This window comes from Sinocyclocheilus grahami, unplaced genomic scaffold, assembly GCF_001515645.1.
Source record: "Sinocyclocheilus grahami isolate Dianchi unplaced genomic scaffold, SAMN03320097.WGS_v1.1 scaffold646.1, whole genome shotgun sequence".
NCBI classification, from domain to species: Eukaryota; Metazoa; Chordata; class Actinopteri; order Cypriniformes; family Cyprinidae; genus Sinocyclocheilus; species Sinocyclocheilus grahami.
Window position 1 is genome coordinate 1,416,067 of NW_015505825.1, and position 57,158 is coordinate 1,473,224.

The 57,158-nt window shown below is 38.2% G+C and overlaps 2 protein-coding genes and 1 long non-coding RNA gene across 3 annotated transcripts in view; all 3 read right to left on the reverse strand.

The window, feature by feature from the left end:
- Nucleotides 1-16,614: 16,614 nt before the first annotated feature.
- Nucleotides 16,615-27,182, reverse strand: LOC107558495 (uncharacterized). The gene is made up of 2 exons (XR_001605487.1): nt 27,069-27,182; nt 16,615-17,178 (listed from the first exon to the last, which is right to left on the reverse strand). It is a non-coding gene; the product is annotated as an uncharacterized lncRNA (long non-coding RNA).
- Nucleotides 27,183-28,618: 1,436 nt separating this feature from the next.
- Nucleotides 28,619-30,996, reverse strand: LOC107558496 (forkhead box protein A2-like). The gene is made up of 2 exons (XM_016242153.1): nt 30,630-30,996; nt 28,619-30,067 (listed from the first exon to the last, which is right to left on the reverse strand). The coding sequence occupies exons 1-2, from the start codon at nt 30,699-30,701 to the stop codon at nt 28,910-28,912; spliced, it is 1,230 nt and encodes a 409-aa protein (XP_016097639.1). The 5' UTR covers nt 30,702-30,996; the 3' UTR covers nt 28,619-28,909.
- Nucleotides 30,997-49,967: 18,971 nt separating this feature from the next.
- Nucleotides 49,968-57,158, reverse strand: part of LOC107558460 (serine/threonine-protein kinase D3-like) — a 96,078-nt gene continuing 88,887 nt past the window's right edge. Inside the window, exons 10-14 of the mRNA XM_016242124.1 lie at nt 55,448-55,554; nt 53,435-53,533; nt 52,971-53,238; nt 51,716-51,801; nt 49,968-51,629 (exon numbers count right to left, since the gene is read on the reverse strand). Of these exons, the coding sequence (XP_016097610.1) occupies nt 51,456-51,629; nt 51,716-51,801; nt 52,971-53,238; nt 53,435-53,533; nt 55,448-55,554 (734 nt within the window). The 3' untranslated portion in view covers nt 49,968-51,455. The remainder of the gene's footprint in view (nt 51,630-51,715; nt 51,802-52,970; nt 53,239-53,434; nt 53,534-55,447; nt 55,555-57,158) is intronic.

Genomic DNA, 57,158 nt, shown 5'->3' on the forward strand with positions numbered 1-57,158 from the left:
TTTGCTTCCCATGAAGCTGTCTAAATGTTCTCTGAACCTTTAACACGTTCCGTTTTTTTAAATGCTTTTGATATCTGTTTTATACGGCGCCCTGCACATGACATGCAAGAAAAAATAAATAAATTGTGCGCACGATTTACTCATTTGTTCCCTCGATGTACTAAAACGTGCACGATTACTATTTCGTTCCATCGAATTGGTAAATCGTGTGCACAATTTACTAATTCGTTCTCTCGATTTATAAATCGTGTGCACGATATAGCAAATCGATGGAACAAATGAGTAAATCGTGCGCACAATTTATTTATTTTTTCTTGCATGTCATGTCATGAAATACTATTTTTTTTCCTGCATGCCATGTAATTGCAATGTAAATGCATGTAAATGTAATGGCTCCGTAATTTTAGAATTATAGGAACTATATTTTGAATGGTCTCTGGAAGTTCTGAAACTAGAAGTAACGTTTAAAAAAACATCCAAATAAATATTGAGAACTTTATTAAATGGTTAGTTCACCCAAAAATTACTCACCGTGGTGTTGTTCGAAACCCGTAAGACCTTCGTTCATCTTCGGAACACAATTTAAGATATTTTTGATGAAATATGAGAGCTCGTTATTTTTGTTTTCTTTGCGCAAAAAAGTTTTCTCGTAGCTTCGTGACTTTACAGTTGAACTGATGTCACACGGACTACTTAGTTGATCATCTTGTTACTTTTCTGGACCTTGAACGTGGTAGTTACCTTGCTCTCTATGGGAGGGTCAGAGAGCCCACATATTTCATCAAAAATATCTTAATTTGTGTTCCGAAGATGAACGAAGGTCTTACAGGTTTAGAACGACATGAGGGCGAGTAATTAATGACAGAATTTTCATTTTTGGGTGAACTAACCCTTTAAAGACAAGATCATTTTGAACAAACATTCTATTAACTTTACTGGAAGAATGTTTGTTCGTAACTTTAAGATTATTAATCTGAAGTGAAAATTTCGGTAACACTTTACTTGAAGGGGTGTGCATAAGACTGACATGACACATGTCATGAATATGAAGGAGGTTTTATGCATGTTTATGACAACTGTCATTGTGTCATTCGCTCAGTTATGTCATTTGTAATGCAAATATGACATTATTTGACCTAACCCTAACCTAACCCTACCCTTACCCCTAATCATAGCCCATAACAAAGACATCTCAAACAATGTCATCTTTGCATTAAAAATTACATAACTGAGCGAATGACACAATGACAGTTGTCATAAACATGCATAAAACCTCCTTCATATTCATGACATGTGTCATGTCAGTCTTATGCACACCCCTTCAAGTAAAGTGTAACCAAAATTTCATGCATTTTACATAGATATGATTGTCTATAAATGTGTCTTCCAAATGATCACATTTTCCAATAAAGAATTATTGGGAATTGGGAATGATCTTATATTGTACAAACTCTCTGACCATTGAAAAAGACTTTGGCAAACTTCAACATTTCTTTCCGAATCTCTTCAGAGAACATGTGAGGCCGACGTTTCTCATGTCTACACCGCATGTGTGACTTTGTATAGGTGCATGTCACCACTCGAGCCTCTGCCAGAACATCTGCAGTTTGTTTAGGTAGTTCAGATGGATCTGCGCAGGCCTCAGTTGCATGGCTTGTTGGTTTTAGGCCTAGGTGGAGCAGCTCTCAGGAGTTTGGCACATGTCCTCCCATTGCTCAGAACATTCCATGTGTGACATCTCTCAGTCATTAGCAGGCACTGGTTCACATTGTCTCTGCGAGGGAGTCCATTTTGATAGGATTAGCCGTAGCTAGGAGCTGTGTTATTGCAGATTTAGGTTGCTAAACTTAGCTTGTATTGTACTCTAAAGGGAGAGCCACGGCCACCCAGGTTTTCAGAGCCACAAGCTCAGGGAAATAGTCACACCCTTTGGGAAATGGGAACCAGAACTACCAGAGAAATTGATGTATGAAAGTCATACAAAATCCCTTTTTGAATAATAATGGATGGCAAAAACACCAAGATATCCCACTTTAATTTTGTCAAATTTTTCAGTGTTTGTCCCAAGACTGGGTTGGTTTGTCCTAATATTAATTCAAACGGAATACAAAAGAAATATTCATTATCAAGTATACTTCCACTCTTTTTAGAAGTCGACACCCTCTACACTCTTAAAAATAAAGGTGCTTCAAAAGGTTCTTCAAGCGATGCCATAGAAGAACCATTTTTGGTTCCACAAATAACCATTCAGTCAAAGGTTCTTTAAAGAACCATCTCTTTCTTACCTTTTTATAATCTGAAGAACGTTATTTCGCCACAAAGAACCTTTTGTGAAACAGAAAGGTTCTTCAGATGTTAAAGGTTCTTTATGGAACCATTTAGACAAAAAGGTTCTTCTATGGCATCGTGAAGCACCTTTATTTTTAAGAGTGTAGAAGATAACTAATGGAATTCTGTCCTGGTCTCCAATGTCAATTAGCATTCAATACCTTCCAGTAATCAAGTGATTGTGTTGATTGTGTATGCTTTTTGTGTCTTCATGCTGTGAGGGACGGCTTGAGCAAGGTAGCCAGGGATTCTCCTTGTGGTTCTTTTGTTTGCAAGCCAGCTTTATCATGTTGGACTGGTGCAGTCAGCAGGAGGCCACATAAGATCATCTCAGAGAGAGGGAACCCTGCTGTGCGGGATGTCCCCTTCGGACCGGCACCCCTCTGTGTGGGCATTGTGACAAGTCCAAATCCCAGCATGTTTGCTCAGGTCACAATTGCTAATTTGGTTATAATAATGCCAAGTCTCTAACTGAAATGAAAGCAATGGCAATAACAATCAGTGGGCTTTACCATTTGGCAACCCATCAATAGAGTATTTTTCATTTTAGGCCTTCTTTTTCTCATTGTCACTGGTCTGGGGACATCTTGTAACCCCAGTGAGAATGCAGAAGACTCAATGGGGAATCTTCAACAATTTGAAAGCATTCTGATATAATACGGCCCCTTAGTTACCTTTGGTGTTGCTCAATGCTTTTTGGATCAAGGAATGTTGGATTGCTTTGCTACTTTTCACATGCATGCATTAAGCATTCGTACCCCCTGTGGTTGCTTTAATCTAATCTGCAGAGGACAAATCTGAAATTATTCATAACTGATGTGTGCACATGGATTTTGAAAGGTAGCATGAGGCTCAACATTGTGGCCAGCTTTGGAGTGCACAAACCAAACCCAAACAGTCAGGTCACACTCGCCTCTGTGGTATATCTGAACACAAATGACACTGGAATGTCAGATTTCATCCTTATTTCATTTCGTGGAGTTCCTTATTCAGTTATTTTTGTGTTGTTATGTGGCAGTAATTGTGCGAAAGCTTCTTTATTTGCACATGCGCTTTCTCAAAGAGCTCATTTTCATGACTAGACACAGAGTAATTGTAAATGAATGCATAGCTATGAAAATTAGCACATGAATTGCCAATGCAAATATGAATCTGTTTCTCTTTCTCCAACAAATGTCAATCCCTGTTCTCTGTGAAGGTGACTTGACTGGAAAAAAAACAAAATAGTAACTTAAAAATGGTAACATCTAAACTAACTGGTTTTGAATGAATGAATGAATGAATGAATGATGCATTTATATAGCGCTTTACTGTGTATTGTTGTACACCCAAAGCACTTTACAATCATGTGGGGGGTTCTCTCCTCAACCACCACCAGTGTGCCACATCCACTTGGATGATGCGACGGCAGCCACAGGACAACGGCGCCAGTGCGCTCACCACACACCAGCTACAGGTGGAGAGGAGAGAAAGTCATAGAGCCAATCAAGTGGATGGGGATTATTAGGAGGCCATGATTGACAAGGGCCATGGGGGCAATTTGGCCAGGACACCAGGGTTACACCCCTACTCTTTACGAGAAGTGCCATGGGATTTTTAATGACCACAGAGAGTCAGACTTGGTTTTATTCAAGTCAAAAATTATTTATCCCTCATGATGTTTCGATCTGAGAATCGGTCACATTTTATTTTAAGGTTCAATTCCCACCATTAACAAACCATTAGCTACTCCTAATTTACTGCTTATTAATAGTTAGTAAGGTAGTTGTTAAATTTAGGTATTGGGTAGGATTAGGGATGTAGAATATGGTCATGTAGAATATGTGCTTTATAAATACTAATAAACAGCCAATATGTCATTAATAGCCATGAGAATAAGCAACTAGTTAATAGTGAGAACTGGTCCCTATACTAAAGTGTTATCAAATTTTATTTTTTTTCTGAAAATGCTAATTAATTAATTGTATTGCATTGTAGGAAAAGATTTGTTCCTACCTTGGCATTTCCAGTCAAAAATTATCGGATAGATTTTGTATTTCTTTCGGAATGATTGATTGTAGGCCTCATTGGTCTGAGCTTATGCAACTCAGTTTTTGCAAGAACATTGCAAAAAAAAAATTTCTCAAAAACTGAAGTGCATCAGCTCAGATCAGTGAGGACTATGGTCAATCAGTTTCAAAAAGAAATACAAAACCTTTGCTAATTGAAAGAAAACAAGTTGACAAAAATATTGAATCCCGGGTTTGGTGATAATAAAGCAAACTGAGAGATTTACAGGCAATTTTTAAAAGGCCATGCATTTTTGACCAGAGTTAACATCACTAAACAAACCTACATAAATCTAACTATACAACTAACTATGTATGTATTCATTTATTTTTACAGTGTATCTCTGTTTTGATGATGTTGGGCATCTTTATGCAGAAGTCTTCTAATCAGTGCCTCAATGAGAGCTTGACATTGTGATTTGACAAGCTCTTTAATTAATCATTGAAACATCTGAAATATCTAATGCTGATAAAAATAAACATAAAACAAATAATAAACATAAAAGATAATTAGCATGCTGCATTTAACATGTGCTTTTAGAATTTTTTTGTCTAAAGTGCTTGATCTGAAAGGGTCTACTCTCAACACACACAATAACCCTAATCATAGAATTGATGCCCGTCTACAGATTTGTGTCAGATCAATATTTTGTTCGAGCCTCATTGCCGGTCTGTTTACCTTGGCTAGAGCTGCCTACATGCTCTTTGTTTGAACATGTGACTCTGTAATAATGGCAGGTAGAAGAACTAATAGGCACTGCAATATCTGCAGTTTGACCCCATGTGGCTTTTCCTAATTGATCCATAGATTAGCATCAGACTCATCAGTTAGAGGATGATCTGGCCTGCTCATTGCTCAGTCTTTCGTCTGTCTCACCAAGCAATTTGTGAAAGGATGGCTTGTTCACACTTCATAAAAATCAAACAAATGTTTAAAAATAAGGGTATAGAAAGACAAAAAGTGGCTCTCGTTAAAAATGGGTCTGAATGGAAGTGCAAATTGAACAAGGGTTGTATGATGTGTTTTTCTTTGTCTTTTGGTTATTCCATTCTGGTTTGCATGTGGACTTTTAAATCTGTGCTTTTTATTTTACGTACTTGTGTCCATGTAACCTTTACATCCAACCCTGTTGTCAATACCCACCATCCCAAAGTCTGACTCTGACCCCCCTCCACCCTTCAAAAATGGTCAACGCAGACCCCTCCACTCCATGCCCTATATGTACATTTGACCAAGCTATGTAAACTTCCACATGTGGGTGTCATTCTTGCCCATATTTGCCATGGGCTTTATTGGGACACGATTCGTTTCCAGAGCAAATTTGGAATGAAAGAAAACATCGCCTGCGGCATGCGAGCCAACAAACTGTGCCACTGCGTGTCGTTGTATATTTACATGGCTCCAGCTTTGTTTTGATAAACCTTTACCCGCAGGTAAAGCTATTAGAACTATTAGAGGTAAACCTAGCAGAAAATGACCAAGAGCAGGTGATGCCTCATTGGCAAGTTACAGCGTTTTTTTGCATGAACTGCAGCATGGAAATGAAGTTAAATTGTATATTCTAGTCATAGACTTTCTTTTGTAAACGACTGCTTCATGCTGTGAATATTTGTTTTCATGTTCAATGAATGCAAATTGTTTTCCCCCAAGTTACTGGTCAAAAGTTAATAATGTAATAGTTATGATATTTTTTTTTAAAAAGGTCTTTGAGGCTACATTTATTTGATCAAAGATACAGTAAAATCAGTAATATTGTGAAATATTATTACAATTTAAAAGAACTGTTTTCTATTTAAATATATTTTTAAAATGTAATTTATTTCTGTGATCAAAGCTGAATTTTCAGCATCATTACTCCAGTCTTCAGAAATCGTTCTAATATGCTCATTTGCTGCTCAAGAAACATTTCTATTAATCGGTTTTGAAAAGAGTTAGGCTGCTTCATATTTTTGTGGAAACAGCGGTTAAGTAAGATTTAAAAAAGGAAAGAAAGAAAAATAAATTGATGCTTTTATTCTGCAAGTGCACATTAAATTGATCAAAAGTGACAGTAAAGACATTTATGTTTCATAAAAGATTTCTATTTCAGACAAATACTGTTCATTTGAACTTTCTGTTAGTCAAATAATCATGAAAAAAATATCATGGTTTCCTCAGAAACCAGTCTTCATCATTGATACTAATGATAGCCATTATTAATAACTAAGGAGCAATAATAATTGATAATAATAACAGAGCAGCAAATCAGCATGTCAAAATGATTTCTGAAGTGCGACACTCTTGCAGATTAAATCTAGATTAAAGACCCATCTCTTTAACCTGGGTTACACATAACACACTAATACGCTTCTAATATTCAAATCCGTTAAAGGATTTTTAGGCTGCATTAATTAGGTCAACCGGAACCAGGAACACTTCCCATAACACCCGATGTAAATTCTGCATTATTGACACACTATTTTCCTAATTAATGCTGTTCAGTTGCTTTGACACAATCTGTATTGTTAAAAGCGCTATATAAATAAAGGTGACTTGACTTGACTTGACACTGGTAGTAGTCTGGCAGTATATATTGTTATTTTTTTCTTTGTATGAAAATATTACTCTGTTGTTTATTGTTATATAGAGTTTTTTATACAAATAATAATGCATAAGCTTAAAATAATTTTGGTTTTATTTCAGACAGGAATCTTGTTGGTCAAAATAGTTTAAATTTACAGCAATGAATTCTTCTTCTGTTGATAAATGGTGATGATGCAATCTTAATCTTCTGTAGCATCCAGATTGTCTTCTGTCCTCTTCACGTTCAGCTCTTTGGACCACTCCCATCTTTTACCGCTGGGTCGAAGCCATGGCAACAAAGGAAGCTCCCAGCCCCTGTGCAATAATGCTGGTCCGATCAACCCCACATGCCTGTATTGACCACCCTTTGTGAGATTAAACGCAGGTGACATTTCTGAGGTGAAATTTGCAATTTCCACAAATATGAGTTGGCTGAAACGCGGCATGACAGCACATAAAATCAATACAAATAACCTGAATCCCTAATACCTTGATCCCTGTTAGTAGAGGGATGCATTACAACTAAGTCACTGGAAGTGGGAGCAACAGCCCAGGAGCTGATCCCTGATTCCTATCGACTGGCTCCAGGCCAAACACTGCCGCAATAACAATTAGGTGTGCAAGTTTGTCGATTTTCTCCGGCTGCATGCTTCAGCACAGGCAAACTTCTGAGCTCCCTATACCGGACCTGGCAAATGAGGATCCTGATAAGGTCTATTTTGAATACTGTGCAACTGAGAAAATGTTTGCTGCTTATTAATAGTTAGTAAGGTAATTGTTAAGTTTTGGTATTGGGTAGGATCTAAAATATGTTCGTGCAGAACAAGGCATTAATATCTGCTTTATAAGTACTAAAAAACAGACAATGTGCTATTAAAATGCATGCTAATAAGCAGCTAGCTAACAGTGAGAATTGTTCCTTAAATTAAAGTGTTATGAAAAATCTAAATTTAGCATACACAGAAAGTCTAAACTGTCCTTTGTGTTTTCTAAAATTAGTGTCAATATTTTTATGCTTATTCTGACTGCACCAAGCTCAGAATTGTGAACTTCAGATATCAAATCTCGCTATTCTGTTGTTTTTTTCTTCAGAAAATAGTTATTGTGCACAGTTAGTAAGGTAATTGTTAAGTTTTGGTATTGGGTAGGATCTAAAATATGTTCGTGCAGAACAAGGCATTAATATCTGCTTTATAAGTACTAAAAAACAGACAATGTGCTATTAAAATGCATGCTAATAAGCAGCTAGCTAACAGTGAGAATTGTTCCTTAAATTAAAGTGTTATGAAAAATCTAAATTTAGCATACACAGAAAGTCTAAACTGTCCTTTGTGTTTTCTAAAATTAGTGTCAATATTTTTATGCTTATTCTGACTGCACCAAGCTCAGAATTGTGAACTTCAGATATCAAATCTCGCTATTCTGTTGTTGTTTTTTTCTTCAGAAAATTGTTATTGCACAAGAAAAAGCACAAGAATGTTGATTTAAATAATAGGGTTGATTATATTAGCTATTTAAGACTTTTAATAGCAATGTTTACACACCTTGAACTATGATTATTTATTTATTTATTTGTGTTTGTTTGTTTGCTTGTTTATTTATTTATTTATTTCAATGTGTGATTCATCACAAGGTTCCTATTAAATGGAAATCATATTAAATGAAAACTGTAAACTACATTTATTTGTTTGTTTGTTTATTTTTCTGATACAACTCAAAAGAAAACAACAACAACAAAAGTAGTCAGATAATATTCAGTGCACTGTCGGGAAACAAAAAAGCTCCCGTCAACACATCAAAATACACAAATGGTTTATTATAATACATTTATTAATTAATAAAATGTGTTAAAATAAAAAAAATTAAAACAAACCAAAATAAAGAAATGACTTACCTGTACGTAAAATTGAAATTTACTCTCAAATCAGACATTCATTTTGCATATCAAAACGAATGGTTTAAAAATACAAATCAGCATAAAAATTAAATCAGTTTTCAGCAACATACCATAAATAAAAAAACAAGATTTGGTTAAAGTTCAGCATTAATCCTATTTTTAGTGATGTACAAAATTTTTAAACGCTAAAAGCATAACTGGTGCAGTTTCCTGAGAATGTTACTGGTTTATTTTCATCTGACGCTTCGAGTGATGTGGTCTTGTAAACACTAACAGTGAGAAAATCAGAAAGAATGAATTTAAGGAATTGCATGTTTAAAGCAGATGCTCTTCAACTGTCTACGATCTGCTACTCATTCACAAATCAGCGGCGGCCGAGACGCCTCCAGCAGCTCAGAAACGCAGCGAGTGTGTTTGTGTATAGGCTCTGATATGTGATTGAAGGATGCAGCGGAATCATTGGCTGCTTAAGCTGCTCTGTCAGGAGGAATTAAAGCCTGATGTTCAGGAGCAGGACAGGTGGAATGCAAGAATGGAGATACCTTAATCTGGCTCTTTCAGAAAGCGGCACTCTGCTGAGCGGTCAGGAGTCGGCGGGTTACGCAGGTGACCCGTAACCTCGGCGTACGAGCGTGTGGACAGGTCCAGACTCCTCACCCTCCTTCTTTGCCGTGTTTTTAAAATCCGGCCCAGAGCCATCATCATTACGCTGAGAGCTTGAGATGGCCCAGCGTAATGTGTGTGCAGAGTTGCTCCATCTGTTTGTAAGGCCCTCAGCAGAAGTGTGGCGGCTGTTGACATTCTCCATATAATATTGTTTGAATTTTTCATCAAGATCCTGGTCTACATTACAAGAGCCCTTTTGTTTCCACGTTATTTGTATGTTCTTTGTACGTGTGTACCTAGCTCTTCTTTTGTTTGTTTGTCCATGTGTCTTATTTTAAACTCCCTGTCCATTTTTTATCGTCCCCTGCTCGGTCCGGGTGGCGTTTGTGGGGTCACGAGCAGCGGTCAGCCGTGCACCCCCACCCGTCCCGCGTCTCTTTTGGCCGGTACCTTTTGTGCAGGGGACCCTGACGTTGCAGTGAATGCAGGTCACCACAGGTTACTGACAAAGACCTGTGAAAGGGTGTTCTGTGCTGGGCTGAATGGGCCGATGTGCACCGTTAAATACGGCCTGCCTCCTGTCAGTGTTGCTGCCATTAAAAAGAGCTTGGCTTGATACCCTCTCCTTTTCATGCACGTGAAAGTTAGTTTTCTCTTTCTTTCTCCTGTTGTGTCGGGGCGTTCGGCGTCTTTGTCATACTGTCAATGTCGCAGCAGTAAAATGAGTTCATTTTAGATTCAGAGCCTGTTCTGTTGTGTGTTCGCATCCATAAATAAAGCAGTAATTCTTGTCCTCTCCGGTCACTTCTGCTCTTAAATCTGGACCTTAGTTTAAATCCCTCTTCACTGGTAAAGAAGGTAAATACTCATTAACAAAAGGACAATGGTAATATCGTGTAGTTATTATTATTATTATTATTATTATCACTATTATTATTATTATTGCAGACATGCATGTTGGAGTACCACACTGAAAAAAATGGTAACCTAAATTTGAAATAATTGGTTTTAGTAAATAAATATTTAACATCCATGACCGTGTTATTTTAGCATTGAGATACTATTATAGCTTTTATAATATTTTCCGTTTTTAATTTAACTTTAGTTCAAGTTGTAACTTTTTTTTTTTTTTTTGGTGTGTTTTTTTTCTTTTTCATTTTTAGTAGTATTAGTAGTATATTCAATACATTTTTATTTCAGTTGTACAGTAGTTATTTTGTTATTTTAGCACATTAAGTTAAACTACATTAAAATGAGAAATGCTGAAATATTTATTATTAATGATGCAGTAGTATTTATGTTATTATTTTAAGTTTTAGTTAACTACAATAATCCTGCACTGAGATTATAAATCGATTTATTCCAATCTATGAATCAGTTTATACCAACAAAATCATTTCTGAATGGGTTAAATCGACTAGAAAACGCTCTTTAAGGTAATAACTGCGGGTTACTACTTTTTACAGTGCATGTAAAAACAATACATTAATACTGTAATTTTTCAGCACCATGACATACTGTAATTTCTATCTATTTTTATTCTATAAGCACTGCTTAGCAAGCTATCAAGACAATGACAGATTCACTGCAAGCAACGGTATGTTGGCATTATCAGGCACAGCCGTCTCACTTTGTGTGTTAATGAATTTGTAGTGTGCGTGCACTCAATGAGGTTAATGGAAGGGATCTCGGAGGCTCATCTTGCCGGCCCAGCCCACTCTTTCAAGCCTGCTCTCCATGCATGTTTCCGGAAACGATTCTTTAGTCAGCTCGTTGCCTCTCCGCCTCTCCCTATTGTTCTCTGCCCTCTAGGGGCCCTTCTCGCTTTATCTGATGCCAATTCTGCATCGCACTCCTCCTGCCCCCTATCTGAATGTCTCCTATATGGCTGTTTTATCTTATCCGCAGTGTCATCTCTTTATCAGCCCTATCCCGACCCCAGCCGATCAGGCAGACTGCATCAGAACCGCACACATGGGCACAGCTCTGCTTACACATAATCCGCTCACAGTATTCTTCAATTTGCTCTGTCGAGACAGACAAATCCCTACTGAAGGGGAGAAATAAAAAGTGCTCGATTTTTTATTTTATTTTTTTGCTCTTTGTCATTGTTGCCTGAACTGAGCCTGTTCAAGTGTATAATATAATATAATATAATGTAGCATGACCCTATTGTCAACAAGTAGTTTGAATAGAATAGAATATGCAATAAGCTGTAAACAACCTTACAAAATATGTGATTTGATTAGAAAATTAAAATTGAGGTAAAAATCTACTTTAAAAAATTACTTACTCAGTGCCTATCTGTGTAATTACACTGAAAAATTCACCTTAAAATAAATAATATATTATATTAAATAATATAATATAATATAATACTACAGAGGACAAGTCATTTGGAAAATGAATAGAATAGAATAGAATAGAATAGAATAGAATAGAATAGAATAGAAGAAAGAAAGAAAGAAAGAAAGAAAGAAAGAAAGAGAAAGAACGAAAGAAAGAAGAAAATACTTATTTATATGTAATTACTGTGCAATAACAATTCACATAATATTATATTATATTAATCTGAACATTTCAAAAAACTGAAATAGAAAATTAAAAAGTGAGCAACATCCAGGTGCATATTAAATTAATAACATGTTAATAACAAATTAATAATAGTGTAATTACGGTTTTAAAAAAAAAGTTTTTAAGATAGAATCCTGGAATCCTTCAGTTTGTATTAAATGTTTTTATAGGACAGGATGAGAGGCGGTCAGTAACCTGGATAACAATCCACATGTTTTTCTTTACTTCCTCTTTCGTTCATGGAAACTACCTTCTACCTTTGTTTCTGTTTCTTTCTGCGATCCCTGCTGAATGAACACGCGGCTTTCCTCCTCGCCGGCGCTGACGGACGGGATTGGATCTGTGTGACAGGTGAGTCGGCCCAGCTGCTACCTGTGTCAGACAGCAGCTGTCCGTCTCTCGCTCACACACGCACACGCACTCACACTCACAAACAGTCAGTCAACGCATCCAGTCACACTCATTTAAACTCCCACACAGCCATTCACCCCAAACAATCAGCTCTGCTCAGATGCTCAGCTAAAGGAGCAACATGCTCTGACACAGTTTAAAAACTACTGAAACGGATGCTATAGTTTGTATTTATTTTTTTATTTTTTTTATTAGGATTCATCAGAATTTAATCGGTTTATCAGTATGTTTTCGCTGCTCTAGCTTAGTGAAGGAATAAAAACAAACCAGGCACAAAATAATTCATTAAATATGTACAGTATGTATCAAAAACTATACTATCAGTCCAAGATTTTTTCTGCAAAATTACAATGTAGCATATTAAGCATTTAAAGGGTTTTTGTTTGTGTTGTCCTTGTATAGTCCATCCAGTCTCTTCCTCCATGACAGCATCACACACTCTTTGTCTCAGTATTATGATGGCAGTGAATGTACTCTAATGGCCTCTGTCTGTTCCTCTTACACACCTCGCTCAGGAACACCTGTCACCGGTCGACCGCCTCTCCTCTTCGCTCCCATCCCCTCTTTCCTCTGCAGTTGAATAAAGGAGATCAAACGGTGGGTATGTTGTTAAAGCCCATGTCAGTGAGACACCTGTGCTCTGCATAGTACAGTTAATTCACCTGGACTCAAACGCTACATAATTACTTGTATTTCTGAGAGAGAAAAAAACAGTGTAAAAAAGTGAAAATGTGCTGTCACAATGTCACATATTCACTAAGTCACCAGGCTTATATATTATGATAAAGAATAATATGGAGCTCGTATTACAGGCCCAAACTGAGCCAAAAAATAAGATGAATTTCTGATCGCTTCTGATGTAAATCAATGAGATATATAGTATGACTGGCATTAAATAATTTAAATACCATTTGTGCCTCCAAATAATATGGCTTAGATTATATTTAAATGCTTGGTTTTATGAGCAAAGCTTTCAAGTTGCTTCAGTCCAGTAAGTGTTCAACTTAAAATATTACAAACAATATAAAAGTGATTCTTATGTTTAAAAATCAGTAAAGTTTTCACAGCAAAAAGACGCGTTAGCCACGACCTGAAGGTGGACGTTTTTACAATTATACTAAAAGTTAAGTTTTAGCCTTTCACTTGCTAAAAAATTCGAAACTATTAATCAGACAACAGAAGGCATGCAGTAAATTGTGTACAAAAGGTTTTTCCGCTCATCATGTTGATCATTTAGAGGCCTTGGGGAAAAAAATAAATTTGTGTATTAAATATTACACAGTAGATTTTATATGGTCAATGAGCTATTTCTATTTGTGCTGACCCTTAAAGTAAGCATGAAGGATTGTATTATATGCATCAAAAAAAGAAGAATGCATAAGGACATTGTTACAAAATAAAAGGGTTAGATGTCAGCCATAAAAAAAAGTAATTTCTTAGGTGGAGCGATTGAATGGCACATTACAAAGACAAACATTTTGTCATTTTTCTACCCCCTGGGATAATTCAAATTATTTCAACATTTTTGTTGTCCAATGCTGATATATTTTAATTCTGCACTCCTGACCAGTGAAGGCTGCATGGTAAGTGCACTGGTTCAACTCCTTAAGAGCTTCTCTGGATAGTGGGCTTGTGGTGACCCATGCAGCGAGCACCTGGCCTCTGCATTGCTACCTGAAGAGCAGTGCAATTGAGCTTTTACCACCTCTGATTAAAACACAAACACACTCACACACACACACACACACGTGCATGCGCTTGAACGTCCCTGAACTCTTGTTGCCTAAATCACGTCTGGTCCAAAAAGACCGTAGTGGAAAACAATCTTTCTGCTCTCTCTTTAGTTATGGGATTTAGCAGATCGCCAGTTTGACACCAGATACAATTCTTAAATTCCCTCTTTTTCTAAGATTGTGTATTAGTGGCATCTTTTAACGTGGGAATGAATACAGGGAATGAGTGACCTCATTATAGGTGTGGAGCCAGACAAAAAAAAAAAAAAAGCTTCTTAGGACACTTGCTCTTTTCACGTGTTGCATTGTGTCTGCAACATCAAAAGCTCAATTGAGCAAAGCACTGTTCATCTGCAGCTTATCGTTGCCAGCTCACTTTGATTAGCTCACTTTCAGCCCACAATGAACACATCTCTTGCTGGAGTGAGACAATGCCTACAAAGCTGATGCTTCAAATCCTTCAAAGCAGTGGTTTGATGTGTGCATCTATCTCAAAATACAGTACAGATTGATCCATAGTTGAATAATCGTACCTAACATTATTTTCCTCCTTAGATTCACTGACAGGTTGTTTGGGTTAACACACAATGGATCTTTTATGGCATCACTGCAAAAGTTCACTTAACTCGACAAATTACAAAACGTATGCAATATATGATCAATTTTAGTGATTAGAATCTGTCATATTTAAAAGCCCTACAGCCCTACAAGTTCTAAATATATTGTGAAGATTAACATGAAAATAGAGGTATTTTGCTTATATTATCGTCTTAATTGTAACCTTTAATAATTGTGGCTGACTAATTAAACTGAATAAAAATGCCTCCTTTTTCCTGCTTTTTTTATATTTAATTTGCAGTACTGCGGCAAGACAGGTGGGTTAATGTCCTATAGCGTTTACAGTACCCTTCAAACTTGATTTGTATGTTCCCTTCATCGTACCGAAGATAGCGGAATACTCTTTAGCGAAGTCTACTTTGCAGCAAACTTACGGTTGATAACAACGCTAGTCAAGTATCTTGTTGTTCATTAATATCCTGACGAAATTTTGTGCAATGTGATTATCAAAAAATACAATCATTGTGTTATGTACGTTTTGTCAATTTTCAAGTTTAAACGTGTTGTTCTTAGGCGGAGCGTGTGTCTTCCCATGAGCACAACAATGAATTCTGCTGGTCTTGGATCAGTGTTCAACACCTCAAGTTCAAAACTTAATTACTAGTAAGAAGGAAATGCTGAATCTAGATCAGCTGCTGCGTGCTCCTTCGACTTCATTTATATTGTTTACATCAAACATGCTATGTCGTTTCTAAAAACTTTTTTAGAAAAAATTTTACATTTTACAAAGATTTTACATAAGTTTTAAATAAACAAATAGAGTGTAATATGTGGATTAAAATATGTTTATTTAATTATGGTTGCATTAAAAATGAGTTCAGCCAAGTATGTGAAAATAAATTACATCCATATTCGCATTTAAATCTCAGTCAACTCGAAACTAGCTTACAATGAGTTGGCTTTTTAGATGAAGGAACCAGACAAGTCTCTTGCAAACAATATGATTTTTCACTGGATTTGAACTTGAAAACGTTGACACTATCAGTGGTGACCTCATGCGAGGTGCAATAATTTTACAACATTTTGCTACATAGAGGTATTTTGCTTATATTATCGTCTTAATTGTAACCTTTAATAATTGTGGCTGACTAATTAAACTGAATAAAAATGCCTCCTTTTTCCTGCTTTTTTTATATTTAATTTGCAGTACTGCAGGTGGGTTAATGTCCTCTAGCGTTTACAGTACCCTTCAAACTTGATTTGTATGTTCCCTTCATCGTACCGAAGATAGCGGAATACTCTTTAGCGAAGTCTACTTTGCAGCAAACTTACGGTTGATAACAACGTTAGTCAATACATTGATGTGTAAAGACACGAAATGATCGGTCTGTGCAAGAAACTGAACAGTGTCAATGGTCCATTTGAGAGATAGGTGGCGGTAATGCACTTATAAGTCTGCGATTCGCCGTAAAGCAAGAAGAAGAAGAAGACGGGTCACGTGTCGGCTGTTGAGAACGCGCTCAGGACAGTTCGGACATTGCGGTGAATCAGAGGTAAAAAAACGACATAAATACTGTTTAGTTTCTTGCACATACCGATCGTTTCGTGTCTTTACACATCGATGTATCGTCACGAGCCGCAGGGTTTAATTTGGTTTTGTTTGAGTATGTTTTTTGACTCTCAAAGCCGTGATTCCAATTCACTTCCATTATATAGCTGACAGACTGCAACAGTTTGAGTTAAAAATCTCCGTTTGTGTTCTACTGAAGAAACAAAGTCACCAACATCTCGGATGCCCTGGGGGTAAGCAGATAAACATCTAATTTTCATTTTTGGGTGAACTATCCCTTTAAGAAAGCGTTTTTTATGTTAGCTATTTATTTAAAAGCTTTGTTCATTTTTATTTATGGTTATGCCTATTTATGATGCTCAATAAAGAATCCATAGCTCCTCAGGTCAAACTGTACTAAAAAAGCAGACTTTAATAGGCCAATGAAGAGCCTTAATTTTTCAGAGAAAAGGCAGGCAGAGAGAGTCAGACTTGAGTCAGTGACTCCAGTTGGCTGTCCTGTTGGTGTGGGCGGGCATTCGCGTCTCCAGGCATGGCAGCCTGTGTTTGCAGTTGTCCCTAACAGCGCCGACCGACACCAGCCCAAACACCTGTGTTTGCTTTTGCGCTCACTCCCCCAATCTTCTCGGTGCAGGTCACATGATCGGCAGATAGCCCCGGCACCATGGGAATACAAAAGCAGGGGCTTTTAGCGCTGTTAATCATTAATGTCAGGCTTCCTTGTGCCCCTCTCTCTTGACGTTGCAGATGTGAATGTTATCTTGCTCATGCATCCAGGTCAGACGTGACTGTGGGTAGCTGCAGGTGAACGTGGCTGATGGAAAGGGTTGAACCAGCAGTTGCTAAATGAAGTGGCACGACGATGAAGATGACTGCTGATTGGTTCAGATCTAAAAAGAAAAGCATATTCAACATGATTAGAGTGTGAAATATTTGTAAAGTATATTTATATTTATATAAAGTAATGGGAGAATGCATAAATATATGACAAGAATACACATTTTAGATGTCTAAATATCTGTATTCCAGAAAATACATTCAAATATATAATAAAAAATATAGCAGCAACCATTGGAGAAGTTAAAGTAATTTGTGCTAACATGGAACACATCAATCTTTAAGGAATTAAAGTTGGCTAAACCACAATCCTGTACTGAAAAGTTACTGAGATTGTACTTCTGTCTGAACTTGTTATTGGTTGTTCCAAAGACCCCAACTACCCCCATGCAATTCCCTAATGCATATACACTCTTAAAATTAAAGGTTCCAAGAGGGGGTTTTAGCAGAAAAGCCACAGAAAACCATTCTGGTTTCCCCAAAGAACCTTTCAGTGAAGAGTTCTTAAAAGAACTATCATGTAGTGTAAAGAGCATTAAATAATCTAAAGAACCTTTTCCACTGTAAAAAAAATATTTTTTGGAATGGAAAGGTTCCGTGGATGTTAAAGATTAATTTTTTTTTAAAGTGTAGACATATAGTTTGGTTTAACACACTAAGTCCATGTTTCATAGGCAAGAGTTGCAGTGTGTTCATTCCTAACAAAGGAATATGCTGATCAAAAAATTTAGGTTGAAAATCTAAGTAGTCAGCACAGCTCTGAGGTTCAAATTTGTATGTGATCTACCTGTGCATTGCAATTGTGTATTCTTGCTCTAGTAGAATTATTTACTTTAAAACAAATATTCCTTATTCATTATTTTTTATTGAAACACGTGCGATTTAAGGAAATGGCAAACCTTAAACTAAAATTATGTCTGACCCCACAATGTTCAGACATCCCGCCAGATTTACACCACGCACTGTTTGTTTGTTCACCCTGGACGCGAATGATAAGAGCTTGGAACATGAGTTCACCGCAAAAATCACGAGTTAACCAGGCCATGTGCCCCCTCTCCTCTGAAGAAACTCCCACCCACACACAGACATGCATTACCACACTCCTGTCAGATAAATAAAAAGCGGATTATAAGAGGCATATTTCCTGAGTCCGGGCCAATGGGGAAATAAATAGTCCATTTGTTGAGTCAGAGCAGGCCCTAACCGTAGTGCGCTTTAAACAAAGGTGTCTGTTTACCAGCAGCAGGTAGAAGATGGATAGCTAGTTAAACATTTCTGGCATACCTGGCCGGTGCCATGGGCCGGTCAATGAGACCTACTGAAGGGACATTGTGTGGCTGAGTCTTATCTCTGGTGTACTCTTTGAGACCAGACCTGTGAGTGAGAGAAAAAGGAACGTTTGAAGAGATACAGATTATAACGTTTGGCCTTTTTTTTTTTTTTTTTAGATCATGTGTATAGCCAAGCTGTTATCATTTAGCAGTTTGGAAGGAAATTGTTGGAAATATATGGAATTAAGAAGTGTGTTTAGTTGAGAAAGATGCAAAACAGTTTAAATGTTCTTTAAGAGCATGACTAATGGTCATCTTTTACCTTTTAAATAATAATAATAATAAAACAATTCTTCAGAATTGGTCATTTCACTTTTGATGTGAACAGCAATTTAAGATGGCATTTATTTATAATGTATTCATAATATTGATTTACTTTAAATGTAAAAACTTAGGAAATGCAATTTTATACAGAAATCCATCATTGGGATCAAATAATTCAGTTCTGGAAAATTGACAGAATACGAGAATAACAGACACACCGCCTGGCCCTTGATTTTATTTCATAGTTTCCCGCATTTCTCACAGCCTAATAGCTAAATAAACGTATTACTCAAGCCTTTCACAGCTCCTGGTCTCTCATTTAATGCATGACCAAAATACTGATCACTTTTACAGTACGTTTATTTTAGCAAGACTCACTTGGGTATACGCAAAAGCCCTTCAGCAGGGTGTGTTTTTATTCGTGTGTGTTCCCATAGCCGTATCCTTGGCATGTTCCGGTACTTGCTAATCACCCGGATTTTGTGTGTTTCATCTTATATGAGTCAGTCGTTCTCAGCCGTTTCTGTGCAGTAGAGATCTGTGTCGTGTTTCAACACAGCGATTCTCAGCACCCATAAATTACACAGTAGTGGCAACTTAAAGAAGTGCTGAAAAGCCATGAACAGAGCTTTACTTTACTATCAGTGAAGCGTAAGGCTGCACCATCCCACACACGACCTGTTCACACACACTCACGCAAATGTGCATGCATACATACTTGCACTCACATGCTTACATATAAAAAACAAAACACAAATGAATCTTTTTACCTCGTTTTTTTAAAGCCATAGAGTTATTATTATTATTATTCATTTTGGGTTTCATTAAAATCCAACATCCTTGTGACCGAACTGTGAAATCTGTCATCTTTTTATGAGATCCTATTGCTTAAACCATATTAAGCACTAATGCATTAATATTAGTATATGAGTCATGACAGGAATGAAATGACTCTTCTCATCAACTTATTCAGTTATCTAGCTGCCTAATACATTTATAATTCCATATTATCTTTCTGATGTGTCCGCACTGCTAAAGTAGAGATTACAAAACACTGTGGTAAGAACACACACACACACAAACACACACAAATCAGAGGTCGACCTATTTTACTTTAAACTGACTAAAGGCTGTTGTGTTTGATGTACAGAGAAAAACTCAAACCCATACAGTCAAACAAAAGTGTACCATAAGAGTGAACACAAAAGAACAGAATAGATTCTGCAATATAAAACACATCACATTTAAAAATAGCGTCAAAAGTCAAAAATATTATTCATTATGACTAAAAAAAAAAAAGTTGCTTTTTAAGGGTTTGATTAAATGAAAATAGAGAATAAGGGTAACAGTTGCATTGATAACAATTTACAATGACATTAATTTAGTACAACGATCATGAATCTTTGTTCTGTTCTTGTTCATCTCAAAACAATTTTAAGAGTAAAAGTTGCATCTGCAAACATTAATGAAATCTGAGCTTTAGTGAACAAGCAAGGAAAAGTTGTATTTTAACATGAACAAAGGTTAATAAATGCTATAAACATTTACTGCTCATTGCTAGTTTATGTAAGTTAATGCATTAACAAATAAGACCTCATCATAACGTTTTTCCATTATGTGTTTACTACCTTTTACGGTGTGCAGTTACAACACAGAAGCACATGAGCTCTGGAACAGGCTTTCTCTTTTTGAGCAGCCATCGCATTGTCATCCCTCTTTCTTTTTTACTGATCAAAGGAGTCGTGTGAATTGTTTTCTTTTGCTACCACTCATTTGGGAAACACATCAGAGAGCTACTGTATCATTAGCACAAACCACATATCAGAACCCTTATACTTGACAAGATAAGGCATTGCCCTCGAAGCACCCCCTTTTTGCTCAGCTGTCCCCCTTAAATGAGAGCACATGCAGAGGTGAAGCCCGGCCACGGAGATACGCGCGCAATATGTGGCATGAGCGTGTTTGTTTGCGAAATTGTGAAAAGCCATGCAAAAGTATCTAAATGACCATACAGTACAACATACAATGAGAACTAAACACATGGGGCAGCTGGACTCTTATCTGAACGAAACCCAGCAACAAAGGAGCCCTAAGACTAAGAGGCTTGATGCATGGGAAAGCTATGGGCCAGCTATTGTGACTGCCCTTCTGCTGAGCAAATAGTCCAAACTGTTCATTCCCCGTCTTCCATTCTCTCGCCGGCACATTGTTTGTGTCCTTGCATTTCATTCGGCAAGGAAGATTGCTCTCAGGCCCAGTGAGCAAACAGTCCAGAAAAGAGCCGGCTATCTTCTGCTGTTCCCAGGAGAACTAGCATTTTGATTTGGGCTCCAAGCTGTCAGAGGATTGGAGAGTTGATGTCAGGGTGCCTGAATTAATTGCTTTAAGCCGAGGAGGGGGCTGACTGCGTTTATCGCCAACTGTTCAGTAAGATGTTTCCTAGCAATTATGCCCTCGACTTCGGCCGTGAGCTCCTCAATTGTCTGCGATTATATTTTAGAGGCACGCCGCAAGACACGATTAAGCATCCGGGCTAAATAAACTTAAAAGTATCTGTGTGGATGGTTAATGGTCTAGGCCTACGTGGGGAAAAGTCATTAAGACCGTATTGAAATTCGATCCTGTTGGATAGCCTGTTACACTGGGAGAAACATCACAGCTTGTTCAATTGGCATTTTCTTTTTCAGGTCAAACGCAATTCAAACGGTGCCTTTCCTTGTTGAAAGTGTCTATTATTCCAAGCCAAACAACAATTGCTAAATGTCACAAAGGACGTATAGCTGTTACTTCAAGTACCATTTAAAAGCTGAAATTAATAGTAAAGCCTATTGTGTTCTTGTCCGTTACCATCAAAGGGCACCTCGAATGCTAAATAATTCATCTTCCCTATTCCCCTCTTTCCTTTTTTCTGTAGCTTTCACGGAGACAGCATTTGCATCGTAAAGGCAATCTGAGTCTTAACCTGTCGCATAAAAGGAACATGGATTTGTTTAGATTATGAACCGCCTCTCATATATGTCTCACTGCTCATATCCATCACCTGATTTGCTTCAAAGGTGGCATCATGGCAAGGCATCCTCCAACAATGCTTTGTTTGCATGTAAAAATGGCTTTGTGGATGATTTGCATCAGTATAGGTTTGCATTGGTTGAAGAACGGTCTATGGGAAGAGCGACCTCAACGATGAGTTGAGCCTTTTAAACTTCCTAATACACAGTTATGGTAACGGTTGTTGCTAGTAATGTAGCCTATACCAAACATACATACCCTATAGCTCTTTTCTTTGTTTGTTTGTTTTTTCGCACTAACAGAGTGCAACAGCCAGATTCTGGAAGTAAAAAATCCACTTGTTTTTATTTTTTTCCATAGAGAAATTGATTTTTAGTGATAACTAAACCTTCAAAGACAAACCTGTTGTGAGCTCTGAGGTTGTTCATCAATTGGAAAAACTTGTGTTAAAGCCATTTTTCAACTTATTTCATACTTAGTGGAATTCGTGTTGAGAAACTTCATTACTTTGTATAGAATATTTCACAAATCGGAGAGCAGCAACGAGACAATCGTGCCGAAAGAGCTGCAAATGATGTAATCAGGTTGTTCTCCCTATGCTCTCCATATGTATGCATATTTAGCAATAATCTTAAAACATTCTGTTTCTCTAGATATAATCAACAACCTAAAACTAATATTTTTATATTTCTCCATTTTTAATTCAAGTAAGTCGCAGTGCTTCATGGGATTGTTTTTTAAGTACCTTGTACCTTTATCTTTTTGTCAGATTTGTAAATCCTTCTTTGCATTAAATCAATCTTTGCAATGTTGTGCTTCATCTAATAGCTGGTTGGTTTGGTGGCTTACAACATTTTAGCATAGACTTTTCCCTTTAGGAAAAACAAGTGGAAAAAAAATTATTCCGGGACCAACACATTTCATGTGTTTAAATACTTCTTTTCAAGGTTCTTTAATGAATTCTTCAGAACTATTGATATGCTATTCATGGGAATCAGCAATTCATAATTACTTTTGTATTACAGTTAAGCATACACTTCAGATTGTTATTATAGCTTTTAATGTGGCTAAGGGGCCTCGTTAACATTCTCACTAATTGATGCTATTGTCATCGCGTCTGTAAATTGGAAAAAACAAAGACATGCTTGCAGATAATAAATCAGCCACAACAATGAGGAAAGCTCTTGATCTGACAGGAAATTGAATTAAACTGCCTGCTATGCGGCTGTCAGCGTGAGGAGAGGGGTTAAACATTGTGTGTCAGGGGACCACTACTGTGTAGCATCTGAGAGTATAATCTGTTCTAAGGTTCCAGAGGCTCCTCCGGGCTTTTTAACAGGCAACACCCAGACATTAATCTCGTTGTGATAAATGCATTTATACTGGATTAAACTGAAGATTGCCTTTAGTTTGAGAAAGGGTTGGTGAATTATTTCTGTCTGAGTTGGGGGATTTACTTTAAGAGCTCTTGCTGTGGACTCTCTGGGGACAGTGTTGGTAGAGATCCTGGATATGTATTTACTCGTAGGTTAAATTTGCCCGTGGCAAGAGATCTGACTTGATCAAATGAAAGAACATCAACTGGTATTTGCTCTCACATCACGTTTGCTCATGTCTGCTTTTGTTAAGTTGTTTACCAAACAAATAATGTGGATGCAAAATGAATACGGTTCATATATAAAGGAGCTTCTTCATCAAGTTTCAAATTGCAACAGTTGTAATAAACATAAAGATGCATCAGTACAAAACACGTAAATCCTGCAGCCAGATTATTTGTATGTGTGTGTTTATTCTCCATGAATGCTTGAGGAAAAAGATTCTCATGAATGTTGCATGAGTATGCCCATCACCGTCTAAACTACAAGCTCCTCAATGTTGAAAAAAAAAATGCAGAAATCACCTTTGTGACATACTCCTCTCACGTACAATAAATTGGACAAGCTCTATCTTGGAATAACCTATCGCCTTTACCATTTCGGCACTGGGAACACATGCAGGACACAATCTGATTCGCTTTTGTTATGCAGGGAATCACGCTGGGGCATCTGGGCTTGTTTGCCTTTGGTGAGAAATGGAGATTGGTTTGGAGGTCTGAATGAATTGCTGGCGTCTGTGTTTATTGCTTTCATTAAGATTTAATGAGTCAAGTGTCCTTCCCAGTGACTTAGATTTTACCCACAGCATTTGACCACAGGAAATGTTGGGCAAGTCTGTGAACTATTGGTATCCGTACCATGTAGACATGTGTGTTAATGTAAGTGCACAGGAAAAGGCATAGCTGACATCAACATTGTCATTTCTTATTTAATACCCTACTTATTTCAGCCGTGAAATGGAATCTGGCATTTGCCCAAGCAATTTTATTCCTAAAAGATGCTGCAGTGAATCGGGCGAATGGGTTAGTTGAATGGACATGTGGTTTTCCTGTACGTCTCAGCAAGAATTTCACACCAAGCTGGTGGATGAGTGTGAACACAGGCCTGAACCATCACACTCTTGCACTATTTCCGCTGTATTCGCCATGATTCCCAGACCACAACACACTGACAGCATGTAGGCCATTTAACAACAGCTCCTAGACAATCATACAGCCTTTTTTAAAGCTAAAGAATAATAGATAATGCTCTTATTCAGAGTGTCTGAAAGGTTGGGCATTTGACATTTAAAAAAAGCAATGTGAGACCAAAAAAAATCTAGTGATGATTCATTTTAAAACAATGCCACCTACTCATCCTATTAAGTACTATAGTAAATTACTTAAGAAATGCTCATGAGTGTTTTATTTAGAAAACTAGTCAGCTCGTATGGCTCCAACAACGTATTTACTTCATATTAAGAGTTTGTATAGCATGCATTGTATCACATGAAACGCAAACATTTCTTTAGAGATCAGAAAACATGCATTTCTCCAGCCAAAGAAGTATAGAATTATATGGTGAATTACATTAGAGCTACATTCATTTGGTCTTTTGCAGTGTGGAATGTCTGTTAACAAAGGTACATTTGATCAGGTTATTGGCTCAAAGAAACATAAGTGTATCTGTTATCGTATTACTCAGATAATATTATTTAATATTTTACTTTACCAAGGTAAATAAGAAGTAGTGCAGTTTATTGTAAAGGTAAAATATGCATACGATCTGTTCTCGTATTACTCAGATATTTAATATTTTAATATATAATTGTATTTACCAAGGTAAATAAGAAGAAGTAGTGCAGCTTATTGTAAAGGTAAAATATGCATACTCCACATTTTTTGATATAAAGAAAAGAAAATATATATTTTTTAAAAGCAACAACAATTTTTTTTACGTGATTGTGTTTGGGGGGAAACTATCGTTTTTCCAAAGTGCACAACCTCTTCAAGGTCATCTTTTGGAAATAAAGCGTGTGCTCCAGTGTTATGGAATTACTAGGGAAAACATTTTAAAAGAATTAAGGTTTTATTGCAATTTAAATAGGAAAAAGCTTCAAAAATCATTTCACCGAGCATATAGGCTATTTGAAATATTCATGAAAATATGACATGGAACTATTATTATTACTAACGTTGTTGTCTTCGTAGTTGTTGATGTTGTTTAGATGTTTTTATTAATAGTTTATCATAATCGGTTTGGAGGGGGGGGGTGTGGGTTGCGCTAGTTTTGCATGTAATCGTATTGCGCAGCGTTTAAAAACTCTCAAAGACTATTACAAAGACTAACCTAATCCTATTCGGCATATTGCAGTGAAACTGCCTTTCTAACTTTAGGGCGTAGATTAGGCGTCTGTGCTGAGCATTAATATAGTGTGGGACAGCAGCAGGATTAAGAAGAGTATTTGGTGTTAAATCGGGGTAGTGCGAACGGTCCCTCCCCAGCAATGGGTTAAAGCGGCATTACAGCTTGTAAGATGGGTGTCCCGCAGATCTCCCTGGAGACCAGCTCCACTTGGGTGTTCCAGGACTGAGCAGAGAGCAAAATACGTGCTAAAGCCATTTAGCTGCATGTAGTTTAGATGCCACCATGCACAGTCCTGCAATTCGGATCAGACTGTGTTTCTGATTAGCTAATTTTGTGGTTTAGATAACCATATGAGTCGTTTATGTGCATTCAATTCGATCAAAATTAAATGAAATTAAATCAAAGTTTCATTCCCATTCATGTAAGTGTGTGCATTCACCAGTTTGGCCTGTGTTAAGTTTGTATGTGACGTAGCTACTTGTGAAAGTTTAGGCGGTGCCCGTAGCGCTCTCCTTGAGAAACTTGATGCTCCTAATGAGAATTTTGAGGATCGGTTGTTTACATTCCGGCTTTCATTTGCAGTATGATATGCAAATTAGGCTACTCTGACGAAAAGCAATTAAACAGGGTTACCTAAGTGAGAAGGGAAAACACGCCAGAGAAACGCTGATCTCGTTGCTATAACAACAATAATAGTTCGATTTTTAGGTTTTGTTTTAATTCGTTTACAGCCTTTTAAAAAAAACCGATATTAGAAATATCGCTTAGATCATACTTTTATATTGCATCCTTTAAAGTAGTCTAAAAGCATCTTGAATGTTCTCATTCCAGGCCTCCTGTCTTAGATACTCACATAGTCACAAGTAAATATGGGTAATATAGTAATAATAATAATTGTTGTTGTTGTTATTATTAGTATTATTATTATTATCGTGGTCGTCCTTGATATTGATTTTTTTTTTCATTGTAGCCTCAGAACAGAAACAATATGACTAGCTACCGCTCCTTTTATTCTTTACGTTGTGAGGGCAAACCTGATCTTTCTGTAAATGGTCATGGTAAGACTTATTTTGTCTGATGTAAAACATTAGGTCTACCTAGGGTGCTGATGGCTGTTGTTATCTGTGTCTCTGGAACGATGTTAACACACCAGACCTTTTTTGGGGGGTTGTCTAAAATAATTTAATTTGTAGAACGTTTCGCTTTCGTTAAATGAGAGACTTGTACGAGCGTAAAATCCTTTGTCTGCATTGATAATTTGGTTGCAAAGTCATTTAAATATCTCGATAACAAACAAACAAAAGACCACTACTATATAGGCTACCTGAGAAGAACTCCATTTGATGGGCTGCGGTTATTGGCGCGGCGAAAGCAGTGCACGTCTTCTCCAGTATCATTGGCATCAATCAGCTGGAATAGCCACCTGACAGTCGGCTGAAAGAGCCCCTTAACATCAGCACTTGAGTTGTGTCTGTTCATGCGGCGAGCCATATTGCCGTGAAATCGCATTGTTGCACGCAGAAACCTCCTATGTGAAATCCTTACTAAGCCAAACACACGCAGCATGCATCGAAAGCCTCAGCAGCGAGCTGGATTTAATGATGAAAATGTTCGTACCTGGAGCCTGCAGAACGGTACCGGAGCCTCTCCCGTTGCCTTCTGCACAGAGCTGGAAGCCTCGCGGCATTTATTTGAGCTCAAACTCTGTCACTGTTGACTCTAGCAACAAAGCAAAGATTTCACTGCCCCGGCTAGTTTAAAAAAATGATTATTTTACCAAGATATCGATCAGTGCGCAATAAAAATTCAGCCTAGCATTATGTCTAAAACGAGGGGCAGCGAAATTTAATTTCTGTGTAAATTTACCCTAGAAGTGACGTGCTCTTATTCAAAGTTTACACTCGTGTGATTTGATTGCTCAGGTACACATCCTATATGTATTAATACCGCCTTTTTCATTGTTTACCCGTTTTTGTTTATTCGCAGGTTCATGGGGGTTTGAAATACAATGGAATGGACTGAGAACTAAAAACACAGAGGTAACAAAACCAGGCCTTCTTTGCCATTATTCAAGTTGAAGGAGACTTCTCTTAGTGTACACATGCATGTGATACCCCAGGGGGAGGATTTGTTGGACTTCTTGATCTGCAAGTTTACTAGTAAAAGGTGAAAGCCTGTAACACAGTGTGTCGGAAAAGCAATGCGATGCCGTCAAATATGCCCCATAAACATTTCTATTTCTGCTTTTAGTTAGGACTTATTTTTCCTGTTGTTAGCTTTTTACATAAGAGGGGTCTGTTGGAAAGAAACGAGAGACTTCGTAAAAATGACAGAAGATGTTGCGGTTCAGAAATGGGAGCTTTTTTAATTTATTTACGGCCTATCTATTTATTTTTATAAATTATAAGTTATGTTTCTTTTTTTTTTAAATGCTAATCTAAACTGTTTCTTGCAAAACTGTTGAACTGTTTTAATTAACGGAGACTGTAGGCTATTTCATGACATTTGTATTTATTCATTTTACATCAAAAGTCTAATTCGTAACAAGAGACTTTCTGAAGATGACAAAAGAGAAATGGACTCGGTTCTTTGTTTATTTTTGTTATGACTTTTTTAAAAATCTTATGTCATCATATATATTCTGTTTATGTATAAATAAACATATATATATATAATTATATAAATTATATGCAAATAATTTGTGTCGTCTTTCTTAACACAACGCTACGTTTTACTGTCGTGATAATAGATTATCACTTTTTTTAAGTAAAATGCAGTAGGCCTACATCTTTCAAGGCATTCGAATATAAGCTTAATACTGATTATTTGGGAAATTTATGAATGTGTTGAAAAGTATGTCATTAAAAGCAATTTAGCTTATTTCATATATTAGAGGGGAAAACAATTCTTGGACTATTTTTCTGTTTTTATTGTTGTTTATATTAATTCAGGTCATGGTTGAAAATAGGAAAGAAATCATTCAGGCAAAATAATTCAACTGTGGCAGATTAAATATAAATCTGTAGCCCTCACGACTAACAAGTGGTTCGTGTGTGCAAATACCTTGATAATTCGTTGAGCAAAATTATATTTATTATTATTATTATTGCTGTTGTTGACAACACAATAACACAAATGAGTGGAAATCAGAATTGCGAAAAAATTCCAAATAACACTTTAATATAGATTCTGTTCTTGTCATCAACTACAAGAATACACATTTACAAGCCATAAATAAGTTTACACAAGTGATTGAAGGACTTCAACCCGTCCGCAGTCCTTCGGTGTGGTTTTGGTCCATTTTCAAAAGCCGTCTCGAAGAGTTCGTCACATTGTCAACAGATCGTTTACAAAATAATTACTAACGAACATCTAAATTAACGGGGAACGTCAAAAATCAGAATACATGTACACAACCATTTTACAAATGTACAAATTGTCACAAGGTCCGTGGAAGTTTAGGAAGAGTTCAGGATGGGCCTGGAGTACACACCTTGGTAGTACGATGTGTCCGGCGAATCCAGGCCGGCTTTGCTCGCCATGGAGCCCATGGATAGCGCGCCGGCCATCGGAGAGCCGTAGCCGTAATGCATCACCTGCTCGTATGTCTTTAGGTCCATTTTGTGATGCTGTTGCTCCGAGGACATGAGGTTGTTGATGGAGAAGGGGTGATTGAAGGAATAGTGATGCTCTGGCTTCAGGTGTCCTTCGTGCGCCAAAACCGAGTGATGTTGGGCTAGGAGATGCTGCGCTTGAGAGGTCGGGGAGGCTGCGTGGTCCGGGCTCAGACCCTGAGCCGACTTCATGTCAGACAGGGATCTTTTGTGCTCGTTGCTGGACGAGTTGGAATGAGGAGATTCGTTCCCGTTGCAGCTCTCAGAGCTGCTGTTCGAGCCGCCCTCCGAGGTTTTCCGACCCGGCTCCTTGCTCAGTTTAGTGTCGCACTTGAAGCGCTTTTGCCTCCTCAGATAGCAGCCGTTTTCGAACATGTTTCCGGAATCGGGGTGAAGGGTCCAAAACGAGCCTTTGCCCGGCTTATCCGGGGAGCGCGGCACTTTCATGAAGCAGTCGTTGAAGGACAGCGAGTGGCGGATAGAGTTCTGCCAGCGCTGCTGGTTCTGTCGGTAAAAAGGGAAAAGGTCCATTATCCACTGATAGATCTCACTGAGGGTCAGCATCTTACTGGGCGACTGCTGGATGGCCATGGTTATTAGAGAAATGTACGAGTAGGGCGGCTTGGCGTGCGTGTAGCTCCTCCGGTAGGTCTTCGGGTCTCTTGATCTGTTTATGTTCGACTGGCCATACATGGGGCTCATAGCGTTCATGTTGCTGTACGAGGTTAAAGCGTTCATGGAGGGCGCTTGCGCTGCCATGGGGCTCATGGTCGGGCTCAGGGCTGCGCCCATGCCCGTCATACCCGCGCCCATGCCGGCCATCGCTCCCGTGCCGGGAGACATGCCTGTCATTGAGGGACTCATACCCGTGTTGACATAGGACATGTTCATGGTGTTAGCTGCTGTCATGTTTGCGGTCGAACTCATTCCGGACATGGTCATGTAAGTGTTCATAGAGTTCATTCCCAGTCCGGTGTTCATGTTGTTCATGGAGGTGTAACACTGCGAAAGAAATCAGACAATGCTTTTCAGTGCAATGCAACTCCGAGCAGTACATATTCAGAATCGTTGGCCTCGCTAAACTGATTTTTTTTTTAATTGTAGCATATAAATAGTTTAATATAGAAATGTTTTATTAAATAGTTCGTTTTGTTGGGGTTAAGAAAAAAAAAGATCGAATTAATCTGGAGATGTGTGATAAAGTGAAAGGCATTTTTTGTCAGTTTCAGGTTTCCAACATATTACAGCAAACCCCAGCCACTCAGAAATTTATTTTTAAAAGTCAAATGCCCGGTTATTTTCGCTTTCGAATGCCCGATGTTGTTGAAGAAGAAAACCCATGTATTCGTCGGCATCCGTAATTGGAAATGAAAAGTTTGCATTGCGTGTCAAGCACAACTTTGTTAGGATAGTGCATGGCGTCGAGATGATGGGGGAGGATTTGGAGGCGCCTCAAGTCAATATTTGATCTCAAAGTTAATATTATCTCAGGGCTAATATTGAGTTGATATAAAACCGGAGGAGAAAAAAAATACATATATATTTATTTAGGTGAGTTACCCACCTCGGGCTCTCCGTAGTAAGCGCTCCAGTCAGCTGCGTGTTCGTGTCCCTCCATTTTCACAGCACCGAGCATCCTTGGAAAAAAGTTTCTTCTACTTTTCAAAACGCTTTCCCCACACGAGAAATGCCGGTATTGTGTGTCCTTTGGCAGCCAAAGGTGGTTGTTGGGGACCACGGGATACACTCGTGTCGTCGTTGTGCTCTCCTCCTGTCGAGGGCTGGCGCATGTGTGTACGTGTGTGTGTGTGTGTGTGTGTGTGTGTGCATCAGAGATGACTGCAGTTGAAATGACGCCTGCTGCTGGCTCTTAACGCTGTGATATAGCTCTGTGCGCCCGGGCGAGCCTCCAATCCCTACTGCTTCACTCGGCCCCTATTTGAATAATCGCTTTCCCCACGCGAGAAATGCCGGTATTGTGTGTCCTTTGGCAGCCAAAGGTGGTTGTTGGGGACCACGGGATACACTCGTGTCGTCGTTGTGCTCTCCTCCTGTCGAGGGCTGGCGCATGTGTGTACGTGTGTGTGTGTGTGTGTGTGTGTGCATCAGAGATGACTGCAGTTGAAATGACGCCTGCTGCTGGCTCTTAACGCTGTGATATAGCTCTGTGCGCCCGGGCGAGCCTCCAATCCCTACTGCTTCACTCGGCCCCTATTTGAATAATCTGCTCACACCTAGGCGTGAGACTTCTCCATTTGCCCCCCTATTGTACACCTGCGCAGCTTGAAAAGAGCAGCCCCATTTGAAAAGATTCATTATATCCTAATCGTATTGTATTCCAGCGGGAGAAAGAAACGGGGGAATAGAAGTTTGGACTGCTGGGAGAGGAGTGGTTTGAAATCACATCCAGATAAAACTGGGGAGAACGGATTTAAGAATACCAGCACCTCTGGCTTCAAGTATAGTTTTTATTCAGATTGATCAACTGTCCGAGTGTTTTTTTTTATCTTTTATTTTATTATTTCATAGTTCTTAGCAGTATGTATTATTCACAATCAATGGGAATATTTTTTTTTTCAAATGCATATAAGCAAATCCATCTCACTTTATTTATTTTTTTCTTAAAAACGATTTAATACATCCAATAAATAAAATATTTAACTAATCATTAGATTTTTTAAAAAGAAGTACCTATTTGCAAAAGGACCGCATTTAAAAAATAAAATTATATATATATATATATAACAAAATATAAGAGAAAGCAGGACGACTGTGATTTAGGCCAGATCGAAACGGGCTCATAATGCATTGTTTGTTCTAAAATGTTTTCGCCTATTTTGAATTAATTTGTTTACCTGCGCTCTAGTTTATGTAACTAATAGCGGTACGCAGTTTGCTAATGTAAGAGCAGGTCATCGGTGTTGATTCTGCAGAGCTCAGTGGCAAGATTTGATTGCCTTCATTAAACAAAGTAGCCTAACATTTATACACTTTGTTTGACTATCCACGATATTTAGCTGGTGGTGGTTTGGTGCACTGAGGACAACGAGAAAAAAAACACTATGTGAAGCCTACAACAACAGAATTTCTTATATTTTCATAGTCTTCTTTTGGCCTTTGATTGCTTTGCATCTCTTGATTTGGTGCAAACAATTTAGTGCGCCCTCTCTTGGTCTACAAATTTATTTTCCAACAGAAATGGGTTAGTATGCTCAATTGTTAACACTTTAAAATAACGTAGCCTGCGTGAAAAGTAAAAAAAAACAAAAAAAAAAAACATTATTGAATTATTTCATGTTTAACAGATCACTAGCTTGTGACATTCAAATAGTCGAAACGAATTTCATGCATTTTTATACTCAAGCCTATACTGTTCTTTTAAGCATTATATAGCCTAATGAACAATTTAATATTTAAATGACACAACAAAAAAAATCATATCGGTTAAAGTTCGGTATCAGTTCATTTTAGAATCACATTTTAACTAAATGTGCAGGCTGAACAGTTCATTCCTTATCATTTTCATAAAATAATATGTCTTCAAATAGTTCAGCGAGGCATCAACTTTTTTTCGATTTGACACGTGCCTCACCAGCGTTGTAATGTTGTAGAATCAGATTTAGTGTGTATTTGTGTATAGCAAGGGTACAATTTGCAAATATAATCACGGAGTTCATTTGGAACCTGTGTGTATTGTGTAAACGGTGTAAGCTTGACGTGCTCACAGACACCGCTAAACGCGTGCAGCATCGCCGAACAAATAACCTTCAGCAAATTCGTAGCAGTTTCTTATTGTGGTTTGACATGGTGTATGCCACTGAGCATCTTAAACGATGGTAGTTATGAAGACAAATCTTCTTTTGCAACAGGCAACGAAACATTGTAACAGTAATTCAATTAAACATGGCCCTCACTAGAAATCGAGGCTTTATTTATGCTGATAACTTAGCTTGCCTGGATAAGAAGTTATTGAAAATAAGTATTTCTTCAGTTTAAATGAGAATTGTTCATCTTTAAAAATGTGTGCAAATGGATCTACTTCTTGTGTTTAACAAGTTCACATTACCTTGATTATTTAAAATCGTATATTTGTAAAATTGATTAAACATTGAAATTGATTCAAATTCAACTATTTAACATACTTTTTTTCTGACTTAAAATTGAATAATAAAAAAGAGCACTATAATTTGCCAGCTGTCTCTTGAGCTGCATCTCAAATAAAGAGATTGAATGTGTGTGTGCATGTTTATGTGGTTTATGAGGACACAAATTTGTATAATAACATGGGTATGACATAGGTATTACAACAAGAAGGTGATTTATGAGGACATTTTGAGTGTCCCCGTAATTCAAAAGGCTTATAAATAATTCAGAATGAGTTTTTTTGAAAATATAAAAATGCAGAACGTTTCCTGTGAGGGGTAGGTTTAGGGGTAGGGTTGGTGTAGGGCAATAGAAAATACGGTTTGTACAGTATAAAAACCATTACGCCTATGGAGAGTCCCCATAAACCATAAAAACAAACCTGTGTGTGTGTGTGTGTGTGTGTGTGTGTTAATCTAATTTTACCAAGCTAGACTAACTAAGCTTACCTAATTTTGAAAAAAAAAATGCAACTGTAGATGTCTTTTAAATTACATGGCACAATGTCCTCCTGCATTATTTTGTTTGAAGTTAATTATTAATGGACAAGGTACAGACTGTGAACGCATTCTGTGTAGAAGGTCACTATTTTGTATTTGGTGGAAGTGCAAAAGGACCGTGACTTTGAGTAAACACCACGTTGGAGCATAGGTCCAGACTTTGTGCCTGATCACCTCTGAACTTGTGTTGGCATATGTCACATGTCTCTCAAAATATCAAGGTCTAACGCAAAACTTTTAGATATTTTATTGAGGCGCACTTTCTTTCTCTAAAGCTTCAGGATTTTCTCTGCTTCTGTGCGTGGCCCAGAGCTCGATCATTCATCATGCGATTCAGCGCACTCTCTGTGTTGCAATACTGTCACTGTGGGTGGCGCCTTGGTGATCCTCCTCAATCTCATACATTAGGGCCTGTATTCTCAGCAAATATTGCCATGGAATCTTTAAACACTGACCTCCATTCTCCTTTTTGTCACTAGGAATTCATGTTTGAGATCATAGAGAGGTCAGGATATTTTAATCTACTGGAAGCAGATAGATAGATAGATAGATAGATAGATAGATAGATAGATAGATAGATAGATAGATAGATAGATAGATAGATAGATAGATAGATAGATAGATAGATTACACAAAAATCATAATGGTTACAGTTCTGTATCAGTTGATTAGAATCACATTTTAACTAAATATGCAGGCTGAATATTGTGATTTCCTGTAATTTTTAAAAATAATATTTCCTAAAATACTTTAGTGAGGCATCAACTCTTTTTCAATTTTGGCACGTGTATTGTAGAATTAGATTTAGTGTGCATTTGCGTATAACAGGGGTACAATTGGCAAATATATATATATATATATATATATATACACATAGATAGATAGATAGATAGATAGATAGATAGATAGATAGATAGATATTATAATATGTAATTCATATATATAATTCAAATATAATTCATGTTTGAGATCATAGAGAGGTCAGATAGATAGATAGATAGATAGATAGATAGATAGATAGATAGATAGATAGATAGATAGATAGATATTATAATATGTAATTCATATATATAATTCAAATATAATTCATTTTTGGAGAGGTCAGTAGATAGATAGAGAGATAGATAGATATTATAATATGTAATTCATATATATAATTCAAATATAATTCATGTTTGAGATCATAGAGAGGTCAGATAGATAGATAGATAGATAGATAGATAGATAGATAGATAGATAGATAGATAGATAGATAGATAGATAGATAGATAGATAGATAGATAGATAGATAGATAGATAGATAGATTAAAAGTGAGGCAGCAGGATTTCATTAAATTCCCTGCTGGTATTTTGCAGGAATGTGTTACTTGGAGCTCCTCTTTCAAAGCTTTTAAACCACAAAAGAGGCCTTCAAACAAAACTATGTTTGTTCTAATTTCTTCTTTTTTTGTCATTTGCACTTTTACCACGTCATTTATCTGATGGAACACAAAAGGGCCAGCAGGTTAAGCTTACGATTCATCTGTGTGAACCCGATAACTGGATCTCTTTCTTTCCAAATAAAAGATGCAAAAATGTTTGCTGCAGAGTGTCTGTGGCGACAGTAAACATTCCGGAGCGAGACAGCAGTTTGTTCTGGCTATTATCTGGCACAGCTGTGACAACCCCTGTTGGCTGCAGGTTTGTGGCCAACCAAAGCATGTTTACCTGGAAATGAATCTCAAAAGTAGTGCGACGGGGAATGCACACAATGCTGGTTGGGTGGAGAGGGGGGAAAAAACGCAGCCCCGCCATTGAAATGCCATTCAAAGCCAAAGGGGTGGTACGGAAGATATTGCACAGGGGCCTGGGCGCAAACAGTGGTGTAAATGGGCCAAAGGACTTCCTCAAATACGCACATTTTGATATTGAGAAGCCTTCGCCGAGGACTGCCCTGTAGTGCACTTCTGTTTGGTCTGTATCCAAGGCCCACTGCAATACGCTTCTCTTGTCATGCAAAAAAGAGCACGGCACAATCATGCATACCTCAAACAAGGTGCCAATCCACATCCAGCGGGCCCAGCGTACTGGAGGATCTGAATGCACGAAATCAAACATCTCTTCATTTCATTCCTAAATGGCCAAACCAGGCAGAAGTTAAACGGGGTGACAGAGGGAACAAAACAAAGCCGTTCGACGCCTTGAGATGGTAAATCTCTTAATTGATCAGATTAATGCATTATAATGCTTTGGCATGTCTGACAAACTATTACCCCTCTGAGGACAAAAAGGTTTGGACTAAATCCGTTATTTTAATCCTTCCATTTTAATGTATGCCGCAGCAAAAATGTAATATCACATAACCCTCCATTGCTATTCATCAGTGAGGGAACTGCAAAGTCAACACACGTTTTAATTACAAGCCAAAAGCAATTAAACGTGAGGACAAGCGTCAGTATGCTAATTAAATGGCAGGCTCCCGTGGGAAGAGAAGCTGTTAAATATCACCGCTATCAGTCCAGATTGAGGACTGCGAGCTGCCATCGTTCACACTCACCTGACACATTTTCACCTCCCAGCTGCAGTAAAGCAAACACGGGCTTGACTCAAATCAATTCAATAAGGAAAGTTATTAAAGAGGTGACAGCGTGTGTAACGCTAAGTTAGTAAAAGATTAGAGTTTCCTGCATTTCCTTGCCATCCTCTCTCCTTGCATTAGTAAGCGTAGAAACGGTAATAGAGGAAATTGAGTTCCGGCAGAGCTGCTTTTTAAGATATATGAGCCCAGAAATCCACATACTGTATCTTGATCAGTAGATTCTGCCATTTGTAAATCAGTGCCAATCATTATCAGCGATGCAGGCCTTCAGCCCCTCAAGAAAACAGTCACGTTTCAGTTTTACATCAGTCAGAAGGCATTTGACTGTTCCCATTTTCCATTATTCCCGTGTCTGCCGGAGGCCAGTCTTATCTGTATTCCGGGGCTGATAGGTGATAGTGAGTTTGGGATTAAAGTAGCTGGAATGAAGGCTGTGTTCAAGTATTCAAGTATTAACTTCTTTTGGGCTTTCTGTATGCCTATTAAATATAACTGTTGCAGAATTTGTGTCTAAACTGATTTTATTTTAAATGTTTTATTTATTTAGACTTCTAAATGATGTCTTTTGAAAAACCTGTTACACAATCTACAACATGCCTTCTGTCGTCTGATTGATAGTTCATCCTTTTTTAACAAGTAAAAGGCCTTTTAGTATAATTTTACAATCGTCCACCTTCAGCTCGTGGTTGCTGTGAAGCCTTTACTGATTTTGTATAAAGTAAACCTAAGAATAATTTTTATATTGCTAGTAATATTTCAAGACGAACACTTACTGGACTTAAGCGACTTATATCACATTAATAATATTTACGTGATTATCCATACAAATATGATCATCAGGCTTTTGAGGAACGTTTATTTGTTCATCCCTCAATCATCATTGCATTGCATTATATGTTTTGAAACTACAGAGCTTTGATCATGAAACTAAGCATTGAAATATCATTTTACTAAGACTGGGAGATATTAAGTGAAAACATTTATATCATGTAGTCTGCTATACTTTTATAAATGTCTTCCTGTTTGGTCATGTAAATATCAGCATCTGCACCAAACTGCATATTTCACTCAATTTGGGCCTCTGAATAAAACTGAGCTGTTTGCCTCTTTGAATCTGAGCTCCATATTCCCACTATATCCAAAAACATAGGCGATAAAAGCCTGATGTATCAAATTTGATACAAAACATAAAACACAGATGCTGTCTAAAGGTTGAATAAACGGTCCCATTTAAAAATGGCTATTCCTGACTATTATTTCATATACCATTTACAAAGTTAATCTTATGTATGAACGCTTAGATGTAGATGCTGATAAATACTGATATCTGCTCGATCACCTGTCCCAGTGGGAGTTTCCATCAGACTCATGAGGGAATGTTATTAGAATTCTGCTCTGCAATTCCTTCCTGCCTCACCTGAAGATCCATCCATATGCAGATGGCTAATTTGTAATGTTTACTGAAAAACAGCATGGGGGAACCAGGGAAGCTCAATCTTTTTGTCATCCCAGCCGTTCATTCAAAGGTCCCCCAGACACCGCCGCCCCAACATCAGTGCCCAATCTGTGTTTGCTTACCCATGAACAGTGGCAGAATCCAGGGAGGGGAGCCCATAAATTCAAGCTCTGTTTTACAGGCCTGGATAGCTAACAAGCTAGCCCGCTGACAAGGAGACTCCAATAGCGAGCCCCTCAACAGATTAGCACCTCATCAGCCTCCCGTGGCTGAGGACAAATATAGCCTTCCCTCCCATAAAATACAATGGGACCGCCGGTGATAAACAACACCACAGCGGGGGTCCGATTCCCCCTCACTAAACTTCCTGACCTTCCCCTTCTGTGCCTCACAGCTGCCTGAGCCACCAAGTCCTGCTCCAGCCCTGTGGCCCAATTGGAGACTTGTGTGTATTTCAGGTGAGCAAATATTGCCACTTGCTTGAGAGTTCAATGGTTGCCCCTTTCAGAGGTTGCGTATTGCAGTCACTGGCTTGCAGGAAGTAGGTGTGAAGCTATGGGAATTCCTCTCCGCACAGCTGGAGTCATCCAATCAGTCCAGTCTTGGATTGGCCCTTAGATTCGAGCCTCTTTGTGGATTCTGTCGGTCTCATTTAACTCTGGCGTATGGACCGCTAGAACAGGAAAGGGAAAGTGTAATTTCTTTCGATTCTGTAGCTTACAGTAACGGTGGGATTTGAGAATGAACCTGTTTTTGAGATGCCTTTGACCTCACTAAGCATTTACAAAGGTGCCAACTGGCCATTAAACTCCTACCTTAATAGAAGTGTCTTGAACTGAATCAGTGCTGAACTGAAATGTTCTCAACGGAAGTAGGAAAGGAAATCATGTGCAGCTTGATCGTGGGAGTTTTTAGAGATCAGATGAAGCACTTGAGCTCTTTCTTCAAATCAAATCACAAATGCAGCACCTTACACTTTTACAGACAGGAAAAATGTATGCAGAAAATGGAATGATATTATGCTCATTATGCACAGTATACATAATAGTTTCAGAAGGTACTTAAAACAGTTCCAGGTTGGGGTGTCAAATGTTTTAATGCTCTTTAGTTAAAAGTTGCAAAGTTAATTATTCATATTAAATAATTCATTCATCGTTGGTTGTTCCCTCATTGCATGGTACGCTAATGTCAATTTCAAAAACCTTCACGCTCACTGCTCTTCGGTGGTGAAACGAACTCCCAACCTTCACGCGAATCCATTGCAGTTAATAAATCTAACTATAACAGTCCCGGGAGTACTTGATTAACTATTTAGCATTTTAGCACTAAAAATGCAATAAATAAGCTAATAAACGAATGAATAAATATATTTGAGCTTACAATTTACACTAGCACTGTAGTGCTCTGGTGCTTGCAAAACTTTGATATGGCAACATTGTGTTACTCCCTTGGGTTATTGATTCTGGTTGTATTTTACATGTTACTTGGGTAAAGGTAAAAACAATTTTTTGCATATTTTTCATATTAATTAAAGAGAGAGAGAGAGAGAGAGAGAGAGAATAGATTAATAATTGTGCATTTTATAACCCACACCTGTAGCCTGTGGACATTATAGGAAAAATAAACTCTTACTTCTTAATTTAAATGTGCCCACCAGCAATGTCCAACAGTGCACATGAATCACAGAAGAATTTTTCTGAAATTATATTATAATTGAGGAATGACCATAAGCTATGTAAAAATGCACATAAAAGATTTTTACACCAGAAATATTGAAAAGGTTTATTCACTGAGAGAAAAAGTGCAAAAATTGTACTTTTAGGGGTACTTTGGTTTGTCACTCGGACACTACCCTGTAAAGGACATTTGTCTACATTATCTACCTCTATATGGTTCATAGTAGTACCATATTATTTATAAATATGCACTTTTTAGGGTAAGCTATGGTGCAAAGTTGTCCCATTGACAACCTGTTGTACCCCTCAAAAGTCTGGGACCAGGGTTAAACAATATCACACAATGTACTTGAGCAATAGCAATAGGTAAATGAATTCATGGTTTAATATTTACAAGACAAGAATGGGTTATACATATATATAGCATATACCCTAGTTAAAGAAACACCAATTTAGTCCATTTATTTTGCAGCGTTATATTGCTTTATATCATGTTGGCATCTTTAGTTCCATGAAGAACATATAACATCCATAGAGCCTTTCCATTAGAAGGTTCTTTGCACTGGAAAAGGGTTCTTAGGGTTATTAAAATGTTCTGAATAAAACGTTTCTTTCTGAAATGTTTCTTTGGGGAATCTAAAACAGTCCTTTCAAGGCATTGCTGCGAAAACACTTTTTTGGAACCTTTATTTTTTTTAAATATTGCTTTCATAATCATTTTTGGTCACACTTTAGTTTGAGGACTTATTCCAACCATTAACTATGAGTTTTGCCTCAATACACTCCAAATAAACAGAATTGGTCCCTATACTAAAGTGTTACCTAATTTTTCACTCCAGTTGGGTTTCAGGGGTATTAAGATCATACCAAACTGAATCAGAATTTCTGTGCACATCAGATGCATCTACAGACATCCGCAGCCCCATAAATGTCGACTCGTCAACTAAAGCACCAGCATGTCACGTGAGAAAAGCCAACACAGAACGGCAGTGCTCAGACTCGTATGGGACAATGCATTCCAACAAGACGTAACGTCAAAGGCACACAGCTGGAGAGGGCTATACCTCTGTGCTCAATCAAAGCTCCAGATAGGCTACTCTAGTGGGGGTGTCCATGAAAAAGACCCTCCTCTACTGCAATCAGCTCTCTCACACCTCAAATGAATCTGCTCCCTGATCCTGTTTACTCTTTGTGTGTTTGCTTGTTTGTTGGTTTGTTTGTTTGCTATAATGCCTGTCGATGCCTTGCATTGTGAAGACAGGCAGCAGCTAGACGACGCGCCACATGGACCACCCTTGGAGCTGACTGAAGAATGCTAATGCTAGCCCGAATTATACTTAGATGGTGGTTTATTATGCATTCATGTTTGATCTGCAGAAGAGTTCTGAAATGGAAAGGCGGCGACGTTGATCGGCAGATAATATTTATAGTATGCACAGAACAGTGAAGGCTTACAGCCCCAAAGCTCCCATACGTCACTGACAAGTGCATTTTATTGATTGCTCGAGGACAGATTTGGTCCTTATGAAATTCTGATATGTCATAAAAGTGAGGTTTTTAACAGAATACAATTTCCACAATACAGTGAATGTGTTCAGTTCATAGTCCAATATATCAAGACAGATGTACTTAATGGATTTCTGAGAGGAAATTCGTGAATTACGAAATAATTAAAGAATTAAGCGATCAGAGAATAATTAAGCTGTTAAGCAATAATGAAATCACTGTAAAATAGTATGTGTAATTGTGAAGGCCAGAGATGGTTTTAACATGGGGTGAGTTGTTACTTCATCAGTTTAGCCAATGAGAAACTAGTTGCAGGGGTGAAAGAACTGTCATACATGACCATCACCTTACTGACGTGATATAGAAGATGGTAGAAAAATGTAAAGGACTTACAAATAATTACGCCTTTTAAGTCAAACATTATTTTGATGAGTTCTGTAATAATAATAATAATGTTGTAATAAATTTTTGTTAACTAAAAATTCGGCAGTGGATTTCTAGTTCCCAGCATGCATTGCATAAAATGGTAAGGTGAATAAATGTTGAAATTAAGCGTTATTTTATGTGCTTTTTTAGTAAAGGTAAAGACCCATTTGATGTTTTTGTGGTTATGATTGTGCTGAAGAGCAGGCTAGTGCTTGTGGTTAAGTTATGTTTGGCTATGTGAAAGTTCATACTGCACTGACTCTATGAGCAAGGATTAAGCTATAATGGTAAAAATGAGTAATGTCTTGTTTGTTACTTTTACATGCTAAATACGTTTAGCATGCATTTCATTAGATGTTAATTATTAGTTAGGGGTATTCAAGTAGGTTCAATCGGTTCTAGGACAACCACTCAATTTGGAATTATCTGGAAAACATTTTTTAAATAATCAATTTAAAATGATGATGATAGATGCCAAGTTCTGTCATGAAACTCTAGATGGTGCAGGCTGATGGGTCCTTAACACAAACTGATGATATTCGCAGCCTTAAAATACTTGGCACAAGCTGATTGGTTTATGTTGCATACACAGCCAATGAGCTTGCTGCTTTACATTTAGATTTTGTCATTAAGATCATACTATAGAAACCGCCTAAAATTAAGTATAAAGAAGAGAAGAAAGCGGCCCTAGGCAGCTGCCTACACATGCCAGGATCCGCCACTGCAAGATGCAGTTAGAAATTTACTAAAAATAAGCCTATAGCAAGACATCTGGCAGGGGGGGCACCTGGGGTGGCCAGCCAAATTTCAGGGGGGGCCAGGTGCCACCACGTAGGCACGCCCCTGACTGGTTAGCATTCACTAGAGCAGTTTGCAGCACGCTTTCAGAGTTCCTCTGAAAGCCTCCACCTTCCCCAGCTCCACCTGTATAGATCTGTTACGGGTTATTTTATATGCTATTTGTGCAGCAGCAGCATGTCTTAATTACTCACAGCACCATATCAGCGTATATGAATTGGCAGTAGCAAGTTCCTGTACTTGCTTTCAGCAGCAGCAGCAATAACCAAGAGCAGCAGCAGCGTAGCAGATCTAATCCGCCAAGACCAAATACATTAATATTGTCATATCCATTACCATGCTAAAATCTTCAGAGAGTTGTCATGCTACAAATAACATCATACACACTCTCTCACACACACAGTCTGTAATATTTTTTAGAAAAGAAAAAGTATCCTATACCATTTTTAATTAAATTGTTTCAACTGAAATGGGGGTGTTTTTCAGTAAGATTGAGGGATAGAATAATTATTTCAAACAAGTAAATGTGATAACCATAATTTGGCCAAAAAGTACATATGCATGTTTAGTGTTGGTGTTATGGTCCAGTGAGGACTCTCACTCTTTGAACTTGCACAGTTTATAAATGAGTTTACTTTTCTAATCTACTACAGTTTGTAACAAACAAAAATGGGAATATTATATAAAAATTTAAGATGCAAAGCACAAAACAAAACTTAGAAAAGCCTAATGTGTTACAATAACACTGTAGGATTTTTCTGCAAAATCTGATGAGTTGATAATTTTTATATGATTTGTCTTGCAATCTGACACTCCATGAATTCCTGTTTTAAGCTGTCTTTATGTGAAGTGAATCATGTGAAATGACATATTCGGATATTTTTTAAATGTTACATTTTATTTTAAGTCAATGTTTTTTTAGAGTGTTAAGTACCGGATACGTTAAATAACTACATGGACTACTACGCAGTTATGTTTTTTGTTAGGGTTTGGATTAGGGTTGGTTGCTTACAATTATGCACAATTTACTGTTATTATTAAAGTATGCACTTGTGTACCTGCATCACTTTAAAGTAAAGTGTTACCATTTTAAATGACAAAGATTTGCATCACTACCCCTAATGTACATTAGTGGGTCATATACAGTACATAACCCACATCTTTAGTATGCAGTGCAATTAAACCCTGGTACATTTAAACCAATTAAACAATACATTTATTGTTTTTATTTTCCATCTGACATGTAACTACATTTTAGATAATCGTTAAACACGGCGTTCATGTTTATAAGTATAGCAAGTTGTCATTTAGCTGATGCCTTTGTGCAAATGTAGCATATTGTTCGTTTTATTTCTAATATTTTTATTGTTACAATGTTAATGAGCATCTGCAATAATAGTCTGAAATGAAACAGGAACCAAACAATTTACAGAAGTTACACTGGGAAGTGGTAGAGAGAGAAGTTATAGAATGGCAATATGACAGTCCAGATTCGAACCTGCCACCCTATGAGAACAATATGTGTCGTGACGACCGATGGCTCTGGCGAAATGAACATTTTAATGGCATACAGGCCTACTACAAAGATGCACTGTCCACATGAGGTTTGCTGAGAATTCTATGAGCAGAATGCCCTCTAGTGGCATAAAAATGAAATCAAGTCTGTCCGACCCTTCCAAGAAGAATAGATGATGATGGTTGCAGAGAAAAAAAAGTTCATTTGTATTCCACTGAGATTCTTTTCACTACATCAGTCTATTTTTTTTGTAATTATTAGCTTTTTTCCAATCACATACCTATAGCCTATATGGTGCACCACCTCACTTTGAAATGATAAAATTAGAAAGGATTTTTGAAGAGGTCATGGACGAAGGATTGCAAATATTAGGCTATTTATCAAATCATTATATAATGTACAGGGCCATCCTTAGGTCCCCTCGGTCCCCTCGGTCCGTTCACCGCTGGGCCAGGTGCGACCGCACCAGTTGCACCCCCTCTAAGGATGGCCCTGATAATGTATATGTATTTTATATGATTAAAGTAGTTCTCAACAGTTTCATAGCCTACTTATGCATTCCCGTCATGTCATTAACCAAGATTAATAAGCATCAAACACACATATGCAAATGTGTTATCGTGTTTTCTCATAATTGACTGATTGAGCATTTGATCCCTCAGTGGTGTCTATAACAAATGTGTCTATGAAGATCAGGAACTGCAGAGGAGAATGAATAAGACCTCAGGGCTCCACTTACATGCCGCTTCCCCTTCTAGAGCAGCATCTGGACTTCATTACCCATATTTACACAGTATGTGCATTTAAGCCCGTTTTGATCTCTACGTTTCCCCCCAATCTTTCCAGCATTTAATGGACTGCCAAGCCTTACATTTAGAATGAGGCTGAATCTACAGCAATAAATCATGCCTCACGACCGCAAGCGCGGCGCTCTGCCTCTCAGTGCCGCGTGGTTTGTGCTTCTACTGAACGACAGACAGGTCAAGACAGCGCCAGGCCCTGTGTGGCTGCAGCCAGCATGCATGCTAAAGATGCTGTATTACAGGCTTTATGGAAAGTGAAACCACATGTGTGTTCCTATGCAATAAAAATGAATTGCTCGTTCATTCAGGATGACTGTGAGCAGGTTGGGATAAAACGACGAAGAAGGCGTCGCTAGAGCTTTTTTTCTGGGGCACGAGCTCCTGTAGCCTAATCATTTCCAATATAATATTTTAGCAATATGTCACGTGGCCTTTCATCTATTTAGAAGCAGAACAGGTGATCTGCGAATGAATCACTTATTGATAATATAGCCTAATCGGTGGAATGGTGTGGCAAAAACTGTCTGAAATAGTTGGCGATTCGGACAGCAGATGGGCTACTGAAGCGGTTTCTCACACCGTAACATGATACTCTACTTAAAGGGGTCATATGATGCGATTTCAATTTTTCCTTTCTCTTTGGAGTGTTACAAGCTCTTGGTGCATAAAGAAGATCTGTAAAGTTGCAAAGACTAAAGTCTCAAATCCAAAGAGATATTCTTTATAAAAGTTAAGAGTCAACCACGCCTACCTAAAACGGCTCGTTCGAACACGCCCCCACATATCTACCTCACTATCTGGGCCGCGTTATGCAACTCTTCCCACATCTTCACGCAAAGAAAGAAGGCGTAACTTTTATTCTCGCTGTAGTATTGTTGCCGCCGCCGCCATGTCGTGAAGGCGCTGTGTGCTTCGCTGTGAAAGCGAAACTACTTTGTTTGACCTTCTAAAAGAGGATGATATCGCTTTGTCATGCCTGGAGCTGATCCGTGCTGGTCGCTGAGGAAATACTTCAACTTCGCGCTGTCGATCGCCGGATCGGCTTTCACCGTGGACGAAGCGGAGTCCAGCCCGGGGTCGTCACATGTGGTTGCCGCAGGCATCACAGTATGGTAGGGGCGTAACATTTCCGTCACACGCTTGAGATATTCGGCCAACCACAACGCACTGGATAGCTGGCCAATCAGAGCACACCTTGTTTTTTTAGATCAATGAGCTTTGTAAAAATCGACACGTTTCAGAAAGGCGGGGCATAGAGGAGAAACAATAATGTACAGTATGTGGAAAATAATGTGTTTTTTGAACCTTAAACCGCATAAACACATTTCATTACACCAAATACACAAAATAATGTTCTTTTTAGCCACATCATATGACCCCTTTAAGACAGAAAACAAAAATAGCACTGCATGAGGTGACATCTACAAACCATTGTTTGTATGGGGGGGGAAACGGTAGTTTTATCTCACAATGCGAGTTTGTAGCTCACAATTTGGACTTTTTTTCTAGCATTTTATTTCTCTCAGAATTGCCAGACACTGTTGTTAAACATGTTCTGACTTAGTTTTTTTTACATTTCTTAATTCAGATTCAGCAACCTTCTATAATGCCCTGTATACTCACATATAGCTACAAAAGATTTTCTTAGTATTTTTGACTTGCTTTCCAGTACAAATACATTAAAAGCAAAATGACGCAAGATATCAAGCCTTGTTTTCTGAATAATTTATCAAATTGGATTGAGTTTAAGATCACCAAACGGGTACGAAAAATAAGATTAGAAGGGGGGGGGGAAGATCATTTTTATTTATTTAGGCCTATTTATTTATTTATTTAGCGACATTTTCAGAAAACAAAGCTTAATATCTTATGCTTTTTAAGTGTTTGATTTTAAAATGTTTAGATATTTACTGGAAAACAAGACAAAATACTGAGTAAGAAAATCACATTTTACAGTGTAGAAATGCTTCTGGATACACTGGACTTGCAGCTTTTCTTAAAGTGCACCTTCACTCTCATGTCTTTCCAAGCCTTTGTTTCCTCTACAAAAGAAGAGATTTTGTTAAATGTTTGTGACCAGTTCGGTGACCACTGACTCCCATTGTATGGAGAAAAACACAAAATATCTTGTTTTATGTTCCACAGAAGGAAAAATGCAACATCAACACATCAGTGTTGCTATTTTACTGTTAGCTTTAAGTATTTACCAATAAATAAATAAAAAGTCATGCTCTTTCTAGCTTTATTTTAGCTCATGTTATTTGGCGAAAGATTGTCTTATTTCCAATCTCAGACCTGTGGGTGCCTTATCTAAACCAGTTTATGATAAAACCAAATGTATCCTCAGGATGCAAGGTCTGGTCATGAAATACAATGACAGAGTAAATTTATCTGCGCAGTTTTCCTGTCTCCTGAAGATGAACACTTATCAGTCAGCCATGTGGCACAGCCGCACATCTTTAAGCCATTTGCGGAGAAGGCAGATAAAGAAGCTCATTCAGAGGTCCCTTCATCTCAGGGGAAGTGGATGAGACTCGCTCTTACGAGAGTGACTTACAGCAGACCTGCTGGATTGAGCACCCAGTATTGTTCTATTTAAATGTCTTTTGATAAATTAAATACCCTTTTTAATGTTTGAGAGAAGTGTCTTACTCACCAAGGCTGCGTTTGATCAAAACTACAGTAAAACAGCAATAATGACGAATATTATTACAATTTAAAATAGCTGGTTTTTATTTGAAGGTACAGTATTTTAAAATGTATATTTGTATTTATTCCTGATCAAAGCTGAATTTTCAGCATCATTACTCCAGTCCTCAAGTGTCACATGATCCTTCAGAAATCATTCTAATATGCTGATTTACTGCTCAAGAAACATTTCTCATTATCGTCAACGTTAAAAACAATTCTACTGCTTCATATGTTGTGCAAACTTTTTTTTCTTCAGAATTCTTTGATGAATAGCAAGTTAAAAAAAGAGCTTTTATCATTATTTTGTAACATTACGTCTTAACTGCACTGTAAAAAAAAACGGTAAAATTTACGGTAAAAAAACGGCAGCTGTGGTTACTGGAATTTTACCGTAAAAAATACGGTAGCAACGTTTTAGGTTTTACGGTTTTAACTTAAATTTACAGTCAAATACAGTAATTTCATTAACTGATCAAATGTTATTATATACCAACCTATTGAAGCACTGACATCTGTTTTGTACCTTTGCAATACATTGATAACCACCAAATGCAGGTGGTGATGAGAAAGTCACATGATGAACAAAAGCCCATCACAAGTAGCTTCTAAATAATAACATATATAGAAGGTGCACAGTGTCATTCACACAAACACCATCATGGTAACACACATGAAACTGAAATAATGCAATAAACATTAATTTAACAACATTACAACCCTAATATACAAAACTGATAAGAAAAAAACTAAGAAGAAACATAGTTATTTCAACAAAAAAACATCAAATTTGAAATGTAATGCAGGGAATTCTGGGAATGTCAATTTACGGTTATTCACTGTAAATTATACGGTCTTTTTCACTTCCAAAAACGGTATACTACCGTAAAGTGAATGTCCAATACATGTAATGTCCAATACAGTTTTTCACCGTATATAGTAGGGGAATTTACCGTTAACCATTTAACAGGTTTTTACTGTAGCATTTTTACAGTCTTTTACCGTTAAATTCACGGTCATTTTTTACAGTGTGTCACTTTTAATAATGTTAATTTATTAATGAAATATTAATTTCTTTATTTAAAAAAACAAACACAAAAAATATATATAATTATTGACCCCAAACGTTTGAACGGCACACACTCACACACACACTCGTTCACTCACTCACTCACTCACTCACTCACTCTCACACACGCACGCACACACACACTCACGCTCACTCACACACACACACACACACAAACACGCACGCACGCACGCACGCTCGCTCGCTCGCACGCACGCACGCACACTCACTCACTCACTCACACACACACAAACACGCACGCACGCACGCACGCTCGCTCGCACGCACGCACGCACGCACACTCACTCACTCACACACACACACACACACACACACACTCTCACACACACACACACACCCCCACAGCATTTTTTGGGGGTGGTTGAAGAACCCGTTAAGCCCCTGTATAGTTATTTAAAGGTTCTCTAACTCTCCTTTGTCTCTTTAGTCACGCACGCACGCACACTCACTCACTCACTCACACACACACACACCCCCACAGCATTTTTTGGGGGTGGTTGAAGAACCCGTTAAGCCCCTGTATAGTTATTTAAAGGTTCTCTAACACTCCTTTGTCTCTTTAGTTTAGTTGGCTAAAGGATTAAAAAACAACATTAAAATACAGTGTATTTCCTGAAGATAACATGGTTTTCAATTTTTTTGCCCCCAAGACCCTGCCATGAGTAAATATTCCAGGACCCCTACACTTGACTTATTGACCTCAAGCATAAATGTGATTCAAGACAGCTTTTTCCATTGTAGTAAATTCCCATTCATAGCAAACCTGTGAGAGTGGAGTAACGAATCTAAAATCTGAGGAGAATGCAGTTACTCTTATGGTTCTATATAGCACCATTTGACAATCTCTGAGAAACATGAAGACATACAGCTCATTTAAATATGAAAGTAAACTTAGCCAGTCCTTTCATAAATGTGAGTGTTGTGAGGAAGGCCACAGCGCCTGATCTCAGTGGTTACATAAATGCATCCAGATGCTGTTGATTGGAGCTGATTTGTGGTGCCACTCTCATAATGTGGCTCACTGCTCTGAACACACTGACACACACACACACACCAGCCGTACAGACCCACAACATCAGATGCTTAACCCAGCCAGTAAAACCTGCCATATGAAACTTTTTTTGACACAAAGTATAAGAATATTGATATATAAATGATTAGTTTTATTATCAAAACATATAATGCAATGCAATACAGTGATGATTGACTTGTGAAGCACAGCAAGTTGCCAGAACCGATAGTCGTCTTGTTCACACAAGATCTGTAAACAAAAATATAGCAGTACTTCTGTGTAAAGGGCTGTATGTGTGGAACTCCTCATGATATTCTGGTGCAGACATGCCCAGCTCCTTCAAATATAGATCTATTGGGTCTTCTGATCATTTCATGACCTGCAAAAATGTCAAAAACTTCATTTTGTCAGATCTCTCCTCCACCATCAGCAAATCCAAATCCTTGAATAATCACCCCAAACGCATGGAGTGTATAGCTTTTATTGAACCAGTATGTACTAAAATATACAGAACACTTACACTTGCCAATCCAGCGGCAACATAGTGATCAAGATGTGATGATTCAGAGGAATCCTCAATCTGTTTCTCCCATATTTCATTGTGTATGGTACAGTTTTTATTTCATGGACAATGAAAAGAAACTACTTAAAAATGTCTTCTTTTCCCATCACATTTGCTCATTTTCACTAGGTTGTCATGATATTCTGGTGCAGACATGCCCAGCTCCTTCAAATATAGATCTATTGGGTCTTCTGATCATTTCATGACCTGCAAAAATGTCAAAAACTTCATTTTGTCAGATCTCTCCTCCACCATCAGCAAATCCAAATCCTTGAATAATCACCCCAAACGCATGGAGTGTATAGCTTTTATTGAACCAGTATGTACTAAAATATACAGAACACTTACACTTGCCAATCCAGCGGCAACATAGTGATCAAGATGTGATGATTCAGAGGAATCCTCAATCTGTTTCTCCCATATTTCATTGTGTATGGTACAGTTTTTATTTCATGGACAATGAAAAGAAACTACTTAAAAATGTCTTCTTTTCCCATCACATTTGCTCATTTTCACTAGGTTGTGTGTGTGTGTATAGAGGATCCAGCTTAATTTTAATATTGTAGGTGGTTTGTACAACAACAAAAAGTCCATTACCAAAAATATTTTTCAGATTTTCCAGTTCTGGGATTCATAGAAAGGTTCATTCTTGAGTACAATACATACCATATTTAAAAAAAAAAAAAGGGAAAGGAACAAAAAGAATAAAGTTCTACAACTTCTAATAAAAGTTGTTAGCAGTTATTTTCAATACATTACTTTTTTGTATTAAAAGAGCTTTGCTAATAAGTCATAAAGCTTTCTCACAGTAGGCTTTTGACCGACACATCTTTCTGCACTGCTTAGCTGCTATTAGATTTTAAGACTGCAGTACGAGGAATAAATAAACAGAATGGCTCTGAGAACATCAGCTCTAAAACGACGCAAGAACAAGAGTCACAATTGACGCGAATGTCTTTGGTCCGCTGAAGATAATATCTCCCCTTCCTTTCCATTCAGAGCTTGAGTGTAGCTGTCCGACACAAGCGCCATCTTCTGGATTCTTCAAGAATGGTGTGCTGTTACGTCACATAATTCATTTAATTGTACCAGCTGCAGTGGTTGTATTGTTTAGTGCAAAAAAACGACCCTTTTGAAATCATTCAGTCTGCTGTGTAACCTATATTTAAGGACAAAGCGAATTAGAAAATCATAGAATAGGAATTTCAAAAACGCACGTTCCAGTTTGATGCTTTCAAAATAAAACTACTATAAACGACTGCATCGTTCTCCCCAATATTCACATCTGTTACTAACCTTTATATTATTGTAACGCGAGTTTCTGACATTCGGAACACACACCTCGATAAGAAACAAACATAACAGCACCGTTTGGAAAAGAAGAGTCATTAAGACTTCTGAATGCACTCCCCGCGAATACTGCATTTCCACGCTCTGAAACAGCCTTCATCTTCATTAGCAGTGTGGATGACTCTTGTTGACACCCAGAGAGCGGTCGACCTCGCTGGCTTTGTAACAGTCTGCTCCCCTCAAAGTCTGCTTCAGATTGCTGATGTGTTTCATTCTCCATAGCAACAGACCATTAACAGGTCTCTGCCTTCATCTGACCTCGTTTTCAGTTCGGCTCATACGGCCACTAGGGGTCCTCATCCATATCATCAAGGTTTGGAGCCATGATGAAGTGCTTCGGATACACCAGAGTGTGCTCGTAAGCGTACTTTTCCCAGCGTGCATCGTCGCTCTCGTGAGTAATGTAGCGTTCCCCTCGGCGCGTCTCAAACTCTCGCAGATCGAGCCACGTCTGGTAGTCCTGGGGCAGTGCAGACATGTATAAGTTGAGGTATAAAGCTCTAAAACATTCAGAGAAGCCGTTTTGCAGGTTTTTAGGTTACTTACCTGTAGCCACGGATGACTGAGGGTCTTGTCCACGCTGTATCGCTTCCTCATCTTGACTTGGAGAAGGTTGTTGATCAGATCTGTAGCTGTAGAGTTCAATTGGAGATTGTGGACATAGATAGGATGGTTAATACATGATCAGAATGTTACAATATTACAGATCTGGGCCACATTTCCAGAGATCAATCTGTACCCTTACATAAATAGTGTGCTGTTGGTGTACTTGTTTTAACCCCAAAATGAAAGTATACATCTAGTGTACTTTATATCTCTGATAAGTACATAAAATGTTCTTTCTCATAATTCTTAGTTCATCATCCATAGCAATAAGATCAACCCCGTCCTTTCTCTTAGCTTAAGATTTCTCCCAATTACTAGTAAGTTTTGTAAATAGGTTTTAAGAGGAAACTCTTAGCTAAGAACATTTGCGGAGTATAATTCAAAGTGTGCTTCCATAAACTACTGGAAAGTTGGCTAGAAGTATATAACTAATAGTATAAGTTCACTTGTAGTATGGTTCACAGTATACTTCACAGCAACACAAAAGAAAAACGTAAAGCCAGTTTAGTCCCAAGACGTATTGGAATACTGGAGTATATTACTAGTCCGATTAGACTTGTAAGCTGAAAGTTCAACAACAGTCTTCAGTGTCACATGATTCTTTTTGGTGCTCAAGAAACATTTCTTATTTTTATCAATGCTGAAAACAATTGTTCTCCGAAAAAAACGTGATAGACCAGGATATTTAGAATGGTAATATAGTCAAACAAAATAAGTATAGAGCTGTTATGTAAGTTTCTTCACACAATGTTCAACAATAAATTAAACTATTGTAATGATGAATTTTAGTATAATTGCTCCAACAAAAATAAACCCAACATGTAATGATGTGAAACGCAGAGACAGAGAAATTACATTTATAGTCTGGTAGAGGAGTGTGACAGACTGAAATTGGGAGAGGCTGATATAATCTCTCAGGTCCTGGGCGGAAAGAACTATTCTAAACAGACGTGGGGGTGGACAGTCTGCGCGCTGTCTGACAGACATCTAGACATCTCCCTCTTTCTTCAGACAAATGAAAACACCTTATCCGTCATGCACTACTGCCCATTTCTTCCAAAAATGTACAAAACCAGTTTATATTTTGGTTTATTCTCAGCAACTGCTCTGTAACAAAAACACGGTGGTGCTGAGAAAACAGGTTCATTCTTTAGTTTAGAAAGTAGCATGAAATCAGTAAAGCGTGACTGCTTACCTTCAGCAGAGATCTCTTTCCAGGGTGTTGGTGGGTACATGAAAGCTGCATTCTGGATTTGGTCGTTAATGTCCTCGTCCTCATTAAAGGGGAAGGTGCCACTTAAACTGACATAGATAATGACTCCCACTGACCACATGTCTAGGGAACGGTTGTAGCCTTTACTGCGCAGCACCTCTGGGGCCAGATATGCAGGTGTGCCCACCACTGAGCGCCGAAAAGATTTTTCCCCGATGATCCGAGCAAACCCAAAGTCACACAATTTTACCTGAAACAAGAGAGTGATCTCATTGAGCAAGTGGTCTAATTTGCTCAGGTTTTGTCACAGGAACTCACAAGTATTTACTTGAAGGCTAAATTATTTAACTGTTTTTTCGTCAACTCAAACCCCTAGTTTGGGAAACCCGGTGCTTATTATATAGTGATTTTTTTAAGGGTAATGTGCTTTATTCACTGTTGTTTACCTGAGGAAATGGCTCCGCAGATGCCAACAGCACATTTTCTGGCTTCAGGTCACAGTGAACAATGTTCTTGAAATGGAGATGTCGCAAAGCCACAAGGATCTATGACAGCAAAGCAGTCACTTTATTGCACGCACGTATCAGCTGGATGGTCTGTCAAAAGCTTTATCTGGCCATCAATATAATATGACTGACAGACAGACAGACAGACAGACAGACAGATGGACGGACAGACGGACCGATAGACGGACGGACAAACAGATAGATAAATAGATGGACAGACAGACCGATAGATGGACGGACAGACAGATAGATAAATAGCTGGACAGACAGACCGATAGATGGACGGACAGACAGACCGAGAGATGAACGGACAGATAGACCGATAGATGGACGAACGGACAGACCGATAGACGGACGGACAGACAGATAGATAAATAGCTGGACAGACAGACCGATAGATGGACGGACAGACAGACCGAGAGATGAACGGACAGATAGACCGATAGATGGACGAACGGACAGACCGATAGATGGACGGACAGACAGATAGATAAATAGCTGGACAGACAGACCGATAGATGGACGGACAGACAGACCGAGAGATGAACGGACAGATAGACCGATAGATGGACGAACGGACAGACCGATAGATGGACGGACAGACAGATAGATAAATAGAAGGACGGACAGACAGAGAGACCGATAGAAGGACGGACGGACGGACAGACCGATAGACGGACGGACGGACAGATAGATAAATGGACGGACGGACAGATAGATAAATGGACGGATGGACAGATAGATGAATGGAAGATAAATGGACAGACAGATAGATAAATGGAAGATAAATGGACAGATAGATAAACGGACGGACGAATAGATAGATAGATATAGGCAGACAGACAGACAGACGGACAGAAAGATAGATAGATAGACAGACTGACCGATAGATCGACAGACAGACGGACGGACGGATGGATGGATGGACAGATAGATAAATAGACCGATAGATAGGCAGACAGACAGACCGACCGATAGATTGACAGATGGACAGACAGACAGACAAATATAGACAGACAGGCAGACAGACGGACGGACAGATAGATAGATAGATAGACGGACGGACAGACGGATAGATAGACAGACAGACAGACGGACAGACGGACGGATAGATAGACAGACAGACAGACGGACGGATAGATAGACAGACAGACGGACGGACGGATAGACAGACAACAGATAGACAGACAGACAGACGGACGGACGGATAGACAGACAGACAGACAGACGGACGGACGGATAGATAGACAGACAGACAGACAGACAGACAGATGGACGGATAGATAGACAGACAGACAGGTCGACAGACAGACAGACAGACCGATGGATAGGTCGACAGACAGACAGACGGACGGATGGATGGATAGACAAAGATAGACGGATGGACGGACGGACAGACGGACGGACGGACGGACGGATGGATGGATAGACAAAGATAGACGGACGGACGGATAGATAGACAGATAGATAGATAGATAGATAGATGTGATTTCTCCCCAGTATGAAAACATTCTAGATGAGCAGCTAACAGTTTCATATTACAGTACAGCTTTCAAGGAGATAGATAGATAGATAGTTAGATAGATAGACAGACAGACACACAGACGGATAGATAGACAGACAGACAGACAGACAGACGGACGGACGGATAGATAGACAGGTCGACAGACAGACCGATGGATAGGTCGACAGACAGACAGACGGACAGCCCGATAGGTCGACAGACAGACAGACGGACGGATGGATGGATAGACAAAGATAGATGGATGGACGGACGGACAGACGGACGGACAGACGGACGGACGGACGGATGGATGGATAGACAAAGATAGACGGACGGACGGATAGATAGACAGATAGATAGATAGATAGATGTGATTTCTCCCCAGTATGAAAACATTCTAGATGAGCAGCTAACAATTTCTCAATAATCAAATTAAAAAGACTGATCACCTGTAAAATGGCAACCTCATTTCTCAGCTGGCTCTCCTGTTTGGTGGGGAATCTCATTTTGTCTATTACTTTGATGGCCACATCTCTGCCTGTTTTTCTATGTTTCCCTTAAAACAGATAAAGGGGATATATAAACTCTACAAAATACACCCAGACAGAGCCGACATGATAAGAATTAGACAACTGAAATAATATAATATAATATAATATAGGGGAGCGCGGGGCACAAAGTAACGCGGGGTAAGCTGTAACACACGTGGTTTAAATATTTCCACACATACTAGCATAACCAAATTTACAGCCTTTACTAGTTACCATATCAACATTATATAGACAATGTAATTCACACTATTTACTTTAATACATTTTAATGATAAACGATGAGAAACAGGTGAATAACAGTCCATGTTTAATGTTAAGAAATTATTATTTCAATGTGTTCATTGTCAAACTACAAAATCAGATAATTTTTTCAATTCTTAAAAAATTATTATTTTATTTTATTGACAAAATATTTTACCTTGTCTTGTATATTTTTTTCATGCGATCAGATAACATTTTAAGCTGTCATAAGGTCATGTTACAACGTGTCCCTCAGCTGTTACAATGTACCTCACCTACGGGGCATGTTGTCACATTTACCTTCCAATTTTTGAGGGTAAATAAAGAAAAACGTATACACTGTAATTATGAAACAAAGCGACATATTTGTACTAGACAAGTGTGAAATTACTGTGGATAAAAAAAATTATACTCTGAACGCCATAATAAAGAAAACTCAATTTTCCACTGTAACCACCCTACAACTTAAACTATGATGTATTATTATTTTTTTTTTAATGAAATATTTTTACACTTAAAAATATTGAGTAATATTTAAAGCTATGAAATTAATGAAATACACCTTATAAAAGTAATACTTTTTTGCCCCACTGTATATATATATACATATACATACACACAGTATCTCACAGAAGTGAGTACACCCCTCACATTTTTGTAAATATTTTATTATATCGTTTCATGTGACAACACTGACGAAATGACACTTTGCTACAATGTAAAGAGTGTACAGCTTGTATAACAGTGTAAATTTACTTTCCCCTCAAAATAACTCAACACACAGCCATTAATGTCTAAACTGCTGGCCACAAAGTGAGTACACCCCTAAGTGAAAATGTCCAAATTGGGCCCAATTAGCCATTTTCTCTCCCCGGTGTCATGTGACTCATTAGTGTTACAAGGTTTCAGGTGTGAATGGGGAGCAGGTGTGTTAAATTTGGTGTTATCGCTCTCACGCTCTCATACTGGTCACTGGAAGTTCAACATGGCACCTCATGGCAAAGAACTCTCTGAGGATCTGAAAAAAATAATTGTTGCTCTACATAAAGATGGCGTAGGCTTTAAGAAGATTGCCAAGACCCTGAAACTGAGCTGCAGCACGGCCAAGACCATACAGCAGTTTAACAGGACAGGTCCCACTCAGAACAGGCCTCGCCATGGTCGACCAAAGAAGTTGAGTGCACGTGCGCAGTGTCATATCCAGAGTTTGTGTTTTGGAAATAGACGTATGAGTGCTGCCAGCATTGCTGCAGAGGTTGAAGGGGTGGGGGATCAGCCTGTCAGTGCTCCACACTGCATCAAATTGGTCTGCATGGCTGTCGTCCCAGAAAGAAGCCTCTTCTAAAGATGATGCACAAGAAAGCCCACA

Coding starts and splice junctions, on each gene's coding strand:
- LOC107558496 (XM_016242153.1), bottom strand. CDS start 30,701: ATGCTCGGTGCTGTGAAAATGGAGGGACACGAACACGCAGCTGACTGG. Junction 30,068..30,629: donor CTTACTACGGAGAGCCCGAG/GTGGGTAACTCA, acceptor TTTCTTTCGCAG/TGTTACACCTCCATGAACAA.